The sequence below is a fragment of the Ipomoea nil genome, unplaced genomic scaffold (assembly GCF_001879475.1).
Source record: "Ipomoea nil cultivar Tokyo-kokei standard unplaced genomic scaffold, Asagao_1.1 scaffold3047, whole genome shotgun sequence".
Classification (NCBI taxonomy): Eukaryota; Viridiplantae; Streptophyta; class Magnoliopsida; order Solanales; family Convolvulaceae; genus Ipomoea; species Ipomoea nil.
Window position 1 is genome coordinate 209,579 of NW_017619475.1, and position 72,089 is coordinate 281,667.

Consider the following 72,089-nt stretch of genomic DNA (forward strand, 5'->3'; position numbering starts at 1 on the left):
TTCGATTATTATTAGTATTAATCAGTGAATTTTGATTCTTTTTTCATTTTTAGTGAATTAAGGATCTATTTTTATTTTTCTATTTTACTGCTAACTTTTAAATTTACTGATTATTATTAGTATTAATTAATCAGTGAATTTTGTTCCCTTTTCTATTTTTCGTAAATTAAGGATTTTTTTTTTTTCAAATTTTTTGGTAAGATTTTTTACTGTTATCCTTATTATGACCTTTTTTTTTAACAACCTTTCATTTCTTTTTTTCATTTTCATTGAATTAAGAATCCTTTTTTATTTTCTAATTTTACTTATTATTATTAGTATTAATCAGTGAATTTCGTTTCTTTTTCCATTTTTAGTGAATTAAGGATCATTTTTTTTTCCTATTTTACTGCTAACTTTTTTAATGATTATTATTAGTATTAATTAATCAGTGAATTTCATTTCTTTTTCTTTTTCTAGTGAATTAAGAATCTTTTTTATTTTTATTTTTCTAATGTTTGGTAGGATTTTCTTTTTTTACTGTTATCCTTATTATGACTCCTTTTTTCCACAATCTTCCTTTTTTTTTTCTTTTTTTTTTTTTTCATTTTCATTGAATTAAGACTCCATTCCTTTCAAAAAAATAAAATTAATTAAGTTTTTTTTTTTTTATTTTCCTATTTTACTGATCATTAAAATTCCATTTATATTTCCATTTTTAGTGAATTAATAATCCTTTTTTATTTTTCTATTTTACTACAAACTTTTTTTTTTTTACTTTTTTTTTTTGATTTTTTTTTACTTATTATTGTTAGTATTAATTAATCAGTGAATTCTGTTTCCTTTTCTATTTTTTGTGAAATAATGATTTTTTTTTTCTATTTTACTACTAACTTTTTTACTAATTATTATTATTAGTATTATTAATTGGTAATTTTTCACCTTTTTTATTGTTTGGGCGGGAAACTAAGAAATGATGATTTTGTTTTTAATAATAGTATAGATTTTTAGTGAATTAATGATCCTTTTTTTATTTTCCTATTTTACTGCTAATTTTTTTACTGATTGTTGTTAGTATTAATTAATCAGTGAATTCCGTTTCCCTTTCTATTTTTCGTGAATTAAAAATGTTTTTTTATTTTTCTAATATTTGGTTGGATTATTTTATTGTTATCCTTATTATGACCTTTGTTTTCACAATGTTCTATTTTTTGTTGTTTTTTTTCATTGAATTAAGACTCCTTTTTTTATTTTTCTATTTTACTGATTATTATTATTAGTAATAATCGGTAAATTCCGTTTATATTTCCATTTTTAGTAAATTAAGGATTTTTTTTTATTTTCCTATTTTACTACAAATTTTGTTTACTGATTATTATTAGTATTAATTAATCAGTGAATTCAATTTTCTTTTCTATTTTTCGTGAATTAAGAATATTTTTTTTCTATTTTACTACTAACGTTTTTATTAATTATTATTAGTATTATTAATTGGTAAATGTTTTCCCTTTTTTATTGTTTGGGCGAGAAAGTAAGAAAGATGTATTTTATTTTTAAGGAATAAGGGTCAAATAGGCCATTGAACTGCACAACATAATTCAATTAGGTCACTGAACCTAAAAAAGCAACAATTAGATCCCTAAACTAACCAATTTCAAACATATTTTCCAATTTGAAGGTTTCTAACAGGTCTTCCAAATTAATTATTTTTTTAAAAAATAAATTTTAACAATTAATTATTTAAATTAAAAAAAAAAAAAAAACAGGACTCCGGCCGGAGACGAAGAGTTTCTTCGTCTCCGGCCATGGAGACAAAGAGTTTCTCTAATTAAATTTTTGGTTAAAAATTTAAATTTCCTTTGTATTTTATTTTATTACTTTTTTTTTTATTTATACTAATATGTGAATGAAGTAACACAAAATCTGAAATTGTATTTGTTATTTATTTCTTCTTTTTAAATAATCAATATTTTTGTGTTTTACAAAAATTTAGAAAAAATCAAATATAAGTGAGATTTTTAATAGGTTAAACAAACACTCTACTCAAGTTGTTATATATATATATATATATATATATATATATATATATATATATATATATATATATATATATATATATATATATTATAAAAATGCTGTAAAATGAACTCGTTATAAAAAAAAAAAAAACATAGAAACTTGAATGGCATGTACAAATCTCGAAATCAACATACTAACTCTAAGTTTCAGAAAATCTTACAAAATTATCAAAATGACCGTCTCTATCATCATCGATCGCATCTCTACAATCTTCCTTAAAAACTAAACCAATAGGGTTATGTTACAAATGCTCTTCCTCCTCAATTTCTGTTTGTTGAAGCAGAGCCTCCTTAAGTATCTTCAAACTCATACCAGACGATATAAACTGCAAAACATATTGAAGTACGTGAGAATATAGTTAGAAAAATGTAGAAATTCATACAAAAAGAAAGCTGATAGATGAGTCTGAGATTCTTTGATTGAAGAAGCCCTTGTATTTATAGGTAGAAAAATACTAATTCAAAAGGAAAGTATAATAATTTATTTATTTAAGGGAAAGTATAATAATTTATTTATTTAAGGTAATAACATTATTGTTATTATTATTATTATTTATTTAATTTCCATTTGACATTTACTTACCAAATAAGTTTTACTACAAAAGTTTTGGGGGGAAAATTTGTTAGGAGGATTTTAGTTTTATATATATATATAGATATAGATAGATATTACAATATTATTATAACAAAAAATAACCACACTAATACAATTATTCTATTGTCCTTATGTTTAAAATCTATCCTTAATTAATTTATAAATCTCTTCCGATCACCACCATCAATTTTAAATGACTTAATGGCTGTGATGAAATCTCATGATCCCATTTTTAATCGGGACCTCATGGGAACCAAACACACACACACACACACATATTAGTTAGTGGTTTGGTGTTTAAAATTTGTTTTGGCTGTTTTAGATTTGATTTTCATCTGTTGTTTTGTTAAAGTTATTTCCTCTCGTTTCGTTTGCGAGTTATTTCCTCTCGTGTCTTTAGCGAGTTTTCCTCTCATTTATTTGGCGAGTTCTTCTTTCATAAGGTGAAACAATTTATCTGATAATGGAGCATGTTTGCTTCATCCCGAGCACCGAAGAAGATCTGAACCTTGATATGCAATTCAGATTAATGGAGATATTGTCTATGGACAGAAGAACCACAATAGAGTCAGACTTGGGTAGCAAAATCATTAACAATATCAAAGAAGCTTCTGGTTCTCCAAACGAATTCAGCTTCAATCTTGAAAAACGGTCAACGATTCAAGTTTCGTGTAGCATTGGAAATTTATTTCAATGTCTAATTGTAAGCTTTTCATCGTATGATTAATGAATTAACTCTTTTATTTCAAAAAAAAAATCAATTTATCTCTTATTAGTATTAAATTTTTTTTCTCATAACCAGTTATTCAAAGTATTACATTTTTTTTCTCAAAACTAATATATACATTTTCTTTATAAGTAATAAATAATTTATTTATTTTTTATTAATATTACATTTTATCGCATAAGTATTACATTTTCATAGTGACTAACCCGTTTCATAAAGAATGATCCCTAAGATGTTCGCTTAGGAGACTCACTCATAATCATTTATTTTACTCACCTATTTCTATTAATTAATTATGGTATTAACCATATTAATACTCCCAATAATTATAATTAATTAAGAGTTAATTCTATTTTTTGTCCTAGATTTATAAGTGGTATTTCACTTTTAGTCCCTTTTTATCGGAATATTCTATTTTGGTCCTAGTATATATTATTGTGATATGACCAAAAAAAGATGTTCGGATAAAAAAGTACTAAAAATGAACTGCCAATAAAAATTGACATTAACTCATTAATTAATTATATATGTATATATTATTCAACCCAAGAAATCGCCTGTCAAACTTGATTTTTCTGAGTTGATTAATCAAAGCCGTCGCTGGAACACATGTTCAGGACACTACAGTAACGATGCCTCTAGAAAACAACTACATGTCTGACCCAAATTAAACTTCCTCTGCTAATCGCATTATAAATTCTGTCATCCTTAAAGAACATTAATATATATTCTCAACTACATATATACGACCCTTGAAATGACTAGTTTGTATTCCTATGTCGTCATTATTGCCTTAGCTTTGCTTGGCAGCTTAGCTACTCCTCCAGTGAACATCATTTCCTTAGCTCATCATAATTATCATGTAGCTCTCTTTGTGTTTGGAGACTCAATCTTCGATCCTGGCAACAATAACTACATCAACACTACCACTTATAACCAGGCTAATTTTCCGCCCTATGGCGAATCATTTTTCAAGTACCCAACAGGCAGGTTTTCTGATGGTCGTCTCATCCCAGATTTTATTGGTAAGCTTACAATGCTCTTGTTTGGTAACATAATTTATCAATTAATTTTGATTTATTTGATCACTATTAGCCGTTTTTTATTAATTAGTTTTTTGTAAGAGTCTATTACTCTAAAATGTTAAAATACAAAAAATTGTTCAAAGCTGTTTTTTCAATTAGCTTTTAGATAAAGTAATTTTACATGTAATCAGCTATCAGTTACTAGTTAATTTACCAAATATTTTTCTACATTCAACTAATGTTATCAACAGTGAAACTCACTAACCCAATCAGTTAATAACTATTTACCAAACACAATCAACGTCAGTGTAACTCACTGATTGATGTCGCCCTTAATTACGTGTTATGTTTGGTTGCACAGCCGAGTTTGCAGAATTACCATTAATGGAGTCAACTTTGCATCAGCTGGCGCTGGCAGTCTTGTTGAAACCTTTTTCTGGTTTTGTGCGTCGTCGATATTTATGATGTTCCATAATTTATTTTTGAGTTAATTTTATTTTTTGCCATAAATTTATAATGACAGTCCACTTTTAGTCATTTTCCAAAACATCTTTATGAGACAATTTTGTATGTTGACCATGGTCCACACAACACTGTGTGAACCATAAAAAAAATACATTTTTAATATATTAAAAATACATTATTTGTGTACTGAATGTACATTATACTAAATAATATATTTTCAAAATTCAAATAATGTATTTTTTACTGAATACAATGTACATTTTTAATATGTTAAAGTACAATGTAAATGTGCATTATTTGATAATATATAAAATATTATGCTCTTAGTACTCAAATAATGTACTTTTAAATAATGAATTTTATGTACACAATTAATGTATTTTTTTATTTGTAGCCCACACAACTGGTCTTGTGTGGACCATGATCCATGCAATAATGACTCTTCATTTGGTTTTAATATTATTGTGGCATGATTATTTTTGAGCTTCTGTCAACAAAATTGTTGAAATGTGGTTAAATATTATGACATTTCGATCTTTCTTTAAAAAAAAAAAAAGAATGGGTTGACCTGTTATATCTTTATTTTTATTTTCTTGAAAAAATCATAATTGAAGACCTAAATGCCCTTGTATTTTATGAAATTTCAACGATTTTATTGACGAAAGAAAAAAAATGGTCATGCCAAAATAATACTAGAACTAAATAGGATGTTCTAAAAGGAAAAGAAAAAAAAAACTACAAATGAATTGCTACCTATAACTACAAATGAATTGCTAACTATAAATTTAGGACCAAATGTTTTTATATGTACATGAATTGAACTCTTGAATTTTTTTTTTTATTTGATTTTTGCATGCATGGCAGGTGATTAATCTTAAAACACAAGTGGAATATTTCAAGAATGTTGCAAAAAAATTGAAGGGGAAGTTGGGTGATAATGAATCAAACAAACTGCTGTCCAGTGCTGTGTACATGCTTAGCATTGGCAGCAATGACTACTTCAACCCCTTTACCAAAGATTCCACCATCTTTCATTCATATACCCATCACCAATATGTTGACATGGTCATTCGTAATTTCACTAATGTCATCAAGGTATCCTCATAAATTAAATGTACTTTTTTTTTAGTGCTACTGACTCTATTACAATATAGTATTTGTTCATAACTATTTTCTCAACCTACTAAAGCATAAAGAGTCAATGCCGCCTCCACTGAGGCTCGAACCCACAACCTGTGCAACCTTAGTGCCATTAGACAACAAAGTTAATACTCAATTTAATTATGGACTATACTGATTTTTCTGGATTTAGTCAGAAACATCTTTTTGTGTGCTTGATTGAGTCATCGGTATCGATGATTTTACCTAATTGAGTCATTTATAACTATACAACGTGATAATTTTCCACTCTATTAATACCTATTTTAGTCTTTTGCTATAGCGGTTTTATATTATCAAATTAGTCATTGAGTATAGTGGTTAATATCCAATTTAGTCATTGATTAAAGTGATTTTTCTTGATTTAGTCCTTGATTCTAATCAATGAGGACTCAATTATATAAAACCATCAAAGTCGATGATTCAATTAAACACCAAAAGGCATTTAAAACTAAATTAAAAAAAAAAAACTTATAGTCGATAACTAAATTCGTATCAACTCCTTTTACAAGCATATATATATGACCAACCAACATTATATATATCTATTTATCTTAATCTATTTTGACAGGAAATATACAAGGAAGGAGGGAGAAAATTTGTCATTTTTTTCTGTGATACCTTTAGGGTGCATACCATCTACTAGGGCTCTCAACATTCAACAAAAAAACACCCGTGGATGCTTCAAGAAACTCCAAGACTTGGCAAAGATTCACAATAAGGCCTTGCCAAAACACCTCACCATACTAGACAACACATTACAAGGATTTAAGTATTCTTATTTCGATTTCTTCACAGCCATCACTAACATTATTCATCATCCATCTACATATGGTATGTTACTGTAGGTATTTTTAATCTTTTCCCCATCTCCCAAGTTGCAGCATGAGTATATATAAATTTAGGATTATTCCGCTCAAAACGATGTCCTTTTGAGTGAAATAACACATTTAAAAAAGAATGGAACAATAATTAATTGACCGATTAGGCAACCTAGTCGGTGCCTAGGAGGCCAGCCGCCTAGACCACAGATTATGGTAATACGCTAGGCGATCGGCCAGCACCTAGTGTTTAGGCGCCGATTAATCGGTTCCTAAGTGGGATATATTTTTGCAACAGTGCTTACATAATATTTATGTTGTTGCATGTTTTAAGGTTTCAAAGAAGCAAAGAGAGCATGTTGCGGAAGTGGTCCTTATAGAGGAATACCAAGATGTGGTGGGAAAAGGGAGCCATTGAAAGAATATGAGTTATGCAAAGATGTTAAAGATTATTTGTTTTTTTATCATGCTCACCCCACTGAGATGTCCAGCCACCAGTTTGCTACATTACTTTGGAATGGAGACCTCAATCTCACCAGGTCTTACAGTGTGAAGTCCTTGTTTGAACAAATCTAGCTTATACAGAATAACACTTGCAAGTAAATATTTTTTATATATTGGCCCTGTTTGGTAAAAAATTGGCCTATAGATCAATTTTGGCTTATTTGACCACTATTAATTCTTTGATTTAGTTAAAATATCAATATAAATGTTTGATAAATTAGCTTTTTGCAACTCCAAAAGGCTAAAATTCAAAAGTCTATTCCAAGCAACTTTTTCAATTAGCTTTTTGAGAAAAGAAATTATACCAAACAGCTATCAGCTAACAGCTAATTTACCAAACACTTTTCTACAATCACCTAATGTTATCAACTATTTATACCTTCTAATTAACACAATCAGCTAACAGCAAACAACTATCAGCTAACAGCCATTTTACCAAACAGGGCCAATGTGAGCTAGATAAAGCACAAATTCTGAATAAATCGTTATAGTATGGTTGGTATATTGTGAGCTATTACAATTGTGATTCGTGAGGCTTGTTCAAACTTCATATAAATTGACAAGCAGACATGTCAATCGTTTAAAGGTAGCCCCAGAGACATAGCTAAATTACAAACATGCATCTTGTTGGATATGCAAACTAGGTTTGATTATAAAATATTTTGTCGATAGGGGATTTACTTATCCATTGATAATCCTTGAAAGATCATTTTGATCAACAATTGGTTGTAATCTTTGCTTGAATTGTGGTTTTATTGTACTGTCGCACAATTGAAACTATGTAAGCAGAACATTACAAAATAAAATTGATAAAAAATACTCTATTAGCCTTCCAAGCAAGCTACCTTATTCTCCGGCAGTAATACATGAAAAAAATCATATTAATTAAGAAGCCTTCAAAGCCCCGGTTTGGAAAATTCAGCCAAGCCATTGAGAGGTTTGACATGTTAAAGGAAAAGTCTGATCATTCTGTTTAATTTTTATAAACGCTCCAAAGCATGTATTATCCTATTTGTGGTCTATGTGGATGACATTGTCATCACTAAAAGAGACACCGTTCGTATTATATCTCTTAAGACCTAGCTTTCTTCATAATCAATTTTAGACTAAAGATCTTGGTACATTAAAGTGTATTTTCTAGGCGTCGTGGTAATACAAAGTAAGAAAGGTATATTTCTCTCCTAAATAAAATATATACTTGATCTATTTACAGGAACAGGGAAACTGGGAGCTAAGTCGTGCAATGCTCTAATGATCCCTAATTCACAGTTGACATCAGAGGGGGAGCTATTTAATGATCCAAACAAATACAGAAGATTGGTTGGTAAGCTAAACTAACTTACTGTAACCCGTCCTGATATCACTTACTCAGTCAGTATTGTAAGTCAATTTATGGCATCTCCAACTGTTGACCATTAGAGAGCGGTTGAACAAATCTTGAACTACTTGAAAGGGGCTCCAGAGCATGGAATTATATATCAAAACCATGGACATATGAAGATTGAGTGTTTTACAGATGCAGACTATGTTGGGTCTACGGAGAATTAAAGATCTACAACCGGATTTTGTGTCTTTTTGGTGGGAACTTGATCTTGTGGAAAAGCAAGAAGCATAATGTTGTATCACGATCGAGTGCAGAGTCAGAGTATAGAGCAGTGGGCCAGTGGCACAAGCAACCTGTGAAATCTTGTGGATATATTACATTTTGAATGAAATATGACTCAAGGTTCCTATTCCTGCGAAGCTATATGGTGTGACAATCAGGCGGCTCTCCATATTGCAGCCAATCCTGTCTTTCATGAACGAACCAAGCACATTGAAGTTGATTATCATTTCATTCATTAAAAAAAAAAAATACAATGAGACTTAATCTCTACAAGGTTTGTGGAGATAGGAGAACAATTAGGAGGCTCTCCATATTGCAACCAATCATATTTTCCATGAACGAACCAAGCACATTGAAGTTGATTGTCATTTCATTCGTGAAAAAAAAATATTCGAGACCTAGGCTCTGTTTGGCAACACTAAGCTAGGAGCTTATAGCTTATTTTAAGCTACTAATAAGCTATAAGCTCTGGTTGGTAATGTTCCCAAAATAAGCTCCTAGCTTAAAATAAGAGCTTATTTTGGAACACTACTTTAAGTAGCGTTTCAAAATAAGCTACTAGCTTCCTAACTTTTTTTCCATCTTTACCCTTATTATTTTAAAGTAATGACATATTTTAACCTTATGAATTAAAACCCTTTCTCTTCCCCTATCCGAACTTTCACGTCAATCCCTTCCTGCTAAACAATTATGGTGAAACTTTAGCTTATTATTATTATTATTATTATTATTATTATTATTATTATTATTATTATTATTATTAATGTTATTATTATTAATGTTATTATTATTATTATTATTATTATTATTATTATTATTATTATTATTATTATTATTATTATTATTATTATTATTATTATTATTATTATTGTTGTTGTTGTTGTTGTTGTTGTTGTTGTTGTTATTTTTAAATTAGCAATATGGCTTCAATCTCAATTTGAACAAGAGCCGCCAACTAATGCTCAAGAAGCATTCAGTCGTGCACATCTTCTCTTCGAAGTTGTATTGAGAGATCGTTTGGAATATTGAATAAGAGATGGAAGATACTTGCTAAAATGTCGCAATTTAGTGAGGAGATCCAAATTGACGTTATTATGGCCACATTTGTACTACATAATTATATTCGGAAGAATTCGAGTAGTAATATCTCCATCAATGAAAATTTAAGTCACACCTCTATGGAGATGAAGGAGATTCGCAACAATATTGCTACTTCATTATGGGGTGCTATATCATGATCATGCTAATAGTTTTATTTTAAAAAATGTTTACTTTTTTTGGAAGACGAAATGTTAAATTTTAATATGTAAACAAACTAATTTAAATTTTATGAAGATGTCCTTTTTAGTCTTTTTACATTTATCAGCTTATCAAAAAGCTAATTTTACCAAACACTTTCAATCATAACAGCTAGCTTAACAGCTCTTCAATTTTCAGCTACGAGCTTATAGCTTTTCAGCTTTCAGCTCCTTTTCAGCTATCAGCTCCTAGCTTATAGCTTTTCAGCTAGGTTTGCCAAACAGAGCCCTAATCTCTACAAACTTTGTGGAGATAGGAGATAGGAGAACAATTAGGAGATCTTTTTACAAAAGCCATGAATGGACGTCGAGTAAATTACTTATGTAACAAGTTAGATATGATCAATATCTATGCTCTAACTTGAGAGATAGTGTTAGACATTAGTAGGAATATAGTGATTGAAGTTTTGACCCTTAGTCTGAGATATATGAAAAATATAGACTTCTTCCATTATGAGGGCAAATTGGTCATTTTAGAGTCTTCTTCTTCATTCACCCCTTCTTCTTCGTTCTTCTTCTTCTTCGTTCTTCTTCTTCTTCATCCTTGCACTGGGAGCCAAATTAATCTCCGATCCGATCCGATCCTCCTCTTGGACTCATTAGAACAACCAGACACCATAATATCATCCATTTTTCGGGGATTATGAAATCAAAGTGTAAAAAGCATCAAATCCAATAACCAGTGAGATTACCTGTTACACATCTCTCCGACTGTGAGCGTGAAGATCCTTTCGCCGCTAGATTTCAATGTGCGACGCAAGTCACCATCAGTAAATGTGCCCAGCAGATGATAATCATGATCAATAACGAGGAGGCATCCACATCCTTTGCTCGTTAATTCTACTAACTGGTCCATAATGAGATCTCCTTCATTGCAAATTGGAAGTTCTTCTTTCTTCTTCATTACATCTTTCACCTGCAAAAGAGTATCTTCTGTCAAGTCTAGTTTTTCCTTCCTATAGATACACAGAATTCTTCAATCTGTGTTCGTTTATTCATCAATTCAAGTATTCAACAGAACAAAATTCTAAATGTATTTCAATAGCAATCAAATCTATAGGATCATAAACTAACTCTTCATGTGATTAAACTTCCCTGTTAACTTTCTTCCATATAATTTAATGAACTGGATTGAAAAGATTTCATTTCTAAGGTTTATTGCAAAACTTAACCCTATATCAAATAATCAGAATTTCTAAGCACAAATATGAACAGGATTCTATCAAAGAAACCAAATCCAAACAGGCAAATCAATAGATAAGCGAATTCCGATCAAATCTTATGTTCACATTTCATAAGCGATGAAGGTTTGAGAAAAATTGTCTCACCTTGAAGATCAAGCTCTTGCCAATCCTGCCAGAGGGGTGGTTAGAGGCGTACTCGTCGCGGCTCAAATTTTTCGGGGGCCATCAACGCAATCGCCACCGTGTCTCCGAACACCATCTGGATAGCGGTGGAGGTGACGGGGGCCAAATCGAAGGGGCACAATTCTCTCTATCCACCATCGGGCTCCCAGTGCAAGGATGAAGAAGAAGAAGAACGAAGAAGAAGGGGTGGATGAAGAAGAAGACTCTAAAATGACCAATTTGTCCTCATAATTAAATAATTAAAAATAGTTTTAATTTTTCCGGCCAAAATTGGCCGGCAATTTGGCCCGGAGGACCAAATCTGCCAAAAATTGCATAGTTAAAGGTTTAAATTGGGAGTTTTGAAAGTCACGTACTCAAATTGTCAGTACCCTAATACTCACAGGACCAAAAGTGCAATTTGTTCTTAATTAATTAATTTTTCTTTCATTTGGATTGAGTTTGCTTATTTTTTGCATCTTTGGAAGGTAATTAATGTTATGTTCTTGGCGGAAAGCTCTCTCGTCAAGGAGCTGCCCGTGTTTTATAATTGTTGATAGTACCTACAGATAACAAAAAAAAAGGTCATTTATGGAATGATGATGGATAGATAACATGCTTATGCTTTTACATGAAGAAAAATTATTATGGTATATTGTCAAATAGGTGTAAAAGTATAACCTTGACTCCCTTGGATGTCCAGAGATGGAACATTATATTATCTCATTAAGAAAAAAAGAGTACCGAAAGAAGTGTTATATTCCATCTTTATGATGATTTTTGTTAATTAAAATTAAAAAATTTTAATTCAATTAGAATTCTTAATTTTAAGTAAGAACATGTTAACAATATTATTAATCATAAGGATGATATAGGTTTCATTGTCACTGTCGTGGAATTGAACTTGCAAGTGTAAAATTATTAATAATTAGATATATAATTATTGACATTTAGTCTTAGATATTTACAAAAAAAGGACCCGGTTAATATTGACTTTGTTTTTTAATAATGTGGCATCTTCTCCTTCACCGCCGGTGTATAGCATCTATACACCGACGGTGCATCAAATATTAATCCTATTACTTACTGAGCAAAATTCATGAAGCAGACATTATTAATTTCGTTAGTTTTAATATCTAACTATAGTGGTATTTATTTGTATTTTCTTTTCTTACATTTAGTTTTACTATTTTAATTTCGTCACATATTTAAATTTAAGGGTGTAATGCGATTAAATTAAAAATAAAAATAGATGTAGAGGTGGCAGATGGGCTGGGTTTGCTCGGTGGCTATAGTAGCGATTTGCATTGTTCATGGCAAATTATATGAGTAGTTATGCTGTGCATCCGTATGCATCATGCATGGAGCATACAGATGCAAAAACGACGTTGTTTTATTAAAAACGTGTGTCTTCTCTTTAAAAAAAAATCTGGTTCGATTTTCAGCAACAACATTATGTTGTTCATTCATTTTGGAATGTTAGTTCATTGATTATAGAATTATAATTCATCAATTTTGGAATTGTAGTTCATAGATTTTAGTTCATCGATTCTGGAATTTTAGTTCATATGTTGTTGCTGGGAATCGAACCTGAATTTTTTTTTTTTTAAGGGAGACGCACGTTTTTAATAATACGGATGCACAGCATAATTTGCCAAATTATATCATACACTTTTGGGTTCACTTTGCAAGATAAATTTGTAGTATATTAAAAATAATGAATTTTAATGAGTGATTTATCTTGTTACGTGAAACATAGTACACGGTATAAGTATTGCATTGTTCATGGATTGGGTTGACCTAGTCCACATAGTCACTATGTGAACCCAAGCCACAACCCAGTCCATAACCCTCAAAAAAGAATTGTGCAACAAATATGACAAAAATAATATTGGTAAAAATATGGAAGTGATTTAATTTTTATGGGATCAAAAATATAAATAAGGTGACGTTTAGTTAAAAAATGTTATATTTTACTATTGGATTTGATATTCATTAACACGTTTGTTTGTTTACTTTTGTTGTTGATTTGTAGATTAGCAGCTGCGTGAACAATTTGGTTAGTGTCTAAAATATTTAATAGATCACTAAACCACGTATGAAAAATATTTGTTGCCATCATGGGGATTGGGAGGTGAGATTGCGCCCAAATGGAACTTGCATAACCACATGTTACTAAAGCATGCATTGTGTCTTCATCCATTATCCCACACATAGCACATGTTGGTTGTACTTCCACCCTCTTTATAATCAAATTTGCTGTAGTAGGGAGGATACCACTCAAAGCCTTTCACAAGAATGTTTTCCATTTGGGGGGTACTTTTAATTTCCATAGGCGCAACCAATTATGAGTCTCTGTATTATCATTGAGACTTCCCACAACTGTTTTGTAGCCAATTTTAACAGTATAATTACCTCCCTGATCACCATGCCAATACCACATATCCTCATAATCCGAGAGTCTAATTGCAGTCAAATGTCCCAATATATGAAAAACCATTCTAGAGCAACATTAACTTAACAAACACTACAAATTGCAACCAAATTCCCAAATCATGAAGCACAATTCTACAGCAACATTCAACACAGTGCTATTTTTACGTTTTTCATACTAAGTATCTTCTGGGTCAAAAAGTTCTATGACTAATGAGTGTACTCATTATTATATTACAATTCACAGCCCGTCTTTTGACCCAAAAAAAACAAACACATTTTTAATAGGTCGAACCCATTAGTATAGTCACTATCGGCTGCCCTGCAGAGAGGCGGATGTAGTACTGCAGATCATAGTCACAGGCAATCCTAATTAGCTGGCCACCATCCTCATAATAGAACAGCAAGGGGAGCCAACCTCAATACGACCGATTCCCTTAAATTGTCCATACTGACTACCTCAAGCGGAAATCTGATAATTTCCCCTTCGTGCTCTATTTGAATCATTCGCTCAGGAAACTCAAAGTCGGGATGGAGTGGCCCATTCGGCCCATGATCATGAAATCCATTAGGCCCATTGGGCTGAGCAAATTCATTCGCATTCGGCAGAAAGGGGTGGGGGTTCAAACCCTGGTGGGAACAGCGGGTTGAGATCTCCCCTGAAGTTCATTTTCAAGAATCGAGGGTTAGAAGGTTCAGACTGATTCAATGGTGAGCATAAATACATGTGAGTGAATCTTGAGGAGTTGGTTATTTCGTTATTTGCAACTGTTACTCTTAACTCATTCTTTGAGGCCAGCTGCCATTTTTTATATTGAAGTCTATGCCAACAAGTATCAGTTCGATTTCATATAATAGGTTAAGTTGTTCTTTTGCTGTGTTGCAGGCACAGTTGCCAAGTCAGAAACATCTTTTTGTGTGCTTGATTGAGTCATCCGTATCGATCATTTTACCTAATTGAGTCATTTATAACTATACAACGTGATAATTTTCCACTCTATTAATACCTATTTTAGTCTTTTGCTATAGCGGTTTTATATTATCAAATTAGTCATTGAGTATAGAAAGTGATTTTTCTTGATTTAGTTCTTGATTCTAATCAACGAGGACTCAATTAGATAAAACCATCAAAGTCGATGATTCAATAAAACACCAAAAGGCATTTAAAATTAAATTTAAAGAAAAAAAAAAACTCTATAGTCGATAACTAAATTGGTATCAACTCCTTTTACAAGCATATATATGACCAGCCAGCATTATATATATCGTTAATCTATTTTGACAGGAAATATACAAGGATGGAGGGAGAAAATTTGTCATTTTTTCTGTGATACCTTTAGGGTGCTTACCATCTACTAGGGCTCTCAACATTCAACAAAAAAACACCAGTGGATGCTTCAAGGAACTCCAAGACTTGGCAAAGATTCACAATAAGGCCTTGCCAAAACACCTCACCATACTAGACAACACATTACAAGGGATTTAAGTATTCTTATTTCGATTTCTTCACAGCCATCACTAACATTATTCATCATCCATCTAGATATGGTATGTTACTGTAGGTATTTTTAATCTTTTCCCCAGCTCCCAAGTTGCAGCATGAGTATATATAAATTTAGGGTTATTCCGCTCAAAACGATGTTCTTTTGAGTGAAATAACACATTTAAAAAAAATGGAACAATAATTAATTGACCGATTAGGCAACCTAGTCGGTGCCTAGGAGGCCAGCCGCCTAGACCACAGATTATGGTGATACGCTAGGCGACCGGCCAGCGCCTAGTGTCTAGGCGCCGATTAATCGGTTCCTAGGCGGGATTTTTGCAACAGTGCTTACATAAGATTTATGTTGTTGCATGTTTTAAGGTTTCAAAGAAGCAAAGAGGGCATGTTGCGGAAGTGGTCCTTATAGAGGAATACCAAGATGTGGTGGGAAAAGGGAGCCATTGAAAGAATATGAGTTATGCAAAGATGTTAAAGATTATTTGTTTTTTGATCATGCTCACCCCACTGAGATGTCCAGCCACCACTTTGCTACATTACTTTACTTTGGAATGGAGACCTCAATCTCACCAGGTCTTACAGTGTGAAGTCCTTGTTTGAACAAATCTAGCTTATACAGAATAACACTTGCAAGTAAATATTTTTTATATATTGTGAGCTAGATAAAGCACAAATTCTGAATAAATCGTTATAGTATCGTTGGTATATTGTGAGCTATTACAATTGTGATTCGTGAGGCTTGTTCAAACTTCATATAAATTGACAAGCAGACATGTCAATCGTTTAAAGGTAGCCCCAGAGACATAGCTAAATTACAAACATGCATCTTGTTGGATATGCAAACTAGGTACGATTATAAAATATTTTGTCGATAGAGGATTTACTTATCCATTGATAATCCTTGAAAGATCATTTTGATCAACAATTGGTTGTAATCTTTGCTTGAATTGTGGTTTTATTGTACTGTCGCACAATTAAAACTATGTAAGCAGAACATTACAAAATAAAATTGATAAAAAATACTCTATTAGCCTTCCAAGCAAGCTACCTTATTCTCCGGCAGTAATACATGAAAAAAATCATATTAATTAAGAAGCCTTCAAAGCCCGGGTTTGGAAAATTCAGCCAAGCCATTGAGAGGTTTGACATGTTAAAGGAAAAGTCTGATCATTCTGTTTAATTTTTATAAACGCTCCAAAGCAGGTATTATCCTATTTGTGGTCTATGTGGATGACATTGTCATCACTAAAAGAGACACCGTTCGTATTATATCTCTTAAGACCTAGCTTTCTTCATAATCAATTTTAAACTAAAGATCTTGGTACATTAAAGTGTATTTTCTAGGCGTCGTGGTAATACAAAGTAAGAAAGGTATATTTCTCTCCTAAATAAAATATATACTTTATCTATTTACAGGAATAGGGAAACTGAGAGCTAAGTCGTGCAATGCTCTAATGATCCCTAATTCACAGTTGACATCAGAGGGGGAGCTATTTAATGATCCAAACAAATACAAAAGATTGGTTGGTAAGCTAAACTAACTTACTGTAACCCGTCCTGATATCACTTACTCAGTCAGTATTGTAAGTCAATTTATGGCATCTCCAACTGTTGACCATTAGAGAGCGGTTGAACAAATCTTGAACTACTTGAAAGGGGCTCCAGAGCATGGAATTATATATCAAAACCATGGACATATGAAGATTGAGTGTTTTGCAGATGCAGACTATGTTGGGTCTAAGGAGAATTAGAGATCTACAACTGGATTTTGTGTCTTTTTTGTGGGAACTTGATCTTGTGGAAAAGCAAGAAGCATAATGTTGTATCACGATCGAGTGCAGAGTCAGAGTATAGAGCAGTGGCACAAGCAACCTGTGAAATCTTGTGGATATATTACATTTTGAATGAAATATGACTCAAGGTTCCTATTCCTGCGAAGCTATATGGTGTGACAATCAGGCGACTCTCCATATTGCAGCCAATCCTGTCTTTCATGAACGAACCAAGCACATTGAAGTTGATTATCATTTCATTCGTTAAAAAAAAAAATACAATAAGACTTAATCTTTGCAAGGTTTGTGGAGATAGGAGAACAATTAGGAGGCTCTCCATATTGCAACCAATCATATTTTCCATGAACGAACCAAGCACATTGAAGTTGATTGTCATTTCATTCGTGAAAAAAAAATATACGAGACCTAATCTCTACAAACTTTGTGGATATAGGAGAACAATTAGGAGATCTTTTTACCAAAGCCATGAATGGTCGTCGAGTAAATTACTTATGTAACAAGTTAGATATGATCAATATCTATGCTCTAATTTGAGAGATAGTGTTAGACATTAGTAGGAATATATTTAGCATAATATTAGGGATTAATGTGTATATTCTTAGGAATTAAGTTTTGAGGCAAATTATTGGTCAACACAATTGTGTGAACCATGAATATCAGATACATTTTTAATATATTATAAGTACATTATTTTTGTACTGAAGGTACATTATATAAAATAATGTACCTTTAGTATATTAAAAATGTACTTTCAAAAAATGTACCTTATGTATATAAATAATGTACCCTTAGTATATTAAAAATGTACCTTTCATTTATGGTCCACACAATTGTGTAGACCATGGTCCATGCAATAATGATTGAAGTTTTGACCCTTAGTCTGAGATATATGAAAAATATAGACTTCTTCCATTAACATGGAAAAAAAAATAAAAAAAATCAAAGACTTAAATTTATGTGGGAATATAATGTTCCCAACTTGATAATATATCCGGTCATTGGAATGTCGTCTCATAAGGTCTTGAGGTCCTTAAAAGATATATGCTTTAAGGTTTCAGAGAAGCAAAGACGGCATGTTGCGGGTGTGGAGGGAAAAGAGGGCAATTGAGTAATTGACAGAGTACGAGTTATGCGAAGATTTAAGGCCATCCATACAGAAGAAGTTCATTTGTATGCAGAAATGAAAATAAAATTTGCTTTTTATTCCATTCATCAGAACAAGAATTAAATACACCACTTTGATGACTAATTTCCAACTCCATATTGATTAGGATTCAAAATTACACCTACCTTAATTCAAAGCCTAAAGCTGCAATTTGAAATTCCTCATCCCTTGAAGAAAATGATTAATCTACTATTGGGTAACTAAATGAACAGCCACAATCAAGATTTGCCTATCCCATCTACACTTTAAACAGACCAAAGAAAATGTTGTTCATTTTGCTCCTCCGATGCTTGTAAATCAAACCGTCATTTTTCTTCCTAAAGAATCGTTAGTAGCATTATGAGATTCAGCTCAAAAAAGCAGTAAGCTATATTATTACCTGCAAATAACGCTTGCAGGCCATCATGAGTGCATGATCTCCGCCTACAATTTGGGCTCAACCAAGATCGGAGCCCCTTCAGTAGAATGTGGCCACAATGGTGAAAGTGCAACAACCTTCCCAATGATGATCAAAGTTGGTGATACCAATTGATGTGAAGCAATTTCATAATCTACATTTGCTTTGCTCCTAAACTTAGTTCCTTAATCCCCTAAGCAATCTCCCACTCTCCCTTCAACTCCATTTACACTTGTTTTTTGTAATTCTCAAAGTACTTTAGCTTTGACATTCCTTCATCCATTATCCTTCAAGACCAGGTGCAAGGTCATAAACAGATTGATTCTCAATCTATAAAATACCGCGGTCGGCCTCCAGCCGAGGCCTTAGTCAGCCCATGCTGGGGTCGCCCTTGGCCCCTTATACCGCGCCTTCTCGGATCCGTTTGCTCCGAGCCCGTTCCTAATATATCCATCATATATGTTTCTAAATATGTCACCACATGATCGCTATGGTTGAATAATGTTTAATATATACATGCACACTATATTTCTGTGGGAATCAATTTTTATTTATTTATTTTTTTTTTTGCAATACATTAATTTATTTATGATTCATAAAAAATATATTATATATTATAAAAGTTTTTATATGCAAATTATAAATAATTTATTAATAGAAATTATGAAATGTTTGTTAAGGTTTATTTAATTTAGAGTTTTAATTACGTACTTTTGTAGGCTTTTTAATATGATTTTTTTAAAAATTTATAAATATTTGTCATATTGACTTTTATAGACTTGTATAGAATTTACGAAGTCAATTTTTTTATAGAGATTAGAGATACAAAATTTATTACTTTAAAAATCTTTGAAACTTTATAAAGTCTTAATTGAATATGCCCATGTAAGTTTATAAAGTCTTAATTGAATATGCCCCAAAAAAAAAAAAAAAAAAAAAATCACAGCCCAAACTAAATTAAAAAAAAAAAAATGCCCATGTAAGTTTGATTATTTACTTAACTTCAAAGATTTTTTTTTAATTACTACTGAAACTATTACATTGTAATATCTATTCAAATATATTTTTTTAACATATTGAAGCACAAAGACTCAAAGGGTCAATACCGTCCCTGAGGGGGACATGACCTCCCATTTGAAAGTGTCACTTCATCCACTTGACCACAAAATGTTTTAGAAAGTCTAATAAGCCTATTGACCTCATCTAACTTATTCTTCTAAATCCGGACCATCATATAACATGCTATCAAATTATTACAGAGGCAATAATTTCACCATTTATTTTAATTTAGTCAGAACAATAAACGTAAATATGTATGCAAGTAAAACGAAATTTTTTAATTAATATTGGGAGGGTTAATTATTGGGGCTTCCACTATCTTGGCCTTGAAAATGTCTGCGTCGTCCACACTAAGATCTAGGGATGCTTTCAGGATTGAAGGAGATAAAGCTTTCCAAACTGATCCATACCCAGCTAAGTTCCCTAATATTGGCCTGAAAAGAGAAGAGAGAGAGAGTTTTGTCAAAAAAGAAAAATAATTAAAATAACTAAAAAAAAAATCTAGATAGAGCAGCACCAGAAGTGTGTAATATTATATTTACTAATATTAATATATGTGTTACTCACTCTGAAGATGTTAAGGTAGCCACAAGTTCGAGTCCTTCTTTATCAGCTATGAGTGAGGCAGAAAAGAATTTGGGTACGACAAAAAGTTGGCCAGCCTCAACTTTGTCGTCCAAAACCAGTTGACCGTTAAGGCCAACAATCTGAACCCGAGCACTGCCCTTCCAGACATAACATAGTTTATATGAGCCATCTTGCGTGTATCCCGGAGTTAACATTGAATCAGGTTCGAGTTTTACGAGGAAAACGCTTAGGCCAACGTCCTTGAGCAAAGGGAAATTCCCAGCCGTGGCTGAAACCAGAGATCCGCCGTTCTTGATGTTGGCTAAAGGCGAAGTATTTTCTAGATTGAACACCATATCTTTTCGGTTATTGTTTTGGAAATCTGAGTTGTTTATTTTGGCTTTAAGTTTGGTTATGATGGTAGCATTTTGGGTTTGGAATAGGGCTTTGGATTCACTTGCGGTTAAGCCAAAACCTTTGGCAAGAAATTGTGTGGAGAAACCGCCAAGTTGGAAGGTCGAGAAATAGAAGCTGAACTGGCCGGCGATAATGGAGTCGGTGGTGTCTCCCAAGAATACAAGTACCACCATGAGACGGCTCCTAACCCCACCGGAATCGCATCACCTTTCTCGATTTTGACTACCTTCTCAGTGGTACTGTTCGGAGATATAATTCCAACCACGCAACTACCTTCATTTTCAAGTGTCACATTGCACATCATCAGCACATGAATCCATGATTAGCATACAGCAGTCACACTATATATGTGTGGGGAGGGGGGAGGGGGGTGAAGGGAATTTTACTGTGGTCCATAATAGTTCATGTAGGAGTGTGGATCATGGTATATATGAGCTATGCAATCGTTATACCCTGCACTAGGGCGCACATAGCACTGTGCACTTCGTGCCTTCTAAAACGACGTCGTTTTGGTAAGTTATGTCAGGAGTTGACGTGATTATGTGTATTTGTTTATACAATTATGTGCATCTTTTTATACAGGTATGTGTATTTTTTTTATACAATTATGTGTATTTATTTATACAATTATGTACATTCATGTATACAATTATGTGTATTCTAGTATAAAATTATGTACATTTTTGAATGAACTTTTTTTTAAAGAAAAATTAACCACCAACACTGGGTAGCGAAATTTCAAAAAAAAAAACAAAATTGAAACGACGTCGTTTTACATCAGGGCACACAATGCAATGCGCGCCCTGGTGCACGATATAAATTGCCATTAGCTATGTGCGTCGATCATGATATGAGCTTTGTTTTAGTTCTATTTTCACACACTAATTTTCATTATAGTAATGCTAAAAAATTATTTTAATTATACTTCATGCATGTGTTATCTAGTTTAATTTTAGGGAAAATGACACTTTTTGGCCCCGGTATTGTTTCGCTTTTAAAAACTTAGTTTCATGTAAATTAATTTAAACAAATTTAGTCCCTTAATTACTCATAATATTGCACTTTTAGTCCCTAGTATTATATAATTGTAAAAATCTATTAACATATGGAGTTATTTTTGTTATTTAGAATTAATAGTCACTATTAAAAATAATATTCCCATAAATATTGATTCTAACTGACAAAATAACATCATAAAAAAAGTTTACTAACAGAATTTGATAATTATATAATAAGATCAAAGGGACTAAAAGTGCAACATAATGAACAATTAAGGAACTAAATCTGTTCAAATCAATTAACAAAGACCAAATTTTCAAAAGTGAAATAATTCAGGGAGGCCAAAAATGTTATTTACACACAGTAAGTTCATTATACCAACATTATTAAAGTATCATTTTAATTCTACTACTATAGGTTCATGTATGTTATAACAACACTAAAATATCACTTTAATTATACTTCATTAGCAATATACATATTTGTACGTGATGTATCATTATGGTTGACACAGCCATAATCCACCGTATAACTATTGGTGTGTGTGCACTTTTCTGCGTATAGTATTCGATGCATACCTTGAAGAACGTAGCCTATCTTTTTGGCGTCTGTGTAGTGAGGGAGTCCAAGCCATTAGGCTGCAGAACCAAGTTGCCGGCACCAAGCTTTGCCTGGGGGAGAAAAGGAGCCCCAGAAGTGGACCAAGTGTAGTATCCACCACCCTCTCCTTCATAAATGGTTTGATCAGCCATTTGGGGTGCTAAGGAATGCGCCCAATTCGTGGCTAAGCTGTCAAGCAAAGCCAAGGCATACACAAAGGAATACAAACTAGCCATTTGGAGAGGTAAGAAGTAAACCCTTTGGTTATTAATTAAATAGACTCAGCTGTGCCACATGAAAGTTGCAGGTTGGCCCCCCAACCATTTTTTTTTTTTTTAAATTTTTTTTATATTATTATTATTATTATTTTTTTTTTTTTTTGCCCCCTCCAAGCAAGCTTCTAGGTAACTTAGTGGATTGCTAATTTGTTATCTAGTTAGTTTTTTAATTTGCAAATGAAATACATTGTAATTGTGTTTATTATAATAATAAATTGTCATTTTGCTACCAAAATCTTTAAATTTATGCTACTTTAATCTTTGTATTTTTTAATTTGCAAATGAAATACATTGCAATTGTGTTTATTATAATAATAAATTGTCATTTTGCTACCAAAATTTTTAAATTTATACTACTTTACTCTTTGTTTATTTTTTTTTTTTCAGTTTTAGTTAATTCAATTGATTTGTCAAAATAATAATAATAATAATAATAATAATAATAATAATAATAATAATAATAATAATAATAATAATAATAATAATAACACTGTGAGCATCGGAAGTTTGAGTTGAAATAGAAAAGACAAAAAGAATTGATCTTGATGTAAATTCATTTACACGTATTGAGCCATTGAATTCTAGAAGACGTTCCAAATTTTAGTAGATTTGTAATATAATGATGTATTTTAAAATATGTTAAATAAATATTAATATGTTTTATTATTCTCTCAAATTATGATTGACCTCCTGCACCAACAAATCCTGGCTCCACCCGCTCACAGATTATATTGGGCAAGGGAATGAAAGATATTTTCTTATCGTTGGTTGTATAGATTATAGACAACTTGGTTATGCTAGTTATAAAGGAAGATAGATCATAGATGGGTGACCATGCATGGTTGGAGTTACGTTTGGTTCTATAATTCTACTCTACACAATTAGGGGAATTTGACTTTTTTGGGATTTTTCTTTCATGAGCCAAAGTATAGCCTACCTTGCATTATAAACACTCATCCTTGACATGCATTCATATTAAATACAAACACATTAACTACAAATACCTAATATTTAGGTAACATATAATGTATTTGTTGTGAACCTATTATGTGAAATAGTTAACGATATTATGAGGTGTTTGGTAAATAGCTGTTAGCTGATAACTATTATAAGGGTTTTTGGTAAATAGCTATTAGTTAATTGGGTTAGTGAGTTTGATTATTTGATAGCATTAATTAGTTAATTATAGAGAGATATTTAGTAAATTAGCTCTTAGCTGATACTTAGATGATTACATTCAAAATGACTTTATCAAAAAGCTGACCAAAAAAGTTGTTTTTAGTAACTTTTTGAATATAATTTTAGCGTTTTGGAACAAAAAGTTGTTACCAAAAAAAAAAAAAACTAATTAATCAATCACTTATATTGGTTATTTAACCAAGTCAAACAGCTAATAGTAGTCAAACAAGTCAAAATTTGTTGATAAGCTAACTATGTTATTAAACAAGGCCTATGTGTTTGTAGTTAAAAAATTATGTATCTTCAATTTATTTATAGACACATAATTTATTAACTGAATACACATAATATGTTAACAGTAAATATCTAATTTTTGGATCAGAATTGACGGCTTGCAAGGTGGACCCAGATCTGAAATACACAATTTACATACTAAATGTTCACTACGTACATACTAAATGTTCACAATTTTGTAAAAGGTAAATTGTAACATTTAGTATGTAAATTGTGCACATTAAGTATGTAAATTGTGAACATTAAATATATAAATTGTGTATATAAATTATGAACATTCAATATGTAAATATTCAGTATACAAATTGTGTATTTTAGACTCGAGCCTACTTTGCAAGGTGTACTCTGATCCATGAGTGTCCAGAATTGACAATACAATGTCAACTTCGGCCCAAGGTACAATTGCTTTTATGAAGGGTTGGCCATTGTTGGGACAACTTTAGGAAGTGGGATAAAAAGAGAAAATTACTGATTTGGTCCCTCTACTATGAGGATTTCATCAATTTGGTCCTCAATTATCAATATTACTCAATTTGGTCCTCGACTATGACATTTTTACCTGATTTGGTCCTAAGTGTTATTTGCAAGTCAAACCTAAAGGTCAATTTTGAGATTTAAAAAAAGCATTTTCCTTCTTCTTCCCTAAATCTAAGTCGTTTGTTTTATTTAGATAGATTATTTGTTTTCGATAGCAGTCGCAGCTTCAATATGCAACCAAAGTGCTGAATCATCTTCATCAAGCTATAATAATCGAATGATGTTCAAACATTTGCTGCCTTGTGCCAACATCATTTAAATTCCAGCTATAAGCATCTCCATTTTCGAACATCATTCGATTCTTATAGCTGGATGAAGATGATTCACTGCATTTTGGTTACATATTGACGTTGCGACGGCTATCGAAAACAAATAACCTATTTATATAAAACAAACGACTTAGATTTAGAGAATAAGAAGGAAGATACTTTTTTAAAATCCCAAAATTGCCTTTTAGGTTTGACCTGCAAATAACACTTAGGACCAAATCAGGTAAAAATGTCATAGTCGATGACCAAATTGAGTAATTTTGATAGTCGAGGACCAAATTGGTGAAATCCTCATAGTCGAGGGACCAAATCGGTAATTTTCTCGGGATAAAAATTATGAAATACTAGTCTGGGCTTCGCGTTCGTATTCCCGGAAAAATTATATCGTGCACCGCGGTGCATAATCGAATACGCATCGCACATCAAAACGACGTCGTTTTGTTTAATGAAAAGAAACGACATTCATTTCTCGTCGTTCCGCACCCTTCTGCAAAAAGTAATTCTGTTATTCAGTTTCATTTTGTATACACTGCAGTTTCAGTTCAACACAACTACAGTTTTATTTCGATATAACTGCAGTTCCATTCAATATTTATGGACTCAAATATGTGAAAATGTTATTTAATTTTATTTTATATACACTATAGTTTTATTAAAACACAACTACATAATCATTTTGATATAATTACAGCTTCATTGTACAATATACACTCAAATATGTAAAGTGTTATTTAGTTTCATTTCACCACAACTACAGTATCATTTTGATATAACTGCGGTTTCATTTGAATATAAAAATAATACGTGAGGCAGTGTCGATTTAGATATATACTATAGTATCAGTTGGTAATTAACATACAAAAAAATGCGCGCTCCGTTTCTTTACTACCGCGGTCCACAATATAACGACCCGTATTCCCGTGAATTTTTTCTACGTATCTACTTTATTAATAATAAAACATTCTAAAACTTATTTTCTTTTTAATTAATTTATATTTATTATTTCAATAAAACTTTCCCCTCCCTTTAAACTTCCTTTCTCTAGTCCGTATTTTTCTTCTCCCAAAAGTTGAATCCTTAACTCTAAGGTATCCTCACATACACTTCGGTCTGTCAGAGCATGTGAAATGATGTAAATCATAATAACTTAGTGATTTAGCAGATAAAGCCAAATTATATTGTGAACCATGGTTTATTATGTTTATTATATATTTATATTATTAAATTTATTAAAATATATATATCATAGTTCATTATTATAATATTGTATGTTCATTACAACAATATTGTATGGTAATTAAAATAACATCAATTTGCATATAGTCCATTTAAATATTATTTTTTTATAAATAAAATCAATGATATAAAATATATTATTAAAAATATCTCATTGAGATCTTTTGATCGAATAATAGTCATGCATATAAAAAAATATTTTGAATCTCAATGGTTTATTGATAGACTTCCAATATTAATAAAATGAACATTCTGCCTTTTTGAAATGAAAATCAATATTATAATATTGTTGCACTATTATTGTAAAGCTAAACATTCAGTATTATCAAATAAACCACCAATATTGTTAAAATGAACTTTCAGTGTTCCATTAATGAATCTATTTGAGATCAGTAATTGTAATGTTATTGCATTAAAATTGTGAAAATGAATATATTGTATTTTGAAAAGAGTTAATTACTGAAATAGTCCCTTGACTATAACGAAATTACCAATTATCAATTTAGAAGGGAGAAGGATGTGACTTTAGAGTGTAGAGATGGTGTTGGAATTCCCAAGGCATATATACACTTGTGATTGGATGAGACTTGTGATTGGATAATGTTTTATTTTAATTTGAATTCTTAGCGGTGTAAGACTTCAAATGCGAGCCATCTGTTGGAGGTATTGTGGACAAGGCGCGATACCTGATTGATCAAGGTCGGAGCAGGAATACTCTCTTTCACTGACGACTTCTCACAGCTCAAAGAGTAGGAGACTGATGATAGATATATTATAAATGGATCCGGTACGGATCGACTTGAAGGAAACTAAACCCGAACAGCCCCGGGGCTCTGGGGCCAAGTAGAGCCTTGGCCGAGCCTAGCCGACTACGACATGGCTGAGCCTAGCACTTGCTGCCTAGGGTCGAGCCCAGCGCTGGCTGCCTAGGCCAGGTACCGAATCTTCGGCTAGTGCGATCTGTGCGGCGCAAGGTGCGGTCTATGGTGGTTGTAACCTTCCGTCGTTTTCTCACGAGGCGATTACAGGTAATCTAAATATAAAAGCATTCCATTTTGTCTTTTTAGGACATTCAATCTAATTATTGTAATAGCATTACACAATATATGAATACAATTCTTGTCTCTGCGACTAATATTCATTTTCTTTTCCTTATTCTTGTCGATCCCCCACTCTCTGAGTTGCGAGTTGTCGACAACGAGAGAGTAAACGTTTGGCCCAATTGAAACTGCTCGGGACTCCATGCTTGGATGAATGCTTCAGGGTCAACTTGAAAAAATATTTCGCTTATTCCAACACCTTTTAAGCTTTTAGCTTCGCACTTTAATCCGTGATTCGAGTCCTCTCCGTTCGAGAGCGGGCTGTCTAGACGACGCATGGTCGTTTATTAGATTCTTGCTCGCGTTATTTTTTTTATTTTTTTTTTACGTAGTATGTAGTTATTTGACCAAGGGTACTCTTGGTCCAAAAACTCTTCCGTTGGGGTTGGTACGCGAGGTCGGACCTCGTGCCCCCTTAGGGTACGTTAGCCGCTTAGGCCTAGTCCTGTTGGACTAAGCCACCAAGCTCTTCCGTCGGGGTTGGTACGCGAGGTTGGACCTCGTGCCCCCTTAGGGTGCGCTACCGGCATGAGCCAAGTCCTGCCGGACTAAGCCATCGGATTCTCCCGTCGAGGTTGGTACGCGAGGTCGGACCTTGTGCCCCCTTAGGGTGCGCAAGCCGCTTGGGCCGAGTCCTGCCGGACTAAGCCACCGAGCTCTTCCGTCGGGGTTAGTACGCGAGGTCAGACCTCGTGCCCCCTTAGGGTGATAGCGCTTTGACCCGATTCATTTGACACTAGGCCGTTAGGCTCTTCCGTCGGGGTTAGTACGCGAGGTCAGACCTCGTGCCCCCTTAGGGTGATAGCGCTTTGACCCGAGTCATTTGACATTGGGCCATTAGGCTCTTCCGTCGGGGTTGGTACGCGAGGTCAGACCTCGTGCCCCCTTAGGGTGATAGCGCTTTGACCCGAGTCATTTGACACTGGGCCATTAGGCTCTTCCGTTGGGGTTGGTACGCGAGGTCAGACCTCGTGCCCCTTAGGGTGATAGCGCTTTAACCCGAGTCATTTGACATTGGGTCGTTAGGCTCTTCCGTCGGGGTTGGTACGCGAGGTCAGATCTCGTGCCCCCTTAGGATACGATAGCCCTTCGAACCGAGCACTTTGATCTCGGGCCGTCAGGCTCTTCCGTCGGGTAGCTAGCGGGATCGGATCCCGTGCCTACCCTTAGGGAATAGAGTGAGCAAGCTCGAACAAATTGGAATTAAATTCAGTGACCGTTGGTCTGGAGTCCTTGGTCCTGGCCTCTCTCCCACCTCGGAATGGAAAAATTTTTCGAACTTGGGCTAATTTTGCAATCCAACAAATATTTTATTCTAATAAAACAGATTGTTGGTCGGACCAACATAAATGGAATATGCCAATAATAGGCTCTTCCATCAAGCAGTGGGCGGGGGCGAATCCCGTACCACCGCTAGGGAGTGCCAAGGTCAGGGCCGGCACGCAGGACCGTGACAATGAATATATTAATTATTTTGCCCAGGCGAGGTCGGACCTCACAACGCCAGAGAACCAATAATAATAATAATAATAATAATAATAATAATAATAATAATAAAAAATAATAAACCACGGTGTGTTTCCCCCTTACTGCAGCAGATTCCTTTGATTCTTGCTTCATGATTTCAAAAGCAGTTTGAGCTTAGCTTGGTCCACATCATGTTGCCATGACATAGAGGTTCATGCCTCCTTCATGGTTCCCTTGAGGGCATCATTAGCAGAGCTTGTAGGTTTGAGGAATACCAGCTAAGTGAATTTATTCCCCACGCATGGCGGCTCTGAGCCTAATATTCTTCAGTGATGCAGAAAACTGTGGAGCCTGCTATGAGATAAGGTGTGTAATTGCAAGAAAAGCCATAAATCTTTGGTGATCGTAGTCATTAATTTGAGCTTTGCAAGTGATGCATCACCACATATACATTTAGACTTATCTCAATAGGCATTTCTCCGAATCGCAAAGGGGTAGCGATGCTCCTGTCCAATATCCATCTCCAATATACTTTCTGGTGGAGGTGTTTTGTTGCTGCTACGTCACTTTGAGCATGATAAAACGGGTTCATAGTGAGGTTAAAAACTGCCAGGGAGTTATCACGGTGATCCAAAAAATGATTCAAGCAGGCTCTAAGCGGTTAGAGTTTCATCAAGAGTTCAAAGAGATCACAATATTCCGGTCACTAGTTCCACTATTCCAGGCCGAATGTGCCTCACGCATCATCGCCTTTGCCCCAGAAATCTCTCACATGCATTCTAAATTGCTGCCATTCTCCCATAAACAGACCCAATAACATTGTTAAGAACCACAATCTCTACAGTTGTATTTGTCACAATGGTAGACATTGCTGCTATTCTGATTTATTCCAATTTGCAGCTGCGATTACGCCGGGGCTTCCTTAGAGAACCCCGCTTCAGTCTAACTGCCTCCCCCACTGCGGGCACTGTCACAGAGTCTCGCCATCTTTGCCGTGTCGCTTTCGGAGAGCGATGTAGATGGCTCTACTTCCGGCGGTGGCGTTGTGATATGAATAATGATAATGCTTCATCCGATATTCTGCCCAAGCCGTGGACACTGTGTTTGAAGTAACATAATTGTAGATACGTGATAGAGAGATCGAAGCGCTCCACTTCGCACCTCCTTCATGTGACCCAAAACTCCCGCAACTGCCCGGGCAAAGGGGCGGAAGTTCCGGTTTGTTCGCCACACTCATCGTCAACAACAATTTCTTCATAAGAGAAGTTTATTGAGGTTAAGGTCTGAAGCATCGGCGCCCCATTGAGATCTTGGATTTGAGCCATTAGCGCCCCTGGGGCTGTTTCCGGTCGCCGATGTCAGGCTGGATCCAAACTGTAGCAGCGAAGCCCGAGCCAAGGACAACATGTGGTGCGCGCCTGTGAAGTCGCTGCGCTCGGCTTCCGCTCGCGTGGACACGAAGAGGCTCCTTAGAGTTGAGCCAATCACCATGGCTTCACGCTCACAGAAGGCAGGCAGCGCCGCACTGTTGTGGTTTATGATCCGAGGAAGCACTGTCATACCGCGGAGGACAAGAAACTGGGCGGCAGATGGTCTCTGGGACGCATCGTGGAAAAGCCATCAAGGTCACCATGGACTACGCGAAGAAGATCGAGGGAGATCCTTAATTTGTTGTTCTGATGGGGATTGTGTCAAATTTTCGAATTGATTCAGCAGGGAATTAATAATGAGACCCAAAATTTTCCCATCAGGAAACAACAGGAACAACAGGTTCCAAAATGCTCAGATGCTGATGAAGAAGCCATGACCCCGTCATCGAAGAGTTTTTCGCCGAGACCAGGAAATCGGTTGTGTATTACCTATTGAAGATTTGCAGAGCTGTGGCGGCGGGCATGGAGTGGACATGATGCCATTGCTTAAGGACCAGATCTTCTAGTGCCGACGATTCATGCTATCATGCGCCATTCTTCGGGCCTACAACGGGTGGCTCGGTTCCGGCGGCGGCGAGCCAGTGATCGGAGGATGATGCGAGGACCATCGATGCGGTTGCGCGAGGCGGCAACGAAGCATATCAAGGAGAGGCAGAGCAATTGGGGCTGCCCGAAGCCTATCGTCAGCCTAGATCTTATTTGGAACTTAGCTTTGATCATAGTTTTGATTTCTGCATGTTGGAAATTGGAAAATATAACAGCTGGTAGTGGAAAATGGCCATGCAACTCAGACGCTGCGGAAGAATATAGGCATGGATAGTGCGCATTGCGCTGGAGTGCGAGCAACGGACGGACAATGACAAGAACAAGTTCTTGGACAGGGTGATTTGATCCATGTTTTGCGATTGAAAAATAGTTTATCGTGGTAGTAATGTTAGACAAAAGTAGAGAGCACGCTCGAGCTTATACAACCGCTCGAGTCAATGATGGATTTAATTAACCCGGGGTCCGAGTTATTAAATCCTATAAATAAACGAAATAATAAATGGATAGCCAAGGTAAAATAATGGCGAAATAAATATATATCGCGGAGACAATTTTGTATTGATTAGTGAATTGATAAGCCGATTACAACAGGTGTAAAGCTATTATAGTAGAAGAACAAGACAAGATAGAAGGTGTCCTTAATAGGACAAATACATGCCTATTTATACAAAATAATCCTAACTAACTCGCTAATTGCATGATGGGCCAAAAGACTAAGTTAAGGCCCATGCGGTGGGTCGTAGGAATAAGTCCAAGCCCATGCGGTGGACCGTGAGACTAAGTCAAGGCCCATCATTCTCGGCCCGTAGGCAGGCTCCGGGCTTGAGAATCTTCTTGGTCTGCTCGTGTTATACATCCTGGATCCCGGGTCTCTATTATTATTGGGCCATTTCCAATATATCCATCACCTATTATTTATCATTTAATTACAAAGTTATTTGAGTTGGACCCCGAGTCAATATAATCCATCAAAAAGAATTGTGCAAATAAATATATGTGGCATTTGATTCAACTAACACTTATTTTGCCCTACTGTCCGATTCCAATTATAATATTTGTTTGCTTACTTTTGATAAGCTAATATTGGATTCAAATCATTTAGTAATCATAACTGTTCTTTACATTCTATTCTCTTACTTTTGAATAATGAAATGAAAACTGAAGAAGAAAAAATATTAAAGAAAAATTTAAAAGTCATTCTGCACGCGCATTCAGTGTAGAATTTTAATACACACACACATACATACATATATATATATATATATATATATATATATATATATATATATATATATATATATATATATATATATATATATATATAGGGAAGGGTTTAGGTGCGGGTATAGCTTCCCGTGTGGTTGTGCAGTTAGATCTGAGTCGTTGATCAAATCTAGATCAACGGCTCAAATCAATGAAAAAAAAAAAAAAAACACCGTGTCTGGAAGAAAGAAGCATAAGCTAAAAATGACGCACTTTAAGTGATAGAAACACACACCTTAAGTGTTAGATCTTAAGCACAAACTCACGCACATCAAGTACAAAACCCACGCACATAAATCAAGAACTATCTACCCAAGACCAGAGTGATGAACCAATCAAACCCCATTATATTATGATTGATCAAATAAATTTATTTCATGAAAGGATCTAGTTTCAAGTTTTCTCTCACAAGAAAAAAAAAAGCATTATTCAAACAGATATGAATACTAATTTAATTAAAACTTTATATTATTTGCATTTATGCATACAAATAGGCTAGAAATGTTCAAAAAAGGATTTCACACTGTAAGGTCGGACAAAGTTGGGATCCCCATTCCAAAGCAATGTAGCAGTTAATTGGTTGAACTTCTCTGTGGGGTGAACAAAATCAAAAAACAAATAATCCCCAACATCTTTGCATAACTCGTACTCTTTAAATTGCCTTCTTTCTCCTCCACAGCTTGGTAGTCCTCTATAAGGACCGCTACCGCAACATGCTGTCTTTGCCTCTTTCAAACCTTAAAGCACACAGCATAAATAAAACATACTGAGTATAAGTTTTAAACAAAATGTTACTCCCTCTGTCCTGTTTTATCTGTTCTACTTACTTTTCATTGGTCAAACTAACTTTTTCTTTCTTTGTTTATTTCTATTAACATTTTCTTATAATTTTTATAAATTTGATTTTTTGTGTTTAATAGTACTTTTTAGAGTTAATTCCACCAGAGGTCCCTTGTCTTTGGTGACAATTCTAAATTTAGTCTCAGACTATCGTTTTTGCCATTTTACATCTTATACTATCATTTTTTGGACACTTTTGATCCTTATGATTTTTTCTATTTTTAGTAAGGACATTTTTGTCTCTTCATTTTTTTTGGTTATTTTTCCGGTTTTAACCGGTTTAATTGATTTAGAACTTTAGGTAACATCTGACTTTTAGTAACCATAATTTTCAACCGACTTTTAGTAAAGTTCTAAACCAATTAACCCGGTTGAAACCGAAAAAATTACAAAAGAAAAATATGAACAGACAAACGTGCCCTTACAAAAAATAGAAAAAAATTATAAAAATGACCAAAAGTGTCCAAAAAATGATAGTCTGGATGTAAAATGGCAAAAACAATAGTCTGGGACTAAATTTGGAATTGCCACCAAAGACAAAGGACCTCTAGTGGAATTAACTCTACTTTTTATGTAGTTTCTAAATATATAAATTTTACGTACTAATTCTGAACTTAGTATTATGAAAAATTAAATTGTAAATAACTTCAATCCAGACTCGTTAACAGATAAGACACATAAAATGGGGTAGAGGGAGTAATATTTTTGAAAAGTTAACTCATGTTTTGGAAGTCAAACCCATATTTAACTGTCTCATTAACCAATACATATTTCATACAAGTTTTTGGTGTTAGTGTATAAAAAGAGATGATGATGAGTGAATACATGAACATACCATATCTTGATGGATGATCGATTGCGTTATTTACAGCCGTGAAGAAATCGAAGTATGAATACTTAAACTCTTGTAATGTCTTCTCCAGATTGATGAGCTTTCTTGGTAAAGCCTTATTATGCATCTCTGTCAAAACCTGGAGTTCCTTAAAGCAGCCAGTTCTATTCGTTTGTTGAAGCTTGAGAGCCCTAGAAAATGGTATGCAGCCTAAAGGTGACACTGAATAAATGACAAATTTTCTTCCTCCTTCCATGTATATTTCCTGTATGTTGAAATCGAGAAGCATTAATGTGTGCAGTGTGTGTGGGTAAATTAGAAATTGTAAACATAGCCCGCACGAGTAGCTCGGTTAGTTTTTGGTTGACACTTGGCAAATTGTGGGTGAGTATGCATGATTAAATCTTCATAGCGCGGTAGTGTGGTGGTCTATAAAGAAATAAAGTTGTATCTTCGCTACTAGCTATAGTTTTTGGCGTAATGATTAACGTTGTTTGATCTAACAAGTAGTATCAGAGTCAAGTCACGGGTTCGAGTTGAGTCCCAGCAAAAACAATTCAGATTGGTGGATGCTGGGAGGGGATTGTTGGGCAGAGGCCGGTAAGGACCAAGTCCAACAACTGATGGATAGGAGGATTGTTGGATGGAGGTCGGTGAAGGGCCAAGTCCAGCACCGTGCCTCTTAAAAATGTTATGGCAGTCTATAAGGAAAAAAAGTTGTGCTTTCGCTACTAACTATAGTTTTTGACGTAGTGGTAAGCGTTTGATCCTAACAAGTGGTATCAGAACCAGGCCACGGGTTTGAGTGTCGAGCACCTTGGCTCTTGAAAATGTGTGGCGGTACGGTATAAGAAAATAAATAGCTAAAGCTTTTGGCGTAGTTGAAACTGTGTGGCGGTCTAAGAACATAAATTTACACCTTCACTATTAGCTATAACATAATTTTTGAGGTATGTAGTGGTAAGCGCTTGATCCTAATAGTCTCTTTGTGGCATTAGACACTAGGATTTCATCTTTTTTTGGGCAAGAACTTGAAAACATAGATGATTAATAATAGAAGTTACCTTAATTGCATTAATGATATTACCAATCACCATGTCAACGTATTCCTCATGAGTATATGTATTAAGGATGGTGGAATTTGTAATAAAGGGGCCTAGGTAGTCATTGCTGCCAATGCAAATCATGTAAACAGCACTAGACAGCAGTTTGTTTGAGTCTTTCTCCCCCAACTTCCCCTTCAACTGTTTTGCAACATTCTTGAAATACTGCACCTGCTTTTTAAGGTCAATTACCTGCACAAGAATGCTAAAATGCTAAAATTAAAAAAAAAACTGCTCAAAAGAGTTATTAGCTAACAACATTTTCTGTAAACTTTTTGAGAAAGTCATTTTACAAGTAATCAGCTATGACAATTAATTTACCAAACATCTTTCTACAATTATCATCTGATGCTATTAACTAGTTAAACTCACTAACTCAATAAGCTGACAGCTATGAGCTATTTATCAAACACCCCAAAAATAAATCACTAACCAAACCAGAATAGGTTTCAGGAAGACTGCCAGCGCCACCCGATGCAAAGTTCACCCCATTAACAAATCCACCACCTTGCTCCGCCTGGAAATACCCCGGAATTAATGGCAGCTTAGCAAACTCGGCTGAGCAGTACGTACGTATAAACAAACATGATCATATTAGTGAGGGCATCAATCAGCCATTTAAAATTGCATAGAATTAAGCAATTAGAAGGCTTACCAATAAAATCGGGCACGATACGGCCATCACAAAACCTGCCTGTTGGGTCCTTGAAAAAAGACTCACCATACGGCCAAAAATTAGCCTGCAGAAGAGTAGTGGTATTGATGTAGTTATTGTTGCCAGGATCAAAGAGTGAGTCCCCAAACGCAAAGAGGGCTACATTATGCTTCTTCTCATTATTATGATGGGCTAAACAAAGCACTGGAGAAGCTAATAAGCTGCCAAGCAAAGCCAATGAAAAGACATATGAATAATACAAACTTGCCATTCCAAGAAGTGGGTGGTTGATTCGATAATGTCCAGTCGCTCTTGTTAGGATGAATTTATTATAATGCTATTACTTGGAACTGTTTTCTTGAGAGTTGAGTAATTATATTATTTGACTTGACTGTCTCGCTCGGCCTATTGCACTAAAATAGTCTATTCTTTTTGTGGGAATTTGAACTTTTAGATTGGAAGGATCTTTCAGAAAATATTTTTATATAAATGTACTAGGACTGGTTCCATTATTCACCAATGAAATTCAACTACACATGTTCTTGATAGGATGAAAGTAGGAAATTAGTGTATTTTACCGGCCTTTTGCCTTTAAAGTTGAGAGTCATCAGCAGCAAGTAGCTATACAATTGACACAAGTATTTATTTTCAAATATATATATATATATAAAATTATTCCGACGACTTTGACCATGTATACATTGTCTGCTTTTGTCTGTAAACAAAATTAATTAAGCAGACAATCTTGACCAATCAGCAATATTCAACTTGCTTTTTATTATTATTATTATTTTTTTATTTTTTTATTCTCTATTTCAGTAAATTTCAACACGGAGAAACCCACACTTATTTCAATGATGATTGATATGGTGAAACTTTTTTAGGCACACTAGAATTATTCTTCCTCTCCTTATATTATATTATTAAGAATATTATCATTTATCATTTCTATCGAAACTTTCTGCATCCTCATAAATATATCACTTCATCATTTATTTTATATCATCATGAATTGATCAATAATAAAATTATGCTCAGAATTATTGTTCTCATCCTAACGTACGTATGGATGAGTTTAGTATGAGGAATAAATAATGTCTTTATGAAAAAAAAAAAGAAAAGAAAAGGTGTTCAACACAATCCTCAAAACGTGTGACATCAAGAGGAGTTCTGAAACCTACAAAGTTAATTATTTTTGGAGCTAAAATATAGTAAAGGTATTGGTTAATACCTAGTAGCCAAAAAACTGCAGCGTAAAAGGAGGAAATGATAGCCTTTGGCGACCACCATCTAAGATGGGTGCAAGAAGATTATATCCATCTGACCAGGGCTATGACTGATCACATGCCAAGACAAAGACAAAGTTATAGGAGGTATCCCAGACATCAAAATACTTCCAGATGCACAAAAATTTCAAAGACCCTAAAACAATTTTCAAAATGGTGCACCCAAACGATTTTTCGAATTTTCATTTGATTAAGACCTTGAATGGGAAAGAAGAATGGTTCAAATACCTCACAGTGGTCTAGAGCTATCTCATAAACCCCACATAACTAACCTCAGAGGACACAAATTTTCTTGGGTACCAAAATCCTTGATCAACTGATTTACCAGGAACTAGTTAAAAACAGCTAAGTATTATAAGGACAAGAAAATTATCAAGAGTGGCTGTTCGAAGACACAAATCTAATAAGTGGTACCAACAAGTTAGAAAAAACAAAAACAAAAACTAAATCAGCATATGTATCACTAGTAGCCAAAAGTTTAGATCAGCTAAGTTAGCTATCACACAAGAAGGAACAAAAGGCTACAACTGAAAAGAAGATATAGATTTTGATGAAAACTTCTACAACAAAGAAAAAAGGCATCCTGAACGATGACCCAAGAGCATAAACTCCACTATATCTCACTGGCAGTAGACTGGATATCTCACTTAATGGTGGAAGGTGTTTGAAAAATAGTATAAAATGACATTTTAAGTAGATATTTTATGGTACAAATATTAGTGGGGTTCACTTCCGATTGGGTTGGGTCAATGTGGATTCGGGTTCTTCGTAGTGAGAAGAAGAGATTGCTATATTGTACGCTCAAAACGGAGAATGGGTGAATGAGAAATTGATTTTCAAAGTAGACCCATTTGAGTTGGAAAAATGAAGGGGAAATGCTACTTTAAAGTAGCCTTTGTCTCACATTAGTTTGGGAAGTGGGTATGCACCACTATTATTTATACAAGAGTCTTTCTACGGCTTATTGAATTGTATAGTATAGATGCTCTTTCTCTCGCGTGCAAGGGGGAGGGGGGGGGGGGGGTGCAGATCAAATCCCAAAATGATTCTGAAAAGGCTTGACTTGTGTATGCCGGCACCTGCAGGCTAAGTATGCCAAATTTTCGCATCATTTTTCCAACAAACAGCCACTCGGCGGGCCGCGATTCTGCTCAGCCAACCACTGCCAACGATTCGGCCAACCACAATGGATGGTAAGCGAATCGGCCAACCAGAATGGTTATCTAACGATTCGTCCGTGCTAACCATCGGCTCGCCATTCGCCCAACTCGGGTACGTTAACCACTCGATACCTCTTATCTCGTAAGTACCACTCAGGTAGCAACCGTTCTGGGTCTTATTTCATTAGTTCAATGTTGCAAAACACGCTAGGCGCTGATTTTTTATTTTTTATTTTATTTTATTTTTATTTTTTTTAATTTTTTTAAATTAAAAATAAAATTAAAAATTAAAATTTTTTAAAATTTAGTAATAAAACATAAGGTTTCCATAGTTATTTCTTAGAAATTATTTACGAAAGTGGTTGTAAAAGTGTTCAAAAGATTGTTTAAACCATCTAAATACATAAAAAACTAAAATTAAGAGCTAAAGAAGCATTTTTTTGAGAAATTAGTGGACCAAACCGCCTTCGGCTATTTGCGGTGGATAGATCTCGAAAAAATACGCGATTTGAAAAAAAAAATTGTCCAAAACGGACAACCGAGTCAAAAGTTATGCCTTCCCGAACTTTTCGTAAAAAAAAAAAATTAAAAATTAAAAAATTTAAGCGGTCTAGGCGCCGGTTCAGCCGGCTAGGCGGTCTAGGCGGCCGCCTAGACCGGGTAGCCGGCCGGCCGCGGAGGAGGCCGATTCTGGCCTTCTTCGCGGCGGCGGCCGGGCGCCTAGCGCCTAGGCGCCGATTAATCGGCGCCTAGGCGCGATTTTTGCAACCTTGCATTAGTTACAGAATTCATTTTGAATTAATTCCAATTTTAAATTACATATTTAATAGTCGGGTGATGGTCTATTGTTACAGAGGCCAAGTTTAAAAGATTGATTTATTATCAGTTTTAATGCCATGGTTAAATGATATTTAATCCTTCAACTCCTATATAAGTTGTTGTTGAGAAGCATATTTTACACACAACGAAATCTTCTTTTACTCTCTCGAAACTTTGTTCCTCCTCCTTTCTTAATCTCCTGTGTTCATCCCACGTTCTTGTTCACTGGCTTCTAAGTTTGAGTGCTCATAACTTAGCACCGTGGTACGTTTTATCCTGGGAAACCTATGTCGCAACGCTCCTACCACCTTTGGGGGATGGAAAATACGGTTTGAAGGAAAAAGTGTTTCGCTCAACTCGTACTAACCACCTACTAGAAAATTCCCTTCGTTCTTGTGCTTGTTATTATTATTTTTTTTTTCCAGAAATATTATTTTCATAGTAATATTTTATAACAGAAAGTGCACAAGGATTCAAGTTAAACACTTGCAAGCAGCAAAAAGAGACACTTAGAGATTTAAATGGCACTACTTAAGACATCAATTTATAGGTATGATATGAACGATTGTTCTTGAGCTAACAACTTATTTTAGTGAAGAAATTGCAGGCTACAAGATGAACAAGAGAATCGTCTACAAGCACATGCAAGTTCTTAGGGGAAGGCATGCATTGTGGACATGTCTTAATTATGAGGGTAAGTGCATTACAACAGGAACTGAGGTGTGTAGATGGTTAGATCAACTGTACTCAATAGCGAAAACCGAAACGATGAAACTCACTCGAAAAACGTCAAAATGGCAACTTGCACTGAAGGGTTTCTCTATCCAAGGAAGTTATCATTTTCCATCTATTTAAAGGGTTTCATGTTGACACTTTGAAATATAAAATCCTTCTCTTTGCAAGTATTCTCTTCATTTTCTTGTTTTAGAAAATTACTAAGGAAGAAGATAGTGGTGACAAAAGGCTTAGGGGAGTTCACTATTGAAATAGTGAACAACGACCAACAGAACTAACAAACCAGAAGAGCACTGAGGAGCTGTATGAGGATGGTGAGCGACAACATCACATGAGGCCTAGAGGAGTTCACCATTACTCCAGAAATGCTGAACGATGATAGAATAACAAAGAAGTTCAACAGAACCATGGAGAAAAACAATAAGCTCCATCCTCTAGATACCGAAGCCATCATCGTCGACTATGAAACAACATCGGAAAGCCTCCTTGACTCAACCTAGAAGAAGTCTAACTACCCTAATATGCTTTATGCTCAATCTCAACTAGGAGGTAACATGATTTCCCATACACCAAGCGAAAAGGTCTTGTTCTAATCAATGCTTTTTAAGCCGTGCGAAATGCCCAAAACGCGTCATCCAACTTGTCTGCCCAATCTTTTCTATGCCTTGTCACGGTTCTCCAAGATGGCCTTAATATCCCGATTAGCATTTTCCACTTGACCACTTGTTTGGTGGTGATAAGGAACCCCACCCCTATGATGCACATCGTATTTCTTAAGCACCTTTGCCAAGGGGATATTCCGAAAGTGACTTCCTCTATCACTAATGATAAATCTTGGTACTCCAAACCTTGAAAAGAGTTTTTTGAGGAACCTAATAACACTATGAGCATCATTAGTGCTAAGGGCTTTGTCCTCCACCCATTTGGAAACATAATCAATGGCCACCAAAATATACTTGAAACCCTTGGAACTAGGGAATGGACCAACAGAGTCTAGACCCCACACATCAAATACTTCACATGTTAGAATGAACGTTTGGGGCATCTCATCCCTATTTATAACATTTCCAACTCATTGGCAATGGTCATAATTTTGCACAAAAGCTTGTGCATCCTGGAACAATGACGACCAATAAAACCCTGACTAACTATTAGAGCATGTAGTAGAAGGGAAAAATCAAAAGTAGTTAAGGACTTTCTTGTCTTTGATCTTCAAGGTGGTTATAACTACTTTTGGCGCCATTCCTTTGTATATAAGCTCTTCATGTATTCGGCTAATAGAATTCAATGAAACAGTTTACAACCCTTTCTCATCTCAATGTCTCTCTGCAACTTGTGATCATCTTGGCTAATCTCCATCATGGTATCAGAGCCATGGAGGACGTCCTATGCCGGAGCAGTTATCGGCGTTGGAGAAGCTAGTCAGCCACCGCAACCACGGACGAATCAACCACCGATCAATGCACCACCATTCATAGTTCCTCAGCGAAATCAGACTGAAGATGTCGAGAATCCTCTGTACCTCAGCTCTAATGAGAATCCGAACACCATCCTTGTGAGCCCTCCCCTCAGCGGCAGTTCGAACTACGGATCATGGAGCATCTCAATGCAAGTCGCATTGGAGGTGAAAAACAAATGGTTCCTGGTCAATGGAAGCGTGCCGGCGCCGGACAGAACTCAGAACAGCTATCCGGCATGGAGAAGGTGGAATTTGATGGTGAAGTCCTGGATACTCAAAGCTGTCCACCCATCCATCGCACAGAGCGTGATGTACATGGAAGCTGCGAAAGATATTTGGAATGATCTCAAAAAGCGATTCTCACAGAGAGATCCACATCGCATATCAACCCTGCAGAATGAGATCTACAACCTGAAGCAGGGAAATCTCTCGGTGAATGAATACTATACCAAGTGCGGAACGTTCTAGGAAGAGATGAATGAGTTGCGCCCCCTTTCGATCTGCAAATGCAATCCCCGATGTTCCTGTGATCTAGTCGATCTTGTCAGAAAAGATCGCGAAATAGATGAGATCATCCGATTCTTGCAAGGCTTAGGTGATGACTATAACTCACTCAAATCTAATATTCTTGTGTTTGATCCTTTGCCAGAGATGTACAACATATTCGTCATGGTAGAAAAATTTGAGAGACAGTTGAGCATCACTAGCTCCAACCTGCAGTTCAGCCTTGCCAACGCCATTCATAATGAGCAAAACTCTAATGAAGAAAATAATGTAGCCGCAGTGAATTACTATAACGGAAAGAGGAACATGAACTCAGGCAATGGAAATCGAAATGCCAAATGCACGTATTATGGGATGGTTGGTCACACCGTGGAGAAGTGCTATAAGAAGCACGGATATCCACCGTGGTGGATTCCGGGGTTCAAATCCAAGGGGAAACAACCGGTAATGGCAGCTTCTGCTAGCTCGGACAGTGCTACCACCTCTGAGCAGCTTCAGAGGCTTATATCCCTCTTACAAACTCAAGTTGGCCAACACCAAGCCCCTACTCAGGTATAGTCCTTCTCTTTCCTTAGAAAAACCATCCATTCTCCCAAGAGAACCCTGGATGTCACAACAATCAGCTCCCATAATGATCTTGTATCCTGACTGTTTTGTCAATTTACTGGCAGACACAATATTGAAAGCAAAAGAGGGTATACACAAGACATTATGCAGCATTATATCTTTATCAAGGCTTATTTTCCCTATGTGAGTAACATTGGTTGTCTCTCCATTAGGAAATTTCACAGATATCCCACTTACTTGATGACTAGTTTCAAGATATTCTAGGGAGCAAGTGATGTGATCTGTAGCTCCAGAATCTAAAATCCACACAGCAAAAGAATTCTGGACAGAGTTAATGCAGAAGTTACCTTCATTATGATCTTCTGCAGAGCCCTTAAATTCTGTTCTGAATCCAGAATTAGCAAGAGTCACAGCAGCATTGGTTGGTGTCTGACTTCCCTTGTTTTGATTCTGCAACAAAATCAACAACTTTTGGAATTGATCATTAGACAAACCTGTGTCTCCAACTTGGTTCACAAAGGTATTAGAAAACTGATGTCCATCTTGAGTTCTTTTGTTCTTATTCTTGTATCCTGGAATCCACTCGTCCTTGGTGGATATCCATTCTTTTTGTAACATTTCTCAATGGTGTGACTAAGCATCCCACAAAATACACATTTAGGAACATTCTTCCCTGCATTGTTATTGAATTTCTTCTTGTTATTAGAAGTTGAATATGCCACAACAACCTGATCATCTAAGTTCTGCAACTGGCTGCTCTGAGAGGCATTGGCTTGAATAATATCAGTTGCCTTTTGATTAATAGCTCCTCTGATCTTCCCTTCCAACTTCAAAGTCATATTGAGGACTTTTCCTATATCCGGCATAGGATCCATGACAAGGATTTCAGATTTTATAGGTTCATAATCATCACTCAAGCCTTCTAGGAACCTAATTATGTGATCATCTTCCCTTTCCTTATGCATCCTTTCCATAAGAGTACAGGAGCATTTAGGCACACATTCACACAAAAGTAAAGGCCTCAAGGCGTTCAATTGTTGCCACAGAGCATTACTTTTGGTGAAATACTCATTAACAGATAAACTTCCTTGCACATTTCTATAAATTTCATTTTGAATTTCTGATATCTTATGAGGATCGGCTTGGGAGTACCTTTTGCTGAGAGCATTCCAGATCTCTGAAGCTTTGTCGAAATACATCACGCTCTCTGCTACAGTGGGACTTACTGATTTCAGAATCCAGGAACACACGATGCGATTGCATCTTCTCCACTCTGAACTTCTCGGATCATCATCAGCTGGACTCAGAATGACTCCATTAACGAAGTCATATTTGTTCTTGACCTCCAAAGCTATTTTCATGGCTCGGCTCCATGAAGAATAATTGGTTTCAGTCAGAACTGGTGAAACAAGGATCAAATTGGGGCTCTCTGTGATGTGAAGGTAGTAGGGATCGTTAAACTCGTCACTGCGCTGGTTCACCGGACCCTGATTCGATGATGCAGCTGCTTGTTCTACGCGATCTCCATCTCCAATCACATTTTCCGCCATTACTGCAGCAGCGTAGCTTCTACGTAGCTCTGATACCATGATCAGATAGCTCAGTTTAGTGTGTTAGGGTTTGGGAGCTTCATCATGAGAAGAACAGAAAGAGGAGCCATGTGTTATTGATGATAACTCTTTGAGGAAAGAAGTGTTTATTACAAGAGAGGAACAAGAGAAGAAAGCAGCTTATATATCGAGAAGGAAAAGAAGAAGAAAACGGTTATAACTAACTTAGGGACTAAAAAGACATAAATGCCCCTAAGCTAGCTGTACAGAGAAGAGCTGCATCCAAGAGCTGCTAGGAGATGCTCAGGCTATGGTGGTTGTTTCTGTATGCTTCATCAAAAACTTAAACCCTTGTAATGTCTTCTCCAGATTGATGAGCTTTCTTGGTAAAGCCTTATTATGCATCTCTGTCAACACCTGGAGTTCCTTAAAGCAACCAGTTCTATTTGTTTGTTGAATCTTGAGAGCCCTAGAAAATGGTATGCATCCTAAAGGTGACACTGAATAAATGACAAATTTTCTTCCTCCTTCCATGTATATTTCCTGTATGTTGAAATGGAGAAGCATTAATGTGTGTAGTGTGTGTGGGGTAAATTAGAACTTCAAAACATAGTCCGCATGAGTAGCTCGATTAGTTATTGGTTGGCACTTGGCAAATTGTGGGCGAGTAGGCATGATTGAATCTTCATAGCGGTAGTGTGGCGGTCTATAAAGAAATAAAGTTGTGTCTTCGCTACTAGCTATAGTTTTTGGCGTAATGATTAACGTTTGATCTAACAAGTGGTATCAAAGTCAAGTCACGGGTTCGAGTTGAGTCCTAGCAAGAGCAGTTAAGACTGACTGGTGCTGAGAGGGGATTGTTGGGAAGAGGCCGGTAAGGGCCAAGTCCAACAATTGATGGATAGACGGATTGTTGGGTGGAGGCCGGTGAAGGGCCAAGTCCAGCACCCTGCCTCTTAAAAATGTTATGGCAGTCTATATATAACGAAAAAAAGTTGCGGTTTCGATACTAACTATAGTTTTTGATGTAGTGGTAAGCGTTTAATCCTAACAAGTGGTATCAGAGCCAGGCCACGGGTTTGAGTGTCAAGCACCTTGACTCATGAAAATGTCTGGCTGGATAAGAAAATAAATAGCTAAAGCTTTTGGCGTAGTTAGTTGAAAAATGTGTGGCAGTCTAAGAACATAAAGTTACACCTTAGCTATTAGTTATAACATAACTTTTGGAGTATGTAGTGGTAAGCGCTTGATCTTAATAGTCTCTTTGTGGCATTAGACACTAGGATTTCATCTTTTTTTGGGCAACAACTTGAAAACATAGATGATTAATAATAGAAGTTACCTTAATAGCATTAATGATATTACCAATCACCATGTCAACGTATTCCTCATGAGTATATGTATTAAGGATGGTGGAATTTGTAATAAAGGGGCCGAGGTAGTCATTGCTGCCAATGCAAATCATGTAAACAGCACTAGACAGCAGTTTGTTTGAGTCTTTCTCCCCCAACTTCTCCTTCAACTGTTTTGCAACATTCTTGAAATACTGCACCTGCTTTTTAAGGTCAATTACCTGCACAAGAATATAACAATAATCAATAAAATTTATAGTAATTAATCAAATAATACATGAAACTAGCTAGCTAGCTAGCCAATTAACATTACAAGTACTGCTAGAAAACATTAAATTCTGGTCACCGAAAAGCGGTGAAAATCAGGCCAGTTTCAGTCTTCAGCCAAAAAGTTAAAAATGTTGAAAAACCAGCTGATTCTATTACTTTTTAAATGGTCAGAAAATTATAAAAATTCAAAAACTACTGAGGATTTTCTAGTAATCATGCCATACATGCATATATGTTTCCTAACTTCAATTTGTGAGTTCAATGCACGCATAAAGACAATGTTCAGTAACATATATAGTTAGTTTAACACCTAATTTTGACTTATTTGACTACTATTTGTTGGTTGACTTGGTTAAACAGTTAATACAAATGTTTGATTTATTAATTTTTTTGTAACAACTTATTGCTTTAAAATGCTAAAATTCAAAAAGCTGTTCAAAACAGTTATTAACTAACAACTTTCTGATAAAGTCATTTTGCAAGTAATCAGCTATCAGCTGACAATTAATTTACCAAACATCTTTCTACAATTATCACCTGATGCTATCAACTAGTCAAACTCACTATCAGCTGACAGCTATGAGCTATTTATCAAACAATCCAAAAATAAATCACGAACCAAACCAGAATAGGTTTCAGGAAGACTGCCAGCACCACCAGATGCAAAGCTCACCCCATTAATAAATCCATCTTGCTCCGCCTGGAAATACCCCGGAATTAATGGCAGCTTAGCAAACTCGGCTGAGCAGTACGTACGTATAAACAAACATGATCATATTAGTGAGGGCATCAATCAGCCATTTAAAATTGCATAGAATTAAGCAATTAGAAGGCTTACCAATAAAATCGGGCACGATACGGCCATCACAAAACCTGCCTGTTGGGTCCTTGAAAAAAGACTCACCATACGGCCAAAAATTAGCCTGCAGAAGAGTAGTGGTATTGATGTAGTTATTGTTGCCAGGATCAAAGAGTGAGTCCCCAAACGCAAAGAGGGCTACATTATGCTTCTTCTCATTATTATGATGGGCTAAACAAAGCACTGGAGAAGCTAATAAGCTGCCAAGCAAAGCCAATGAAAAGACATATGAATAATACAAACTTGCCATTCCAAGAAGTGGGTGGTTGATTCGATAATGTCCAGTCGCTCTTGTTAGGATGAATTTATTATAATGCTATTACTTGGAACTGTTTTCTTGAGAGTTCAGTAATTATATTATTTGACTTGACTGTCTCGCTCGGCCTATTGCACTAAAATAGTCTATTCTTTTTGTGGGAATTTGAACTTTTAGATTGGGATGATCTTTCAGAAAATATTTTTATATAAATGTACTAGGACTGGTGCCATTATTCACCAATGAAATTCAACTACACATGTTCTTGATAGGATGAAAGTAGGAAATTAGTGTGTTTTACCGGCCTTTTGCCTTTTAAGTCGAGAGTCATCAGCAGCAAGTAGCTATACAATTGACACAAGTTGCGGGAATATAATATAATTATTCGGACGACTTCGACCATGTATACATTGTCTGCTTTTGTCTGTAAACAAAATTAATTAAGCAGACAATCTTGACCAATCATCAATATTCAACTTGCTTTCTTTTTATTTTATTTTATTCTTTACTTCAGTAAATTTCAACACGGAGAAACCCACACTTATTTCAATGATGATTGATACGGTGAAACTTTTTTTTTTTTTTCTAATTTTCTTTAAGTTTTGATTATGCTAATAATGTGTAAATTAAAGTTAAGAACTGGTCCGTTTACTAACAGAAAACTATTTTCTGTTTTCTGTTTTCTAATTTTTCAGTTTTCATTCTCTGTTTTCAATTCTTTGTTTTCTGTTTAGAAAACTTCTTTCCTAACAAAAAATTATTCTCTATTTTTTGTTTTTTAATATTTCAGTTTTCACCTAAAATTAATTAGATAATATATTAATATTTTTTGAACTAATATTTAAAATATTTTTTTTGAATATATTCATTTGAATGATATGTATATGAATATATAACTTTTACTTTGAATTCTAATATATGTGAGATTTCAATATCCGATATCTGGACCGAACTTGTATTATGATGTAACATAATTAAAAATATTCAAACTAATAATCTATTGGGTTCAATCAAAATCTAAAACATTATATAGAGTTTAATTCCTAATTTTGATAATGTAAATAATGTCTAACTTTAAAGTGTAAGCAAATAAATTATGTTTAAATAAGTAAAGTAAGTAGAAAAGATAGAAGATAAAATAAGATAATAATGAATGTAACCATAGTAATGTGGTTATAGTAACATATAACTAAACATATGATAGATGATTTTGTTTTCCATTTCGAAAACAGTTTTTTTGTGTGTTTCAGTTTTGCAGAAATTTTCAGAAATTATTTTCAGTTTTCAAAATGAAAAACTGTGTTAGTAAATTGTTGGGTTGAGTTTCCCTCCTATGTGGTAAATAGCTCATGTTTGGATCAAGCCAACTTTTATCCACTATATTTTTGAGCCCTAATTATTATTATTATTATTATTATTATTATTATTATTATTATTATTATTATTATTATGTTATATAATAATATTAGGGAATGTAAGATGTTGGAGAAGCAAACGTTTTTTGGCATTTGAAGGGGTGATGAATTAATACTCTATTTATTCTTCATTATTCCTATGTTCATGCTTTTGAAGCTTTAAAAGGAGAGCAATCTACACACATACTGATTGTGAGAGAAAAAGACAAACAAAAACTAAAGTGAGTGAAGGTAGTTCGGCGGCAGTAGCAAGGAAGAAACCATTTTCATTTTGTCTCTTCACCTTGGACACAAGTTTTGATGCTTTTGCCGTGAGTTTTTCTAAGCTCTTGGGTACAATCTTCATCAAATGTTTTGAAGGTCAATTTGTATTTATTCTAGGCATATTTTGGGTAATCTCGTACTACTTATATTCATTTTATCTTGTTCGTGGTAGTTGAATATTTTGAGTACGTACGAGATATTATTTCTATTTAGCCTGTGAATTTTAAAGGATGTATTTGGCCTAGAATTGGTGTATTTGATGATTTGTGGATGTATGGCTCGTGTGGTAGCCTGAACCTGTGTACCCGAGATTTGTTATAGTGGAATTGTTGGTGGTGGTGGTCTTGTGGTTTTTCCCCGTAGTTTTGGGGTTTCCACGTAAATCTTGTCTTCCTTGCTTTCTTATTTATTTTTGGATATTGTGTATCATCTTGTGTTTGTGCTCCTGTCGGTTCTGTGATTTTTCATTGTCACAGGAAGTGGAATTTTTCCTAACAAAGTGGTATCAGAGTCCTGGTTGTTGATTGGGTACATTTGACATGGAGACAAATATGAGTAATATGGTACGATTGAATGGTAGAAATTTTCACATTTGGAAAGCCAAGATGAAGGATCTTTTGTTTGTGAAGAAATTACATCTACCTGTGTTTGCAACTGTAAAGCCAGAAAGCATGTCAGCCGAATTGAAGAGTGGGACTTTGAGCACCAACAAGTTTGTGGTTATATTCGCCAATGGGTTGAAGATAATGTTATGAATCACATTATCAACGAGACACATGCCAGAAGCCTGTGGGATAAACTTGAGACCCTGTATGCTTCCAAGACAGGCAATAACAAATTGTTTTTGCTAAAACAATTGATGAATCTAAGATTCAGGGAAGGTACATTGATTAATGATCATGTCAATGATTTTCAGGGTGTTCTTGATCAGTTGTCTAGCATGGGCATCAAATTTGAGGATGAGGTACTTGGTCTCTGGTTGCTTAACACTCTACCTGATTCTTGGGAAACGCTTCGGGTTTCTTTGACCAATTCTGCTCCCAACAGTGTTGTGACCATGGAGTATGTCAAGAGTGGTATCTTGAATGAAGAATCAAGAAGAAGATCTCAGGACACCTCCACTTCTCAGTCAGATATTTTAGTTACAAATGATAGGGGGAGAAACAAACAAAGCGGTCAAAAGGGTAGAGATAAAAGCAGAAGTAAGTCAAGGTCATGGCACAAGGATGTTGAATGTCATTATTGTGGCAAGAAAGGACACATCAAGAAAAATTGCTTCAAGTTGAAAAGGGATAAGAAGCAAGACAAGAAAGATGATAACACCGAGAACCAGGTTGCAACAGTTAAAGCAGATTTATTTGTTGCTTGTGATGAGAACGCCATCAATGTTGCATGCCACGAAACAACTTGGATTGTGGATTCAGGTGCATCCTACCATGTTACACCAAGGAAGGAATTCTTTACTTCATATACTCCAGGTAACTATGGAGAGTTAAGAATGGGTGATGATGGTCAGGTGAAGGTGATTGGTACTGGTACAGTTTGCCTTGAGGCAAGCAATGGCACAAAGCTGGTACTTTAAAATGTAAAGCATGCACTAGGTATCAAACTAAATCTCATTTCTACAGGAAAGCTTGATGATGATGGTTTCTGTTGTTTCTTTTGGTGATGGACATTGGAAAATCACTAAAGGTTCGCTGGTTATTGCACGAGGTAACAAGTCTTCTAACTTGTACTCTTTGCAAAGCTTTATTTCTAGTGATTCAGTGAATGTGGCAGCAAAAGAATGTGCATCAGAATTGTGGCATAAACGACTTGGCCACATGAGCGTGAAGGGGATTGATTGCCTTGCTAAGAAGAGTAAGCTTTCAGGGGTAAAAGAAGCTAGGTTGGGCAGATGTGTTCATTGCTTGGCGGGGAAACAGAAAAGAGTTTCTTTCATGAGCAATCCTCCTTCGAAGAGGTAAGAGCCACTTGAGTTGGTACATTCTGATGTGTGTGGACCAATGAAGGTTAGGTCACTTGGAGGTGCGTCTTACTTTGTGACCTTTATTGATGATTATTCTAGGAAGCTTTGGGTCTACACTTTGAAGCACAAAAGTGATGTGTTCAGTGTGTTTAAAGAGTTTCATGCTCTTGTTGAGAGACAGACAGGGAAGAAATTGAAGTGCATCCGTACTGATAATGGCGGTGAATACCGTGGCCCATTTGATGAATATTGCAGAATGCACGGTATTAGACATCAGAAAACTCCTCCTACGACTCCTCAGTTAAATGGCTTAGCAGAGAGGATGAACCAGACAATTATGGAGAGAGTTAGATACATGCTTGATGATGCGAAGTTGCCTAGATCTTTTTGGGCTGAAGTAGTTTCCACAGCTGTTCATATTATCAATTTATCTCCCGTTATTGCTTTGAGTAATGAAGTTCCTGATAAGGTTTGGGGTGGAAAGGAAGTTTCTTATGATCACCTCAGAGTCTTCGGTTGTAAGGCATTTATGCATGTCCCAAGAGATGAGAGATCTAAGTTGGATTCGAAGACCAGGCAATGCATCTTTATTGGTTATGGTCTTGAGGAATTTGGCTACAGGCTATATGATCCAGTTGAGAAGAAGCTTGTGAGAAGCCGTGATGTAGTGTTCTTTGAGAATCAAACCATTGAGGATGTTGATAAAGTTAGGAAGCCAAAATCTCATGACAACGGAAGTTTGGTTGACCTTGAGCCAGTTTCCAACAAAGATACACATGATGTTGATGAGATTCAGGAGAATGGTCAGAATGATGATCCTGTACCAGACCTTCAGGATGATACAATTGTTGTAGATGGTCATGTTGATGATGTTGTGCACCAGGAACAAGAAGTTCCTTCGCAGGTTCCAGTTGATCCTCTTAGAAGGTCTAACAGGGAGCGGAGACCATCGACTCGTTACTCTTCCGATCAGTATGTACTCTTGACTGATGGGGGAGAACCTGAGTCCTATGAAGAAGCCATGGAGAGTGAGCAAAAGAGACAGTGGCTTGAGGCTATGCAGGATGAGATGAACTCCTTATATGCAAATGATACCTTTGAGTTGGTGAGGGCACCAAAGAGCAAGAAAGCTTTGAAGAACAGGTGGGTCTACAGATTGAAACATGAAGAAGGCACTTCAGTTCCACGGTTCAAAGCTAGACTGGTGGTGAAGGGTTTCAGCCAGAAGAAAGGTATTGATTTTGATGAAATTTTCTCTCCTGTTGTGAAATTTTCATCCATTAGAGTTGTGTTGGGTCTAGCAGCCTATTTGGATTTAGAAATTGAACAGATGGATGTGAAGACAGCTTTTCTCCATGGTGATTTAGATGAGGAGATATATATGGAGCAGCCTGAGGGTTTCAAAGTCGAAGGGAAAGAGGATTATGTTTGCAGATTGAAGAAGAGTTTGTATGGTTTGAAACAAGCTCCGAGGCAGTGGTATAAAAAATTTACTTCTGTTATGAGTAAGCATGGGTACCAGAAGACTTCTTCAGACCACTGTGTTTTTGTAAACAGATATTCTGATGATGACTTTGTTATATTGCTGCTTTATGTTGATGATATGTTGATTGTTGGTCACAATGCCTCAAGAATTCAACAGTTGAAACAAGAGTTGAGTAAGTCCTTTTCTATGAAGGACATGGGACCAGCAAAGCAAATTCTTGGGATAAAGATCATCCGTGACAAGCAGAATAAGAAGTTGTGGTTATCTCAAGAGAAGTATATAGAGAAGGTACTTGAGAGATTTAATATGAATGAAGCTAAATCAGTGAATACACCTCTTGGTATGCATTTCAAGTTGAGCAAGAAGCAATGTGCTTCTAGTGAGAAAGAGAAGGAAGAAATGCAAAGAGTTCCTCATTCTTCAGCTGTTGGTAGTTTGATGTATGTGATGGTATGCACGAGACCAGATATTGCTCATGCAGTAGGTGTTGTTAGCAGATTTCTTTCAAATCCAAGGAAAGAACATTGGGATGCTGTGAAGTGGATTCTGAGATATCTTCGGGGTACTTCAAGTCTGAGTTTGTGTTTTGGTACAGGGAAACATATCCTTACCGGGTACACTGATTCTGATATGGCCGGAGACATTGATACTAGGAAATCTACTTCAGGCTATCTGATTACCTATGCAGGGGGAGCAGTTTCATGGCAATCAAGATTGCAAAAGTGTATTGCTTTGTCTACCACTGAAGCTGAGTTCATAGCATCTGTTGAGGCCAGTAAAGAAATGCTATGGATGAAGAAGTTTATTCAGGAGCTCGGGTTTGTTTAGGACAAGTATGTGCTCTATTGTGATAGTCAGAGTGCAGTTCATCTTGCAAAGAATTCCACGTTTCATTACAGGTAAAAACATATTGACACGAGATATCATTGGATTAGAGATATCTTGGAATGCATGATGCTTAAACTTGGAAAGATTCATACTGATGATAATGGGTCTGACATGATGACTAAGTCGTTGCCAAGAGAAAAGTTCGAGGTATGTTGTTCTATCGCCGGGATGGCGGTATCTTCCACATAGTCGGGGGGGGGGGGGGTGGGGGGGGGGGGGGGAGATTTGTTGGGTTGAGCTTCCCTCCTATGTGGTAAATAGCTCATGTTTGGACCAAGCCAACTTTTATCCACTATATTTTTTAGCCCTTATTATTATTATTATTATTATTATTATTATTATTATTATTATTATTATTATTATTATTATTATTATTATTATTATTATTATTATTATTATTATTATTATTATGTTATATAATAATATTAGGGAAAGTAAGAGGTTGGAGAAGCAAACGTTTTTTGGCATTTGAAGGGGTTATGAATTAATACTCTATTTATTCTTCATTATTCCCATGTTCATGCTTTTGAAGCTTTAAAAGGAGAGCAATCTACACACATACTGATTGTGAGAGAAAAAGACAAACAAAAACTAAAGTGAGTGAAGGTAGTTCGGCGGCAGTAGCAAGGAAGAAACCATTTTCATTTTGTCTCTTCACCTTGGACGCAAGTTTTGATGCTTTTGCCATGAGTTTGTCTAAGCTCTTGGGTACAATCTTCATCAAATGTTTTGAAGGTCGATTTGTATTTATTCCAGGCATATTTTGGGTAATCTCGTACTACTTATATTCATTTTATCTTGTTCGTGGTAGTTGAATATTTTGAGTACGTACGAGATATTATTCCTATTTAGCCTGTGAATTTTAAAGGATGTATTTGGCCTAGAATTGGTGTATTTGATGATTTGTGGATGTATGGCTCGTGTGGTAGCCTGAACCTGTGTACCCGAGATTTGTTATAGTGGAATTGTTGGTGGTGGTGGTCTTGTGGTTTTTCCCCGTAGTTTTGGGGTTTCCACGTAAATCTTGTCTTCCTTGCTTTCTTATTTATTTTTGGATATTGTGTATCATCTTGTGTTTGTGCTCCTGTCGGTTCTGTGATTTTTCATTGTCACAAGAAGTGGGATTTTTCCTAACAAAGTGGTATCAGAGCCCTGGTTGTTGATTGGGTACATTTGACATGGAGACAAATATGAGTAATATGGTACGATTGAATGGTAGAAATTTTCACATTTGGAAGGCCAAGATGAAGGATCTTTTGTTTGTGAAGAAATTACATCTACCTGTGTTTGCAACTGCAAAGCCAGAAAGCATGTCAGACGAAGAGTGGGACTTTGAGCACCAACAAGTTTGTGGTTATATTCGCCAATGGGTTGAAGATAATGTTATGAATCACATTATCAACGAGACACATGCCAGAAGCCTGTGGGATAAACTTGAGACCCTGTATGCTTCCAAGACAGGCAATAACAAATTGTTTTTGCTAAAACAATTGATGAATCTAAGATTCAGAGAAGGTACATTGATTAATGATCATGTCAATGATTTTCAGGGTGTTCTTGATCAGTTGTCTAGCATGGGCATCAAATTTGAGGATTAGGTACTTGGTCTCTGGTTGCTTAACACTCTACCTGATTCTTGGGAAACGCTTTGGGTTTCTTTGACCAATTCTGCTCCCAACGGTGTTGTGACCATGGAGTATGTCAAGAGTGGTATCTTGAATGAAGAATCAAGAAGAAGATCTCAAGACACCTCAACTTCTCAGTCAGATATTTTAGTTACAAATGATAGGGGGAGAAACAATCAAAGGGGGTCAAAAGGGTAGAGATAAAAGCAGAAGTAAGTCAAGGTCATGGCATAAGGATGTTGAATGTCATTATTGTGGCAAGAAAGGACACGTCAAGAAAAATTGCTTCAAGTTGAAAAGGGATAAGAAGCAAGACAAGAAAGATGATAACACCGAGAACCAGGTTGCAACAGTTAAAGTAGATTTACTTGTTGCTTGTGATGATAACGCCATCAATGTTGCATGCCACGAAACAACTTGGATTGTGGATTCAGGTGCATCCTACCATGTTACACCAAGGAAGGAATTCTTTACTTCATATACTCCAGGTAACTATGGAGAGTTAAGAATGGGTGATGATGGTCAGTGTGTTTAAAGAGTTTCATGCTCTTGTTGAGAGACAGACAGGGAAGAAATTGAAGTGCATCTGTACTGATAATGGCGGTGAATACCATGGCCCATTTGATGAATATTGCTGAATGGGTGATGTGTTCAGTGTGTTTAAAGAGTTTCATGCTCTTGTTGAGAGACAGACAGGGAAGAAATTGAAGTGCATCCGTACTGATAATGGCGGTGAATACCGTGGCCCATTTGATGAATATTGCATAATGCACGGTATTAGACATCAGAAAACTCCTCCTACGAATCCTCAGTTAAATGGCTTAGCAGAGAGGATGAACCAGACAATTATGGAGAGAGTTAGATACATGCTTGATGATGCGAAGTTGCCTAGATCTTTTTGGGCTGAAGCAGTTTCCACAGCTGTTCATATTATCAATTTATCTCCCGTTATTGCTTTGAGTAATGAAGTTCCTGATAAGGTTTGGGGTGGAAAGGAAGTTTCTTATGATCACCTCAAAGTCTTCGGTTGTAAGGCATTTATGCATGTCCCAAGAGATGAGAGATCTAAGTTGGACTCGAAGACCAGACAATGCATCTTTATTGGTTATGGTCTTGAGGAATTTGGCTACAGGCTATATGATCCAGTTGAGAAGACGCTTGTGAGAAGCCGTGATGTAGTGTTCTTTGAGAATCAAACCATTGAGGATGTTTGTAACACCCCGTGTTACGATCCTCAAAGCCAATTAATTAATTAACCATTTACCCAAAAAGAAAGAAATAAATCACAATAATTAATTAGCATTAAGCCCACCATGGTCCATGGGCCCCCATCTCTAAGCCCAATCCCTAATCCTAGAAGAATTAGACCCCATAGTATATAAATAGGGAACTTAGAAGGCATATAGAATTCCCACCACAATAATCTCTCACCACCCAAAAGAGCTCCAAGAATTCCCTTAGGAGAAATCAAGAAATCAAGAAAGCTTAAAGAAAGATCCTTCATAGCCATGGAATTAATTAAGGCTAAGAGGTAACCCATGTCTCAACAAAACCTATTTTCATAGTTATGATTCCCCCTTAGGGTTTCCCCATATTATTGTGTATTAATGATTTGTTATGATTATTATTGGTGATTGATATGATGATCCCATGGGGGATCTTGATAATCTTGGTATTGGGAGATTCTTGATAATTATGGTGTTCTTGATGATTATGTGGAGTTCTTGATGATTATATGTCGTTCTTGATAATTGTATGGCGTTCTTGATGCTTATCTGTTACTCTTACCGAATCTTGCAATTAGAAGACGAATCGTATTCTTGCTTGGCATAAAAGTGATTAGAACCCTAGGTTGTATCGTATGATATTATTCTTGGTGTATCGGGTGGGGAAATCGCATGTTTGGGTGTTGATTACGTATAGAAAGGCATGATAGGTTATGTGCCGTTCGTTTCTCGTATTTGATCCGTTAATTGTTTACGTGTTGTTGTTAATTGCGTTGTAAAGTGTCTAAGCATGGTTTCGGGTTCCATAATGGTTCCCGGGGCGTAAATGTGTGAAAAGAGTCAGTGGGGGGGGTAGGGGACCCGCCACCTACCCACGGCCGAGAAGACGTCTCCGGCAGCGGGCAGCCGGCGGGCGGGCAGCTGCCCACCTGCGACCCGCTGCCCGGAATAGTGAAACTGGCGGGCAGCCGGCGGGTGGCCCCCCCACCCACCGGCTACCCGCTGGAAATATACCCCACTCGGGATTTCGGCTTCCCCGTTTGATGTTCCCCCGACCCCCGTGGTGTCCCAACGGACTCCGTTCATCGTGCCTATGTCTAGTTTGATGTTTCGGGTACCGTTCGTAGGTTTATGAGTCTATTATATTGCATGCTAGTTGAATTGGTATCCCGTTGACCTAGGTGGAAGAAGTATGAACCCCTTAGGACTATTCTTAGTATGTGAAGGATCACACATAGGTTTTGTTATACGTTTTCTCCCCCTTCCCAATGTGTAATGTGGGTTGCATGTGCTTGCTATGTGTTATGTGTGTGTGTTACCCCAATTCAGTTGCGATCGGATTGGTTATCCTGAGCTGCGGTTCAGAAGCTGGCTGCGGTCATATTGATACTCTCGGGCTGCGGTTCACCGTTTGGTTGCGATCAAACGTTCATATATGAGCTGCGGTTCATACTTTCCTGGCTGCGGTCAGATGACATTCTCTTGGGCTGCGATCCACTGTTTGGTTGCAATCAAACTATGATGAGCTGCGGTTCATCGGTCAGTTGCGATCGACCCCTCCGTGTTGCGATACGGGGCAGGGTGCTGCGGGGCCGTGTCAGAGCTATATGCGCTGACCCTCATGTATGGGCATGCGATTGGTCCTGTGGCGCCAACAAAGTGTGCTATGTGTTGGGATATGGATGAGTTGTGATTATGAGTATCTTGGGGGATGTGACTATGGGATTTATGTTGGGGATTGTTTATGTTGGGTTGTGATTACTGTTTATGCTTTGCCTTATCTGCCTTGCCTGTTGTGAACTGCATATGCTTGTTATAACTGTTGCTTGGGTCTAGCCTTATCTGTCGAGTCATTCCCGGTTTAAAAGCTAGAGTTCGTAGGATAAATCTTCATGCTCAAAATGGTTTTCGTATATCTATATATATATCTCTATATGTATTGTATTTCAACGCGTTGGAGTGGGTTACCAGCATCTCTCGCTGAACAGATATATTTGGCTTTCAGGCACAGAAGATTAAGTCACTGGAGCGCGCTAGAACTTGGAGTGTAGAAATAGATAGTTTCCTTTTCGGCCTGCGTGCCATGTTTATGCATTTACGCTTTTGAGGATATTAGTTAGTTAGCCTGTGCACTTGGGTTCTCTAACCCAGGTGTGGCATAGCACCCCGAACGCTTGTATTATATTCTAGGATTTAATGAGATTCTACCTTTATTATAAGTTTTAAAAAGCTTTAAAAATCTGGGGTGTTACAATTGGTATCAGAGCCTAAGTTTGACCCTAGGATAAGACCTTTAAGACGAACCTTAAGACATTAGGCTTGAACTCTAGGGACTTAGGGACATAGGATTTAGGAATCTTAGGACGCGCGGTGAGATTGTGAAACCTACACATAACCTCCTCTCACTTTATCCCTCTTTAACATTAAGAAACTCCCATTCACTTATTGCATCAAGGTAAAAACGCAAAGTAATATCGACCTTTAACCACCAGGAGGCACCCAAGAGTAAACAGACAGGAACACCGAAACACCCCACTCAGGAATTCCTGACTCAGAAACTGCAACGCCTGGCCCAAATTGCCCAGGCACTAGGTACTGTCATTCCCCAACCTTTACCAACGAACGAGAACTTGGAAATCCACCACCAAGTCTTGGCACACCAACCACCCACCTTCTCGGGAAATGAAGACCCCACGACCCTCGAAGAGTGGATCGGTACCTTCGACAAGGTATTCAAGGCGACCAAATGCCCCGAACACCAGAGGGCCTTGGCCACACAAGAACCAAAGACCCTCAGGGAAGCCTATGTCAAGGCGTCTCAACTACAACAAGTAACGAACCCACCCCGAGAGACACCACTGGGGTACAAAAGGAAATCCGAAGGAAATCACTCAATTGCCATCAGGGAGCCTAAGAACCCCAGGACCATCTCACTTGACCAGGCCATCACGCCAACTGCTCAGGGAAGGATCCTTACCCTAAGCAAAGCCAGGATCGGAGACAGCAACATAGTCTCCGGTACCTTCCTAGTACACGCCACCCCAGCCACCATACTATTTGACTCAAGGGTTACCAACTCGTTTATAGCAACCGAGTTTGCAGCCCAGCTCGGCCTTAACACCAGCACCAAGGTCCGACTCCAAGTCAAGGTGGCCTCTGGCGAAATCATAAAATGCGATCGCATGTACGAACACGTGATGATCACCATTCAAGGAGTGGAATTTCCCAGCAACCTGATTCAGTTCCAACTGGATGGAGTGCAAGTAATCTTGGGCATGGACTGGCTAGGGAAATTCCAAGCACAAATCCTGTGCGGCGAGCAGAAAGTGGTCCTACGAGGACTAAACGGTAAAAGGGTGTCGTACCGCGGTACCCGCCAGGATCCAGGGATCAAGCTTGTAAACATGATGAAAATTAAGAAGTACCTAAACCAAGGAAACAAGGCCTTCTTATGCTCAGTCGAAGACCTCAACGCCAAAACACTCGAACCACAAACCATTCCAGTGGTAAACGAGTTCACTGACGTCTTCCCAGACGAAATCCCCGGGGCACCCCCGGCTAGAGAGGTCGAGTTCACCATAGATCTCATACCGGGCGCCGCCCCGATCTCTAAACCACCCTACAGACTGGCACCAAAAGAAATGAAGGAACTGAAAACACAACTTCAGGAATTACTAGATAAGGGTTACATCCGACCCATCACCTCCCCATGGGGAGCGCCGGTACTATTCGTTAAGAAAAAGGATGGGAGCATGCGCCTATGCATCGACTACAGGGAACTCAACCAAGTCACGATAAAGAATAGGTACCCCCTTCCCCGAATAAATGACTTATTCAACCAACTTAAGGGGGCAGGGGTATTCTCAAAGATCGACCTAAGATCCGGGTATCACCAAATCCAAGTGGCCAAACCAGACATTCAGAAGACAGCCTTCCGAACGCGTTACGGCCACTACGAGTTCACCGTAATGCCCTTCGGACTCACCAACGTGCCCGCCATATTCATGGACCTTATGAACCGAGTGTTCCGACCCCACCTGGATGACTTTGTCATTGTGTTCATTGACGACATCCTAGTCTACTCCCGAAATAAGGAAGAACATGAAAAGCACATTCGCATAACCCTGCAAACTCTCCGAGAACACCAACTTTACGCCAAATTCTCCAAATGCGAATTCTGGCAAGACAGCGTAGCCTTCCTGGGCCATGTGATAACCAAGGAGGGGATTAGGGTGGACCCCGCTAAGATTCGCGCCGTTAGGGAATGGACTACGCCGAGCTCACTTTCAGAAGTTCGAAGCTTCCTGGGCTTGGCCAGTTACTACAGGAGGTTTGTACCTGACTTCACCAAGATAGCCCAACCCCTCATCAAGCTTATGAAAAAGGAAACCCCGTTCCGATGGGACAACGACTGCATCTCAGCCTTCCAAGAATTAAAAGACAAGCTAACCACGGCACCCGTACTAGCCATCCCCTCCGGGACGGAAGGATTCGAGGTCTACAGCGACGCATCCAAGAAAGGGTTGGGATGCGTGCTAATGCAAAAGGGCAGGGTAATAACATACGCGTCCAGACAACTCAAAACCCACGAAGAGAATTACCCCACCCATGACCTCGAACTAGCCGCCATCGTGTTCGCACTGAAAATCTGGAGGCACTACTTGTATGGGGTGCAATGCAAGATCTACACCGACCATAAGAGCCTAAGGTACATCTTCACCCAGAAGGACCTAAACATGAGACAACGAAGGTGGCTAGAACTCATAAAAGACTACGACCTAGAGATCCAATACCACGAGGGAAAAGCTAACGTCGTGGCAGACGCCCTAAGTCGGAAGACTAACCATTCCCTCAACACCACCTGGGTCCTACCGGACCAACTATACAGGGACTTCCAAAAACTGCACTTAGAAATAGTAGAGCAAGGACAAACCCACCCCGATGCCTACTTACTCAACACGCAAGCCGTACCCACCCTCTTCGAGGAAATCAAGACGGGGCAACAACAGCACCCGGAACTAGATAAAATTCGCCACGACCTAACCCAAGGAAAGGAAGGGTCCTTCAAAATACACCGGGACGGCAGCCTCCGATACAAAGGGAGGTGGTGCGTACCCTCAACGCACCCCCACTTGAAACAACGGATCTTGGAGGAAGGGCACAACACCCCGTACTCAATTCACCCAGGGGGTGACAAACTATACCAAGACGTAAAGAAATCGTTTTGGTGGCCAAACATGAAGAAGGAAATCACAGACTTCGTGGCCAAATGCCTGAATTGCCAAAGGGTGAAGGCCGAACGATGCAAACCCAAGGGGCTCGTACAACCCCTTGAGATACCACAAGGAAAGTGGGATTCCATATCCATGGACTTCGTCGGAGGATTACCCCCAACAAAGACCGGCAAGGATAAAATCTGGGTCATAGTGGACCGGCTGACCAAAACGGCACGATTCATTGCCATGAAGGAAACATGGACAATGATGCAACTGGCCCAAGCCTACATAAGCCGGGTAGTGAAATACCACGGAGTCCCCTGAAACATTGTGTCCGATAGAGATTCCAGGTTCCTCTCACAATTCTGGAAATCGTTACAGTCAGCCTTGGGGACGCAACTAAAACTAAGCACGGCCTTCCACCCCACCACGGACGGCCAAACCGAGAGAACCATCCAAACCCTCGAAGACATGCTAAGAGCCTGCGTACTAGACTTTCGAGGGACATGGGAAGAACACCTAGATCTCATCGAATTCTCATATAACAACAGCAACCACGCAAGCATTCGCATGGCGCCCTACGAAGCATTATACGGTCAGAAGTGTAGAACCCCCCTTATGTTGGGAAGAAATGGTCAACCCAGTAACACTGGGCCCCCAATACCTACATGACACCATAGCCAAGGTCAAACACATCCAGGAAAGGATGAAGACTGCCCAAGACCGCCAGAAGTCTTACGCCGACCTAAAGAGGAAACAAGCCGAATTCAACCTCGAGGACAAGGTCTGGTTAAGGATCTCGCCCACATGAGGGGTAATGAGGTTTGGAAGGAAAGGGAAACTCAGCCCCCGATTCATCGGTCCTTACGAAATCGTAGAAAGAATCGGGGACTTGGCCTACCGCCTCGCCTTACCCATCGAACTAGAACGAGTACACAACGTGTTCCACGTATCCCAGCTAAAGAAATACGTGCACGACCCAAGCCACATACTCCAACCCGAGGTCGTAGACCTCGACGAGTCACTAGTATACGAAGAGAAACCCGTGAGAATCCTGGACACCAAGAAAAGGACCACTCGGAATCGAACCATAGAAATGGTGAAAGTCCTCTGGACCAACCACGGGACCGAAGAAGCAACATGGGAACTCAAGGACACAATGAAGGAACGGTATCCCGAGCTTTTCACACCAGGTAACTAAGAGAAAGTCTTTCGCCAAGGACCAAGCTTCGGGGACGAAGCTTCCCGTTAAGAGGAAGGGGGGGGGGGAGAGTGTAACACCCCGTGTTACGATCCCTAAAGCCAATTAATTAATTAACCATTTACCCAAAAAGAAATAAATAAATCACAATAATTAATTAGCATTAAGCCCACCATGGTCCATGGGCCCCCCATCTCTAAGCCCAATCCCTAGTCCTAGAAGAATTAGACCCCATAGTATATAAATAGGGAACTTAGAAGGCATCTAGAATTCCCACCACAATAATCTCTCACCACCCAAAAGAGCTCCAAGAATTCCCTTAGGAGAAATCGAGAAATCAAGAAAGCTTAAAGAAAGATCCTTCATAGCCAAGGAATTAATTAAGGCTAAGAGGTAACCCATGTCTCAACAAAACCTATTTTCATAGTTATGATTCCCCCTTAGGGTTTCCCCATATTATTGTGTATTAATGATTTGTGATGATTATTATTGGTGATTGATATGATGATCCCATGGGGGATCTTGATAATCTTGGTATTGGGAGATTCTTGATAATTATGGTGTTCTTGATGATTATGTGGAGTTCTTGATGATTATATGTCGTTCTTGATAATTGTATGGCGTTCTTGATGCTTATGTGTTACTCTTACCGAATCTTGCAATTAGAAGACGAATCGTATTCTTGCTTGGCATAAAAGTGATTAGAACCCTAGGTTGTATCGTATGATATTATTCTTGGTGTATCGGGTGGGGAAATCGCATGTTTGGGTGTTGATTACGTATAGAAAAACATGATAGGTTATGTGCCGTTCGTTTCTCGTATTTGATCCGTTAATTGTTTACGTGTTGTTGTTAATTGCGTTGTAAAGTGTCTAAGCATGGTTTCGGGTTCCATAAAAGGATAAATAATTAAGTGATATTCTACCATTATATATTTTCACCCAAGTAACCAGTCCTGATGGAGAAGATGTTAGCTCTAGATGAAGATGAACAAGATTGTGTTGTCACTACCAATGTCGTCTACAAAGAGGTTTCAATAATGTGTAAATATAATCGGTGATATTAATTTTTTTAAATGAAAAAATTGTTATATATCTAGACAAAAAAAATATATCTTACTTCTATACAAATGAATAAGGATAGCAATTCATTTCTATAACTGAGTTGTTAGAGAACGAGCACATTTTCCTAATTTATAAAAATACTAAACAATGATAAATAAAATCTTTAAAATTATAGGACCGCATGCGTACATCTAGATATTAGCTATTAATTTGAGCAATTATTTGCACAAATTCAAGCAATGATAACATCAAAATATATAAACAATTCAAATCATATATTTAATTGCATTATATAATATTTGATGTTCTAATTTAAATAATTATATATCGATTCATATATATTCTTAATATATTACAACAAATTCATTCCGTGCATCGCACGGGTACAAATAGTAGTAAAAGGAAACGAAACAAAACATAGATTGGGAGTGACTGCCACTCTCAATCGCCCATTCGCCCGCTGGGTGGGCGATAAGACATAATTCAGTTTTTTTTTTTTTGGTGACAAAATCCAAGCATTTGTTGGGATAAAAACCTCCTCATAAACCAGTTAAAAACCATGATATTGCTTTTGTACTGTTCAAAAAACCTCCAAAAATAGAAATTCCTTGGAGAATCTCAGTCCTGATAATATTGGGAATCAAAAAGATTATCTATAAAAGCCTTGATCTGCGCTGCCTGTGTATCCAAAACGCATTCGATAGATTCCAGCAAGAAACATTCTGCAATCACTTTTTGCTTGAATTATATTCATCGACTAAAGATCAGATCAGATCAGATGGCAGTATTGGGCAGAAAGATTCAGAATTTCATGAAAAACAAGTTTCACTGGTGGAACACTAGGCATGGCGGCGGCGGCAGAGTTCCGAAGGGGCACGTGATCGTGTACGTCGGCGAAGAGGAAAAGGAATACTGCATTTCATCCAAGTGCTGGGACGCTATGCAATCGCTTCGAAACCTTCACGAACAAAACCTACGGTGCTTGCCGGATGTTTCGCCTCATGAATTCGAAATTCATCTCAACCGTGCAAAGCTTCTCCTCAAGAAAAGACCCAGACCTTATGTCCTTGGCTTGCTACCAGAGGCGAATTGAAGCCGGCCAACAAAATTTTCTAGATTCACAGACGATAATGGAAGAGAAGATTGCATATTTCTTTTTAGGATATCTTTATTTCTTGATTTTCTTTTGTGGCAAAAACTCCATCTAGTGGGATTGGTTGGTCCTTATGTGTATTATTATACTTTAAAAAAAAAAAAGGCGTTAGTTATAAACCCAGGATCTGCTACTTGCGCTCACAGTAGTGCTACCTATGATGTGTAACCCCAGTTTTGTTCCCATGGACATCGATGACTTATGAGTTGTGGTGTATGTTTATGAACTGATTGATGGTGAGGTAAAGGTTGACAAAATCAATTTTAAGAAGACAGCACCACCAAAGCTGGCCACCCATAAGCAATAAAACCTACATTCCTCAATTAAAGAAACAAACTGTAAAAAATGGTGCACCTTAAGAAGGAAAACAGCGCACCTTAAGAGGAAAATAATGCACCTTAAGAAGAAAAACCACGCACCTTAAAAATGAAAACATCGCACTTTAAGAAGAAAAATAATGCACCTTAAGAAGGAAAAATCACGCACCTTAATTGAGTTTGACCTAAACGCAAAAAATCAAATTGCCACTATGTTATATATATATATATATATATATATATATATATATATATATATATATATATATATATATATATATATATATATATATATATATATATATATATATATATATGGATTATGCATATTAATATTTTATGTTATGTAATTTGCATAATTATGTTTATGTTATAAGTATATTTGAATTATTTAAATTTAAAATTTTTAAATCGCATGTTATAATCAATAACACAATGTTTTATAATATCTTTTCGTAAAATATTGTGACTCTCAATATAATAAAAAAAATTTCGATATTACAAGACAAAAAATATATTTTGCAAATTTCTATGAAAATGAATGGAGATTATCTCTGAAACGCTCTCGGACAACGTGATGCCGGAGGTGACCTCTCAGTCGCCAATGGCTCAAGAATCAACGGAAAGAAACTCTAAGAAACCAAAAAGAGGCAGAGCAGAGTTGGGAGATCGAAGCGTCTCCGACTCCGGCAGTAAGTAGAGTCCAAGAGACACAACAGGAGAATGAGCAACAAACGCCTGGCTCTGCCCAGTGGAAAACTCCAGACGCAATGCCGAATCAAGCTTGGGGCCCCAAAGATTTCAATTTCTATGAGAACAATGATGACGATTCCGACGAAGAAGTCATGATAGACGGTGAATCGGACCCATGCAATCCAGTAATTCCAGTTTCGGAGGAGGAGAAGGAAAGAATTAGGAGGCCTTGGCGAAGGTCTTTGATCTGCAAAGTTCTTGGCCGAAAAGTGAGCTATTCATATCTAAGGCAGAGACTTCAAAAGATGTGGAAACCGGATGCAACCTTTGAGCTTATCGCGTTGGATAACGACTACTTCATAGCCAAATTCGAAGCTCTGAAGGACTATGAGTTCGCCAAGTACGATGGTTCCCGGGGCGTAAATGTGTGAAAAGAGTCAGTGGGGGGTAGGTGGGGGGGTAGGGGACCCGCCACCTACCCACGGCCGAGAAGACGTCTCTGGCAGCGGGCAGCCGGCGGGCGGGCAGCTGCCCGCCGGCGACCCGCTACCCGGAATAGTGAAACTGGCGGGCAGCCGGCCGGTGGCGACGAAGAAGTCATGATAGACGGTGAATCGGACCCATGCAATCCAGTAATTCCAGTTTCGGAGGAGGAGAAGGAAAGAATTAGGAGGCCTTGGCGAAGGTCTTTGATCTGCAAAGTTCTTGGCCGAAAAGTGAGCTATTCATATCTAAGGCAGAGACTTCAAAAGATGTGGAAACCGGATGCAACCTTTGAGCTTATCGCGTTGGATAACGACTACTTCATAGCCAAATTCGAAGCTCTGAAGGACTATGAGTTCGCCAAGTACGATGGTTCCCGGGGCGTAAATGTGTGAAAAGAGTCAGTGGGGGGTAGGTGGGGGGGTAGGGGACCCGCCACTTACCCACGGCCGAGAAGACGTCTCCGGCAGCGGGCAGCCGGCAGGCGGGCAGCTGCCCGCTGGCGACCCGCTACCCGGAATAGTGAAACTGGCGGGCAGCCGGCCGGTGGCGGGCCGGCTACCCGCTGGAAATATACCCCACTTGGGATTTCGGCTTCCCCGTTTGATGTTCCCCCGACCCCCGTGGTGTCCCAACGGACTCCGTTTATCGTGCCTATGTCTAGTTTGATGTTTCGGGTACCGTTCGTAGGTTTATGAGTCTATTATATTGCATGCTAGTTAAATTGGTATCCCATTGACCTAGGTGGAAGAAGTATGAACCCCTTAGGACTATTCTTAGTATGTGAAGGATCACGCATAGGTTTTGTTATACGTTTTCTCCCCTTCCCAATGTGTAATGTGGGTTGCATGTGCTTGCTATGTGTTATGTGTGTGTGTTACCCCAATTCGGTTGCGATCGGATTGGTTATCCTGAGCTGCGGTTCAGAAGCTGGCTGTGGTTAGATTGATACTCTCGGGCTGCGGTCCACCGTTTGGTTGTGATCAAACGTTCATATATGAGCTGCGGTTCATACTTTCCTGGCTGCGGTCAGATGACATTCTCTTGGGCTTCGATCCACTGTTTGGTTGCGATCAAACTATGATGAGCTGCGGTTCATCGGTCGGTTGCGATCGACCCCTCCGTGTTGCGATACGGGGCAGGGTGCTGCGGGGCCGTGTCAGAGCTATATGCGCTGACCCTCATGTATGGGCATGCGATTGGTCCTGTGGCGCCAACAAAGTGTGCTATGTGTTGGGATATGGATGAGTTGTGATTATGAGTATCTTGGGGGATGTGACTATGGGATTTATGTTGGGGATTGTTTATGTTGGGTTGTGATTACTGTTTATGCTTTGCCTTATCTGCCTTGCTTGTTGTGAACTGCATATGCTTGTTATAACTGTTGCTTGGGTCTAGCCTTATCTGTCGAGTCATTCCTGGTTTAAAAGCTAGAGTTCGTAGGATATATCTTCATGCTCAAAATGGTTTTCGTATATCTATATATATCTCTATATGTATTGTATTTCAACGCGTTGGAGTGGGTTACCAGCATCTCTCGCTGAACAGATATATTTGGCTTTCAGGCACAGAAGATTAAGTCACTGGAGCGCGCTAGAACTTGAAGTGTAGAAATAGATAGTTTCCCTTTCGGCCTGCGTGCCATGTTTATGCATTTACGCTTTTGAGGATACTAGTTAGTTAGCCTGTGCACTTGGGTTCTCTAACCCAGGTTTGGCATAGCACCCCGAATGCTTGTAATATATTCTGGGATTTAATGAGATTCTACCTTTATTATAAGTTTTAAAAAGCCTTAAAAATCCGGGGTGTTACAGTTGGTATCAGAGCCTAAGTTTGACCCTAGGATAAGACCTTTAAGACGAACCTTAAGACATTAGGCTTGAACTCTAGGGACTTAGGGACATAGGATTTAGGAATCTTAGGACGCGCGGTGAGATTGTGAAACCTACACATAACCTCCCCTCACTTTATCCCTCTTTAACATTAAGAAACTCCCCTTCACTTATTGCATCAAGGTAAAAACGCAAAGTAATATCGACCTTTAACCACCAGGATGGCACCCAAGAGTAAACAGACAGGAACACCGAAACACCCCACTCAGGAATTCCGGACTCAGAATCTGCAACGCCTGGCCCAAATTGCCCAGGCACTAGGTACTGCCATTCCCCAACCTTTACCAACGAACGAGAACTTGGAAATCCACCACCAAGTCTTGGCACACCAACCACCCACCTTCTCGGGAAATGAAGACCCCACGACCCTCGAAGAGTGGATCGGTACCTTCGACAAGGTATTCAGGGCGACCAAATGCCCCGAACACCAGAGGGCCTTGGCCACACAAGAACCAAAGACCCTCAGAGAAGCCTATGCCAAGGCGTCTCAACTACAACAAGTAACGAACCCACCCCGAGAGACACCACTGGGGTACAAAAGGAAATCCGAAGGAAATCACTCAATTGCCATCAGGGAGCCTAAGAACCCCAGGACCATCTCACTTGACCAGGCCATCACGCCAACTGCTCAGGGAAGGATCCTTACCCTAAGCAAAGCCAGGATCGGAGACAGCAACATAGTCTCCGGCACCTTCCTAGTACACGCCACCCCAGCCACCATACTATTTGACTCAGGGGTTACCAACTCGTTTATAGCAACCGAGTTTGCAGCCTAGCTCGGCCTTAACACCAGCACCAAGGTCCGACTCCAAGTCAAGGTGGCCTCTGGCGAAATCATAAAATGCGATCGCATGTACGAACACGTGATGATCACCATTCAAGGAGTGGAATTTCCCAGCAACCTGATTCAGTTCCAACTGGATGGAGTGCAAGTAATCTTGGGCATGGACTAGCTAGGGAAATTCCAAGCACAAATCCTGTGCGGGGAGCAGAAAGTGGTCCTACGAGGACCAAACGGTAAAAGGGTGTTGTACCGCGGTACCCGCCAGGATCCAGGGATCAAGCTTGTGAACATGATGAAAATTAAGAAGTACTTAAACCAAGGAAACAAGGCCTTCTTATGCTCAGTCGAAGACCTCAACGCCAAAACACTCGAATCACAAATCATTCCAGTGGTAAACGAGTTCACTGACGTCTTCCCAGACGAAATCCCCGGGGCACCCCCGGCTAGAGAGGTCGAGTTTACCATAGATCTCATACCGGGCGCCGCCCCGATCTCTAAACCACCCTACAGACTGGCACCAAAAGAAATGAAGGAACTGAAAACACAACTTCAGGAATTACTAGATAAGGGTTACATCCGACCCAGCACCTCCCCATGGGGAGCGCCGGTACTATTCGTTAAGAAAAAGGATGGGAGCATGCGCCTGTGCATCGACTACAGGGAACTCAACCAAGTCACGATAAAGAATAGGTACCCCCTTCCCCGAATAGATGACTTATTCGACCAACTTAAGGGGGCAGGGGTATTCTCAAAGATCGACCTAAGATCCGGGTATCACCAAATCCAAGTGGCCAAACCAGACTTTCAGAAGACAGCCTTCCGAACGCGTTACGGCCACTACGAGTTCACCGTAATGCCCTTCGGACTCACCAACGCGCCCGCCATATTCATGGACCTTATGAACCGAGTGTTCCGACCCCACCTGGATGACTTTGTCATTGTGTTCATTGACGACATCCTAGTCTACTCCCGAAATAAGGAAGAACATGAAAAGCACCTTCGCATAACCCTGCAAACTCTCCGAGAACACCAACTTTACGCCAAATTCTCCAAATGCGAATTCTGGCAAGACAGCGTAGCCTTCCTGGGCCACGTGATAACCAAGGAGGGGATTAGGGTGGACCCCGCTAAGATTCGCGCCGTTAGGGAATGGACCACGCCGAGCTCACTTTCAGAAGTTCGAAGCTTCCTGGGGTTGGCCGGTTACTACAGGAGGTTTGTACCTGACTTCACCAAGACAGCCCAACCCCTCATCAAACTTATGAATAAGGAAACCCCCTTCCGATGGGACAACGACTGCATCTCAGCCTTCCAAGAATTAAAAGACAAGCTAACCACGGCACCCGTACTAGCCATCCCCTCCGGGACGGAAGGATTCGAGGTCTACAGCGACGCATCCAAGAAAGGGTTGGGATGCGTGCTAATGCAAAAGGGCAGGGTAATAACATACGCGTCCAGACAACTCAAAACCCACGAAGAGAATTACCCCACCCATGACCTCGAACTAGCCGCCATCGTGTTCGCACTGAAAATCTGGAGGCACTACTTGTATGGGGTGCAATGCAAGATCTACACCGACCATAAGAGCCTAAGGTACATCTTCACCCAGAAGGACCTAAACACGAAGGTGGCTAGAACTCATAAAAGACTACGACCTAGAGATCCAATACCACGAGGGAAAAGCTAACGTCGTGGCAGACACCCTAAGTCGGAAGACTAACCATTCCCTCAACACCACCTGGGTCCTACCGGACCAACTATACAGGGACTTCCAAAAACTGCACTTAGAAATAGTAGAGCAAAGACAAACCCACCCCGATGCCTACTTACTCAACACGCAAGCCGTACCCACACTACAAGAAAAATCACGATTCGCGACGGAAAAATCCCATCACGAAAACGCGAAATTCCGTCGCTAAAAGGGTTTAGTGACGGAATTTTGCATTTTCGTGACGAAATTCATTCCGTAGCCTCCAGGCTTGTCGTATTTCATTTTGCAACGGAACTAATTCGTCGCGAGCTGTGGCGACGGAAAATCACAACGGAATTTTCCGTCGCGAAATTGGCGACGAAAATCATTCCGTCGTGAATCTGTCGCAGTTTTGGCAACAGAAATATTTCCTTCCTTCGCCATTGTGTGAAAAGATTTCCATCGCAAAACTCATATTCCATCTTCTATTGCCGTCGTGAAATATAACAACAGAAATAATTGTCGTCGCGATTCCGTCGTTATCCTATCCGTTGCAAATTTCGTGTTCCGTCACAAAATTCTGTCGTAAGAAAACGAAGAAACAAATTGTCATCGCGATTCTATTGCTAACTTTTCCGTTACAAATTTCGTCTTCCGTCACAAAATTTCGTCGTAAGAAAAACAACGGAAAAAATTTTCGTCATGATTCCATCGCTAGATATTTCATCCCTAAAATCACATTTAGTCGCAATTATGCTAAGTAATTATTTTTTAATATTTTAGTAATTATTATTATTATTTTGTTAAAATTTTAATGTTAGTATTTAAAATGTTAATATGCAATTATATTTATAAACAAAAACACTATTAATAATATACAATACAATTTGTATTATAAAAGTAATATTGTTTTATAGTAAAAAAAAAAAAACTTTATATTGTACTTGATACAAATTAATGTCTAAACAACAGTATAATAATGCATAAAAAATCAATATCGAGTTCAATCCTGTTGCGGTGAGGTTGATGATGGAGTACCAGCTCTCTCACTCTCAAGAGTGCGCTGCTACATAAGAAGAATAGAAGTTTTCAAATTCTAAATATCATCTTGCATCTTTGCAGAATTAGCATTGTCTAATGGCTGCGACGTTGACGTTATATTATCCGATGTGTTAACATTAATTGGACCACAAATGAAGCTACCATATGAGTCAATTCCATAAACTCTTCTTTTCTTATCATGCCCGCCAACCGCAGACTCTCATCTACATCCTCTACATTTTTTGTTAATACTTCCCGTTGAAAATGCAACTTGCTTCTATAAAAGTTAAAAAATTTAGTACAATAGGCACACTAAAATCTCAACATCAACTCACTAGGTACACTAAAATAAAATCACAATGATTCTATTACAATAATCTTTATAAAGGTTTCCGCCAATACAGTAGTGTTAAAAAATCTCAACTAATAAACATATATTGTTTTCAAGCACATAAAAATTTTAAGATCATAGATATCAATTAATAAACATATATTGTTTTCATTCTTCTCACCAGGCATAAGAAGAATCTCATATTCTCTATGATTTTAGCATTAATAAACTGCATTTATATATCTTATCTAGCAAATGATGCATTGAATATATAGAAATATAAGTGCTTGAGAAACCACAATAGCAATGAAACATAAATGTTCAAGCAGTAGGCTGAAAAAAAAAAAAAAAAAACAAGAGTTTGAAATATCCATATGTAACCACAGATGCAAGAAAAGTGTCAATTACTCTCATCAGAAGCAAATCTAATGCAAAATGTCTCATCCTTTAGTTACCTATTAGCAAAACCAACAGCATGCCAAACCCAAGATTTTTCATTCCCCACATGTTCTTTCATTGATATTGTAGGAAGAACTACAACAAAGTTAAATTAAATCAAATCAAAGACACCAGTATACTAGCTAAGAGAGAAACATAATGAAAGACATTTAAAAGATGATAGAAGCAGGGGAAGAGAAAAACTCACCTAAGTGATTGGCACATATTTTGAGTGTCTTTGACTGCCTCGTCACAAGCCTAACTTTTCCAATTTCTTCAAAAACTTCACAGTCCCAACTCCTCTCTTTTTTCCACTAATTTCCTTCTTTATCAAATTTATACAGCTTCGCCTTCCTATACAACAAAGAGCAAATGCACCAATCAAACGACTTTGAATATGACATGTAAAAATTTAATTGATTAGTTCATTTTTACGTAGCTTTCCATCTTGTTTCTCTTTTCCATAACTCCATCCAAAGTTGTACTTGGAAATTGCAAAATAACCCAATTCACTATATCCAAAGCAAATGAAAC

General features: G+C 37.4%; 2 protein-coding genes and 2 pseudogenes across 3 annotated transcripts; 1 reads left to right on the forward strand and 3 right to left on the reverse strand.

Moving 5' to 3' along the window:
- Positions 1-4,136: 4,136 nt before the first annotated feature.
- LOC109163857 lies at positions 4,137-7,424 on the forward strand (annotated as a pseudogene).
- A 3,520-nt stretch (positions 7,425-10,944) lies between these two features.
- Positions 10,945-14,053, reverse strand: LOC109163843 (annotated as a pseudogene).
- A 5,837-nt stretch (positions 14,054-19,890) lies between these two features.
- LOC109163866 (11S globulin seed storage protein 2-like) lies at positions 19,891-22,775 on the reverse strand. Its single transcript, XM_019312575.1, has 3 exons — positions 22,512-22,775; positions 20,518-21,207; positions 19,891-20,384 (listed from the first exon to the last, which is right to left on the reverse strand). Exons 2-3 carry the CDS (start codon positions 21,105-21,107, stop codon positions 20,228-20,230), a joined length of 747 nt encoding a protein of 248 aa, XP_019168120.1. The 5' UTR covers positions 21,108-21,207; positions 22,512-22,775; the 3' UTR covers positions 19,891-20,227.
- Positions 22,776-32,488: 9,713 nt separating this feature from the next.
- On the reverse strand, positions 32,489-46,402 carry LOC109163837 (GDSL esterase/lipase 1-like). 2 transcript variants are annotated; one of them, XM_019312552.1, is made up of 6 exons: positions 46,103-46,402; positions 45,884-46,005; positions 44,985-45,215; positions 43,991-44,185; positions 33,808-33,874; positions 32,489-32,869 (listed from the first exon to the last, which is right to left on the reverse strand). In XM_019312552.1, exons 1-6 carry the CDS (start codon positions 46,371-46,373, stop codon positions 32,628-32,630), a joined length of 1,128 nt encoding a protein of 375 aa, XP_019168097.1. In that variant the 5' UTR covers positions 46,374-46,402; the 3' UTR covers positions 32,489-32,627. The 2 variants fall into 2 exon arrangements, with proteins under 2 accessions (XP_019168097.1, XP_019168096.1); XM_019312551.1 differs by lacking the exons at positions 43,991-44,185; positions 44,985-45,215; positions 45,884-46,005; positions 46,103-46,402 and adding exons at positions 34,869-35,099; positions 35,341-35,465; positions 35,563-36,027 and having other exon boundaries at positions 33,808-34,069.
- Positions 46,403-72,089: the final 25,687 nt, after the last annotated feature.

Excerpts from the sequence above, each read along its gene's own strand:
- LOC109163866 (XM_019312575.1), bottom strand. The coding sequence starts at position 21,107 with ATGGTGGTACTTGTATTCTTGGGAGACACCACCGACTCCATTATCGCC. Across the intron at positions 20,385-20,517 it reads GCTACCTTAACATCTTCAGA|GCCAATATTAGGGAACTTAG; the intron begins GTGAGTAACACA and ends TTCTCTTTTCAG.
- LOC109163837 (XM_019312551.1), bottom strand. The coding sequence starts at position 35,833 with ATGGCAAGTTTGTATTATTCATATGTCTTTTCATTGGCTTTGCTTGGC. Across the intron at positions 35,466-35,562 it reads TATCGTGCCCGATTTTATTG|CCGAGTTTGCTAAGCTGCCA; the intron begins GTAAGCCTTCTA and ends CGTACTGCTCAG. Across the intron at positions 32,870-33,807 it reads CGATCATCCATCAAGATATG|GTTTGAAAGAGGCAAAGACA; the intron begins GTATGTTCATGT and ends GTGTGCTTTAAG.